At 36.3% G+C, this 72089-nt stretch overlaps 3 protein-coding genes and 1 pseudogene across 7 annotated transcripts; 2 read left to right on the forward strand and 2 right to left on the reverse strand.

Moving 5' to 3' along the window:
* Nucleotides 1-18786: 18786 nt before the first annotated feature.
* Nucleotides 18787-28401, forward strand: LOC149237295 (uncharacterized). 5 transcript variants are annotated; one of them, XR_016246292.1, is made up of 10 exons: nt 18787-18942; nt 19112-19350; nt 20538-20621; nt 21058-21242; nt 21378-21516; nt 21615-21674; nt 24799-24964; nt 25361-27541; nt 27644-27730; nt 27824-27881. XR_016246292.1 is itself a non-coding variant. In XM_089372616.1 (9 exons), the coding sequence occupies exons 2-9, from the start codon at nt 19114-19116 to the stop codon at nt 28284-28286; spliced, it is 1083 nt and encodes a 360-aa protein (XP_089228742.1). In that variant the 5' UTR covers nt 18787-18942; nt 19112-19113; the 3' UTR covers nt 28287-28401. The 5 variants fall into 5 exon arrangements, 2 of the variants coding, with proteins under 2 accessions (XP_089228742.1, XP_089228743.1); XR_016246291.1 differs by having other exon boundaries at nt 25361-27730; XR_016246293.1 differs by having other exon boundaries at nt 19112-19312; nt 25361-27730.
* Nucleotides 28402-43682: 15281 nt separating this feature from the next.
* LOC149237296 (uncharacterized) lies at nt 43683-44160 on the reverse strand. The gene is made up of 2 exons (XM_089369224.1): nt 44038-44160; nt 43683-43931 (listed from the first exon to the last, which is right to left on the reverse strand). Exons 1-2 carry the CDS (start codon nt 44158-44160, stop codon nt 43683-43685), a joined length of 372 nt encoding a protein of 123 aa, XP_089225350.1.
* A 3475-nt stretch (nt 44161-47635) lies between these two features.
* LOC149237297 (pentatricopeptide repeat-containing protein At4g02750-like) lies at nt 47636-49312 on the forward strand. Its single transcript, XM_089369225.1, has 4 exons — nt 47636-48099; nt 48828-48901; nt 49059-49105; nt 49253-49312. Exons 1-4 carry the CDS (start codon nt 47636-47638, stop codon nt 49310-49312), a joined length of 645 nt encoding a protein of 214 aa, XP_089225351.1.
* Nucleotides 49313-51992: 2680 nt separating this feature from the next.
* LOC149237298 (uncharacterized) lies at nt 51993-54338 on the reverse strand (annotated as a pseudogene).
* Between the last annotated feature and the right edge of the window lie 17751 nt (nt 54339-72089).

Consider the following 72089-nt stretch of genomic DNA (forward strand, 5'->3'; position numbering starts at 1 on the left):
TTGATTCGTATATTATTCCTTTAGGTAGGTCTTCATTATATACATGAGGGAGAGACTGTTCACTTCATCTCCCGATGACTATTCATATTACTTATTTATTTATTTACATTATATTCACCCAATCCTGATGATTAGGTGTCAACATAGAAAAATAGCAGAACATAGAAATTACACAATAATTGACAACAAACATGGGAAATTGGAGATTTCGATCTTGAAAAGGAGAGAAAGTTCCAAGAAAAAAATAAGTGTGAGAAAAAGATAAAGAAAGAATGAGAAACATACGACAAGCATTGAGAGAACAACAAGTTCATTCAATTCAACAAATTTTTGCAAATACAGGTAATTCACTTTGTCTCGCTTCCCATATTTTCTGCTCCACATTTTATGCCCTAGGAAATATGGTTGAAAACAAGAAACAAATGAAGAATGAAACAATAGAACGAAGATAAAATAAGCATTGAAAGTAATAGCATGTAGTGGTTCATTGGAATTTTCTCAAACCACTTGAATTCATGCAAATTATGAACCACCTTCGAATGGTAATGGTTGGGATAACCCACAAAAACTAAGGATGTGATTTAACCAAAGAAAATTGTTATATTGCCATGAATTAGAATTCATGGAAATTTATTTACAAGAGGGATTAGAAAAAATGTTTGTCACATAGGTGCTCCAAAACTTATAAACATTAGTTTGATTGATGTTTTATATCCTTGTAGGAGTTAAAAGATAGAAAATGTGTCAAGGTATAAAAGAGCAAGAGTATCCCTCCTTCCAATGTGCATGTTGAGAATACATTCTTTGTTAAACATAATAACAACATTAAATTTTCGTGACATTTATCATCACATGTAACATTTAATGGTTCCTTGAACCATAAATGATGATCCCTACCTTTGAAAACCTCAAAAGTTTCTTCTTTCAATCCTCACGAGAAGGTTATGCGAACTTTTTAAAGAGAGCATGCTTTTTTAAAAGATAGAAAGTGTATTGTAGATTCGTGCATGCACACAAAGGAGTGTATTATTTCATATCACTATAATTCTCCACAGAAGACTCATGTGATTAATCAATATTAAATTCATAAATAATAAATGCAAAAAGAAATAAATTAGCATGCACATATTGATGATATGCTATAAATGTTTACAACGTTAATTTTCTTAAACTGTGACAATCTAATGTCGATTAAATTCATCAAGTTATTTCTCAACATGTAATCGTGAAATATATTACAAAGAATGGTTCAAAAGTAAAACAGAGGAACCATATTTTAAATTTTGTGAAGATTTGATGAAAATAATTGAAAGCATAAAAAACATTAGATATTCTTCTTTGCGCATGCATAAAAAAGGTTACTTGTAGGAAACATATAGTTTTTTAAATTCTCTTAAACCTCCTTGTAATGATCTAGGTGGATGTTGGCGGCCACCCACCTATCCCACTTGGACCCCCACAATTGTCTCTTTCAATTTTTCAGTTTCCTTAATTGTAGCACAATTTACTATTTTTAGCAGTTTTTCAGATCCTGAACTTCCGGAGCTGTTTTGAGGCCCTAAACGATGTTTTTTGGGAAAACTGGGAGCAACATGGGTCTATAGATTGATTTTTCTCTTCCCAAAGTTTTAGTTCTCGGATAGATATTTCTAACGACATATTGTGCCTGTCAAACGGAGATCGTATACCAAAGTTACGACCCTGGGAAGTTGATGTACCAATTTACCCAAACGAGACCCACAGTTTGGTGTTTCGTCTTCTAGGGTTAGGTTTTTGGATGTTTAGGGTTTTCCATTGTTTCTCAACAATAAATAAGCCTTTGAGCCTCATTGTAACATAGTTCAGAGGCATGTAGCCGCCACATCTATTCTCAGAGATAAGCTACCATCACCCTAGCTAGTTTAGTTCCATTTCTGTTTGTAAGCATATTTCAGTATTTTATAGTAATGAAATGAAGTATTATTTCTATTGCATCTATATATGTATGGTTATATCTGTAATTTGTTGCGTTTCTATTTAAATCTGAATCATCCTTGTGCCCTACTTGATTGTTGTGCTAAATTTTTCATGTACATTCTCCCAAAAAAAAGGCTCAAATCACTTGTGCCCCTCTTCACCACAAATGATAACAATGTACATGCATTGTTGATAAGACCTTGAAGCATCTTCCTTGTTCTCTAAATCCACTAAACCTCTATCTCTTGATTTCTTTTTGTTTCCTTATCAACAATTTCATTGGTCTTCTCATACTTCTCATCCCACATTTCTTCCACTTTTTGTTTGGAATTATGAAATTATTTATAGTTATGATAAGTTCTTCCTTTAAGAATGTTCTTCTTACTATCATTTTATGGTATTTCAGTTAAAAATTTGAAAACGCTAAATGATATGGTGCTTCTAATGAATACTTTTTTTTCCAACTAATTTGATCTTGTATAGTAGGCTTTCAAATATTAACATACTTAAAAACTAGTTGAATAGGTTCCTTCTTGTATCATGGAGTGTGCATTTATGTATTGTATGGTTTTTTAGTCAAAAGTTATCTTATATGATTAAATTTGTATAAATTTATAGATATAGATTTTTTTTCCTCTCATGAAATAAACTTGGCCCTTCAATTTGGTAATCACTAGCTTGATTTTCTAGGAATCTCCCATTCTCTCAAATTCAAAAGATTCTCTATATAATTTAGAAATAATTCCCTTTGAAATATGTGTTTAGACTTCATATATAAGAATTTAAACGTTAATTTCTGTTAGTCTTTAATTCTTTTTTTTGTAGGTAAGCACTCATGGGGATTTGAACCAGTGACCTATCACAAGGAGTGCCTTAACAATGCACCCATTCACCGTCAATCCAAAGCCCCATGGGCTTCTATTAGTCTTTAATTCAACAACCTTGAAAATTATTATACAATATATTCTTCATCAACTTTGCTAGTTCTTCATCCTCTTCCTATTTTTGAGCCACTCTCTTTGGCTTCTTAGTAAATTCTCTAATTCTTCTAATTTTATTCCTAAATTCTTTTTTAATCTCATAAATCTATTTCATTCTCTTCTCACAATCTATTTTACTTGGCATTGGATTTTAATTGAAATGTTTGGTAAATGAGATATATGAACAAAAATATAATACCATCCTTGTTTTATTACAGTAGGGATCACTTTTATTTTGGGATTTATATAGTCTTTTGAAGAAATGAAAAATTGTTGCTAAGAAGAGCTACTTTTGAAAACGGTCAAATGCTTCACTTGGTATATGTGACTTGTTGTGAAACCAAACAAAGCTTGAAACCTAGATTTACTAGTAAAATTTTAGGGTTATATCTAACAATAAATCATCTTTATCACACACCCTTCAATCCGATGTCCAAATGGTTAATTTTTTTCATTTCTTAAACAAGTGATTGGGGGAGAGTGAAGAGAGATTATTGCATGGTCATAGCTACATCCAAAGTCGGTTCCATAAAACTCAAATCTAATGTTGATGTAATCCGACCTCATATGTAGCACAAACTTAGCATATATATGATTTGCAAAGTAAATGGGGACCTCGTCATGGTGGGGGAACTAACCCCAAGCTCTAGTGAATCGATCATAAACAAAAAGGGTTGCATCAACATTCTTAAAATATTTGAGCAGAATTAGACCAACGTGTCTAGCACGACAGTCCATAGGGATGTCAAACAACTCCCCACGAACACCAATGTTCTTGGTGGCATCTTTCACCACCTCCCATGTATGTGGGACTCTAACCTCCAACCTCCTAATCCTATGTATGGAATGTATGAGGGATCTCTATGGGCATGCCCTTTGGTATGTATCAATCAACCTATTAATTCCCTCTAACATCAAAGACAAACTATGCCTAGTAGGTGAACTAACAGAGATTTTACCCATCTCTCGTGTGATCCATGTTTGTTGGTCCCTAACATCCTCAACTATGATACTGGATATAGCTTCATTCCATGAAGGAGTCGATGTTGCACTGTGATCCTGATCTTTTGGGTTTGCAAATCATAAACATAATTTAACATATATCACAAACTAGAAGCATAATAATATACACATTAAATTGAAACACATCAATTGAAGATGATTTAAAAGTTAAAGAAAATTTGAAGACATAAACAGATAAATTTTAAAGGGGATTTAAAAATGTAGGAGGTGTACCTGCAAGTGGTGAAGAAGGTCCACTATTTGTAACATGTTCATCCACATAAATAGAAACATTGCCTCTTGACACTTCGACTATTATCGAAACCAAGATTTATGAGTGGAACACACACTCTGGTTGGGCTATGTGATCTATCACGAGCCTAACCATGTATAGTAGATCCCCCCACACTCTGAGGACCCGTGGTTATGGGGCATATAGGATATGCCTCTACATATTACAAATAACACATATATAGGCTAATACAAGAAAAAAATGTTCACTAAACTATTACATATTATACACAAGTATTACATATAATACATATAAATTAATCAAATAAAAAAACGTTGACTTATAAAAAATGGTCACAAGAAAACCATTTCTAAACTCAAGCAAAATAATCTAGCCTGAAGTCTTAAGAGTCTCTTTATTGATAATTTATCAACCAAAATATTGAGTTCCATGTAAACACAATCGAAAGAGGTGATCAAATCTAGCTTCACATTTTTTTTCATTTCTAAATAATGCATTTTATTCATAAAGCATAAATACGTAAATATATGTAAAAAATTAAAATAAACCTATTTGCAAAACTAATAAAATTCCATGCCAACCAAATACTCCATAAGACAAGTTCTTATAATGTTTGATTTTGATACATAACATGTACTAGATGCAAGCACATGAAGACAATGTTTTTGGTACAACACACTACATAATGAAACAATATGGTACAAATTAAAAGAGAGTCAAAATATTTTTATTCTCTTTAAATACACTTTTCATCAGGGATTCAATGTATGTATCAATGATGCATTATATATATAGTTATTCTATGTTATGTTATATAGTTAAATAAATAATTAAATAAAATCTATTGTTAATATAAGTGTAAGTTACAAAATTATTACTCGACTAACAAATTTAATAAGGTGGAAACTGAGAGATATATAGTTGTCATATCATTGAATTAAAATAATTCTACAAATGTAAGTAGTGAAAATTTCAAGAAAAATTACAGTTTATAGATAAACTCTCAAGCCTTAAAAAACTATTGAGCATCACCCATATTAATAGAAAATAGCACGTTATATATATATATGTGTGTGTGTTAGTTATGAATAATTGTGTATATCTATCTATAATATTATATAGAACTATATATATAGTTATGTTATGTCATAGTTATCTACTTGTGTTATAATTATTTATAGCTAAATATGTTATATGTTAGTTATATTATATATAGCTTTATTTTTTGTTGTTTAGTTTCATGTTTTATATATATAAAAAATAAAATTTGATTAAATAACGAAAGTTTCCAGTTTTGGACTTTTAATTTAATTTATATATATATATATATATATTAAACAAATTATTGTATTTATTATTAAAAAATATTTAAATTATAAATTAATTTAAATTAAAAAAAATGACATAAAAATTCTTATTTGATAAATAGAGGTTGATTATGAGCAACTATATTTATAATGTCAGTCTCAAGCTCCTAGTTTATTTATTTATTGGTTATACGCATTTTAAGCCACAAAAAATCAATTTTCTAAAATTTATTTCACTGAATTCCTAATAAAAAAACTTAAAATCCTAAAATAATAATAAAAAAATTACCATAGAAAAACTCATAACAAACATGTTATTATTGTAATTATTGAAAACTTATCCAATGAATTGAAAAAAATTAAAACATATATTACAATTTTTTTATTTTTCAAGGGTTTTCTCGGTGGTTTTTTTGTGATTTTCATGGTAGTTTTAGTGGCTTTCATGGTGGTTTTCTTGGTTGTATTTTGTGGTTTTTGTATGGTGGGTTTTTATTTCAAATTAATTTATTTTAGTTTGCAAGAAAAAACAAATAAAAAAGACAAAAAAATATAAGAAACCTACATTTGTTTGAGCCTCTAAGACATTGGCAAGGTCTTTGGGCACCTAAATCTAGAGCTCGATCGAGCTCTTCCATCTGGGTTGAGCTTAGAAATTCTTGATCGAGCTCTTCCATCTGGGTTGAGCTTAGAAATTCTTGGTCTAGCTCTTTCTTTCTCTGGGTGACCGGGTTTTCTTATCACGACTCAATTGAGCCCTAGTATACGATCAAACCCTATTGCTCAATCAAGCTCTTGTACTTCTGGTTATATAGGAGCTCGATCAAGGGTTTGTTTAAACGCTCAATGGAATTATTTTTTAGCCTTCAAGTAAAAATGGTGAGTTTGTTTTAACGCTCAATGGAACTATTTTTTAGTCTTCAAGTAAAAATGGTTAGATTGAGCTCCTTGTTTTCACCTAAATAGGCTCTCCCTTTACTATAAAGTGTAACCCATCTCCATACGTAGACCCAATATACATCAAACATCAATTTAATTTTTAACAAATATCAAATAACTTTCCAAATTTATTTCTATTGAATATTTCTTAGGAAATACAAGTTTTCTACCCAGATTAACAGTTAACATATTTATTTGAACTTACTCCTTGAAAAAAGACGGGATATAAATAAACTCTTCAGCAACATGTGGGAAAAAAAAAAAACATATAATAAATTCATTAATAACATATTTTATTTATTATTTTATTTCTTAATAAATAAAAAATAATAATGTAAATTAAACACTTTTAAAAACAAAAATAAATATAATTTTAATATAATCAAAATCAAAATTAAATATTTAAAATAGAATAGTGTAAAATTCAATATGCTTAGTCCAAATTAAATTTAAATGGAAAATATATCCTCATTTTTCCAACCAGTCAAATAAATACCATCAATAATTATTTAAAAAAATATTAACAATGCATTCTATTATTTTAATATGCAACAACTTACTCTTTCTTTTGCAAAATCAAATATTTAAAATAATGAAATATAAAACAATTTTATAAAATCTTTAATTTTATTTTATTTGCGTATATTACTTTACTGGTATAGATTATGATCAAATTTTACTAATGTTATACGTATTTAAATATTAAAAAAACAATTATTTTAATGGTTAAATCATATATTTAAGAGATTGAGATTGTCAATATATATTTAAGAGATTGAGATGGTCAATAAAATTATAAAGAAGAAACAGTACACAGGTCTTTATGGATTTCTTCCCATATGTCTGTTTCAGGTTCCATACGCTCCTACTTTGATGGCAGCTCTCTCTCAGCCATTCAGTTTTTTTCCCGTCGTATATAGATCGCAGATGCTCTCTTACATATATATTTTGAATCTTAGCTTTATGTAGCTGAACAATACATGTGCAAATCCGGAGCCATGTATTCATACATTCTGCGTTTATATATGCTTTTCTCTGGTATATTTCGCCACTGCCTACTTCCAGGTCGTTTTATTTTGCCTTGGTTTTACATTGCTGATGCTCTCTTCTATATTATGTCACTTGGCCTTCACAGGCGGCTGATACTCTCCATGTGCATCATTGGTGCTATGTATTTTACAAGACTACGGTCATATATGTATCATGATCCATATCTCAATATAATATGTCGATTTTTTCCTACTGAAAAAAAATAAAATTATAAAGAAACGGTTTTTCAGATTCAAATTTCTAGAAAGTCTGTCATGGTTAATGCTTCACAGTGACCCTATCAGTTAAAACTATTCTGAAATTTTAGTATTTGGAATTGATTTAGAGTATTCTCACTAGTATTCTAAAAGATCAGCTTAACAGATTCTATCAGTAAACTACAAATATACAACATTCTCAACTGGAATCTGGAATGAATAAACATAACCATAACATTGTTTTATGAATAGGAACGGATTGATAAGAGAGTCTTGTGATTCCGCATCTGCTCTCGTGTGCTCATCCCGGTTATTTTTCAAAGTAAACATCCTTCATCAGATAGGTGTTGCTACATCTATATCATGTGAATCCGATAGTGATGGTAGATATTTTTGAGCAGGTTGTTGTTGTTAGAGGTTAATATTTCTTAGTTGGATTTAGAAATATTTTAAGGAATTAACTTTGTTTCTATTTATCAAATTCAAATTCAAATATATTCAGAGAATTTACAAATCAAACATTTATATTATACTTAATAAACTAGTTTACAGGCCAACACTTTTACATCTGGAGCAAGTTCTACATATACTAAGTTCCACAATTTCAAAACAAAACACCTTTTTCTACCTTATATTCTACCATCTATATCTCTCACAAAACTTATTTTATAGAGTTTCCAAAAGACTCCTAAATACACTACATATTTATTGAATTAAGGCTTCTATGATTCATATCAAGTTTATGAGAGATTTTTCGGCGTAAATCACAAGAAATTTCATTTGTCGATGCGTTTCGAACCATCTAGTGTGATTCATCGTCAGGACAAGTTGAAGCTAAGCTAGATCTGATTCTTCAACTTGTCTTGACGATGAACCACACTGGTTGGTTCGAAACGCGTCAACAAATGAAATTTCTTGTGATTTACGCCGAAAAATCTCTCATAAACACTACATATTTACAAAACATATATTAAACTACCTAAACAATGGTATCTAGTGCTACTCATTCCTGCTTCAAAATTTCCTGCATGTTCAACCTAGTCAGTTTCTCCCTTAGAAGGAGTAGTTGCATCCAATCTTCATGCCACAATCCCTTCAATCTCTAGTTGAGTCATTGTTTCGTTAGGAGATTCTTCCATGACTCCATATATTTTTGTAGGGATTCCAAATGTCGTCATTTAAAAATTCAACTCAATACTTTCCATTTTGATAATCAAGCTATGCACCATGGCGTGTAACCGATCCACCTTATCTCGCAACATCTCAAACTTCTAGTTCAGCAAAGCAAATTGTGTTCTCACCTTAGTGACCACCAATTCACCTTGCTTAGATATGAGGGAGGTGATGAAAGCCATACTTGAAACCAATTGTACCAACATGTGAATCTCACTAGCTTTCTCTGTGTTAATAGGTCGCTCCATTGAACTATAAGTAGCCTCTGTTATATTGCAATACACTAGTGCATAAACCATATTGAGGGACCTCCATTTATAACCACCAATTCCAACCTCGCTCAATTCATCAGGACCCTAAGAGCATTCACTACTTGGGTCATGTCTCTGCAACTACCGGATTAGATGAACAATTGATAGATCATCCCTTCTTCTTTGAAGTTTGTGTGTATTTAACAACTGTTGAGATTGAAGATTGCAGTCAGGCTCTTATGTAGGACTGCCAATTAAGACAGAGAGAAATGTTTGTCATATTTCTTAAGATAAGGTGCGATTCACATTGATAAGCCAATTGTTAGGTCCATTATTACCTTTCATGTTAGATGAGAGTCGTTGAATCCTTTGCATAAGGATTTTTTAAGAAGTATTACCATTAATAGGCTTTATGCGCCTATCTTTACTACCGCTCAAGCTCCGTATTCAAGGAGTTCATTTATGTGAACCAACACTTACAAATTTGTAAATATGAAATCATGGTATAAACTTTAAAATTGGAGTTCCTTTGTCTTGGATGAACAAACCTTGTTCAAAGGTACCTCCTTGGTTAACCAATGAGTCTACCACTTGGTTATGTTGTCTCCTAATATGATAGAATTCCACGCTTTAAAATTTCTAGATTTGCAAGTTGATTTTGAATATTAACAAAGATAGATCATGATATGATTTATTTTTAATTTGGTGTATATGTTGGATGATGATCATGGAATCACCAAATCCACCAAATGTCAAACTTTCCTTGCTATTGCAGTCTCCACACCTTTCCATAATGCTAAAAATTTAGCTTGGTTATTAGTTGACCTTCCTAAAGCCCAAGCAAATTGAGTGTTTATTTCTTCATTAGGGCAAAGGATAACACTCTCCCTGCCCTCCCGGCTCTTGCCTTCCCATTTAATAATATTAATAGGAACATTAATATAAATAGGAACATTAATAGTAAATAATAATAATAATAATAATAATGGTGACAACCTTAATATTATTATTACTATTGTTATTATTAATATTATTAATAATCAACTTTATTAATATTAATACCATTATTATTAAATATTTTTAAACTTTGATGATGACTAAGGTTGATCTTATTCAACCATGGTTGACTATAATTGGATATGGTTGAGTTTCATTGACTAAAGATGACTATGAACAAACAAAGTTGACTATTATTGACTATGGTAAATGATGAGCCTCGGTATTGCAACAAGAATGTTGCAACTCCCAAGGTTGCCGACTTTAATTATCAACCCAAGGTTCATACAAACTTAAGAGGTATCGACACTATATGCGCAGCATACAATGTGTCCTCCCTTTGCTGTCGTGAGAGAAAAGAAATGCTACCCATTTGCAGGAATGAAAGACTAAATTTAAAAATGCTTGTAAAGTAACATGAAATCCTATATCTACTTATTAACACACTTTGCTTGCAAAAGAACCCTATTTTAACCCTATTTGTCACATGTGATGTTTTAATTAATCTAAGCATGAAATCTGATCTAGAGATTACTAACTGTTGTGTGCATGTGTAAATATACTAGCATTTGCACCAGATGCTGCAAAGGAAATGTCGTAAGTCGATAGCACGTATGGAAGACGAGCATATATGAAAAAAAATTGTGATATGTTATGTGATCTAACTATAGCCAAATTTGAAAGAAAATAAATCTTAATGTTAAATGCAATATAATCAAACAATCTACTCAAAACAGAGGCATGTGCAACTTCCTTCCCAAGTTCTCAATCCAAGAGCTTATTTTCATTAAAAATTGCATCCCAGACTGGACCGTTGTCTTTTGTTGCCTCATCCAGACTGAACCCTTCACCCTCATATGGTAATGGTTCCAAATATTTTTTTTGTGCGAGAGACTTGGTGGAGTCTGTACACTGAACCCTTCACCCTCATATGGTAATGGTTCCAAAAAAAAATTTGTGTGAGAGACTTGGTGGAGTATGCATACCCCTTGCAATAGGGTAACCCATGCAATTGGCTCCGGCCTTCAACCCCTCTCGTGAGATTTGAACCTAAGACCTTATGGAAACTAAGCCCCACAAATCAACTAGTCTACACCTTATGGGTGAGGTTACGACAATCTACATTACAAAAATTGATAACTTGTATGCCATGAATGCAAGTTTAATTAAATCCCAACAAGATAGTTTTTGAAATTTTAATTAAAATAAAGTAATGTACTACCCTATATACTAAAATAAAGTAATGTACTACCCTATATTTGCTAACATGAAAATTATTTCCATATGGTAAGAACTATATATACCTTTTTATGTCAACAAACATTCTGAACAACTCAAGAGTTCCAAGACTAGTCACGAATTACAAGTCTCTATTCCTCATAAATCTAGTTTGGTATACCAAATCACGAGGGGAAAGATATTCTCTAAATTTAATCTCGAGTCATGATTTTTGAAAATCGCAGTAAAATAAGAAGACAAATTCAGGACAATCTTCAGTGTACCCGCAAGACATTATGAGTGGAATGTCATGCCTTTTGGACTTAAAAATGCCCCAACAAATTCCAAAGGGTAATGGATGATGTTGTCAAACCATACTTTGATTGGTTAATTGTTTATATTGATGACATATTGGTTTTTCCTAACTCCATAGATTAGCATTTCAAACACCTAAGAAAATTCCTAAAAGTGGTTAAAAATGTAGAATTAGTTGTTTCTAAAAAAGAATGGAATTGTTCAAGATCAACATAAAATTCCTTGGCAATACCATTTCAAATGACCAAATAACTTAGCAGAATTATGATGTTGAGTTTGCCAACAAATTCCCTGATAAGCTCAGCGTGACCAAAAGGGAATCTCACTAGTGTATGATTATTGTCATTGAATGGAAAGATTATCTAGAGAAATTGAGGGAGATTCTAGATAATATGAGTTGGCAACAATATCAGGCAAATTGGAAAACCTCTTGGCAACTACATAGTACACAATTCCTTAACACTAATCTCTAACCATCCTCTACACTTATCAGATTAGTACCAGAAAAATAAACACGACCAACATCCATTATGGTCGTTCTTGATATCGTCTACGAAAGATCCTTAAGAAAAGCTTGCCAAGCAAACCACAATGTTACATACATTTTCCATGATGTTAATTTGATCTAGCAACAAATGAGTCAGAGAAAGGGACTAAAACATTAGTACTACAACATCAACTGCCCAAAATCACATATGCTTTGGTGAGAAAGGAATCATGCTTTAAATTTCCAAGTATTGGCTATGATTATAAATAGTACAAACAACCGTTGTGGAATTTCATATGGAAAGAAAATCAGAACAAGACTTATTTCACCTTACTCAAGTTTGGTTCAATTTTTACCTTTCTTTGAGGCCTCCAACCCAAATGGCTCATAGACCCAAAATCAGATATGCTTTGGCGAGAAAGGAATCATGCTTTAAATTTCTAGGTATTGGCTATGATTATAAATAGTACAAACAACTGTTGTAGAATTTCATATGGAAAGAAAATCAGAACAAGACTTATTTCACCTTACTCAAGTTTGGTTCAATTTTTACCTTTCTTTGAGGCCTCCAACCCAAATGGCTCATAGGCGGATATTGATTTCCTTCGCAAGAACTAAGAAGCCCTTTATCATGGATGGCAAAGAAAGTATGTCACGGGCTACCAGACAGAATCAAGTGGAAGTGGAATCAAGTGGAAGTGTAAATGTGTTTGTGATTTTGAACAATAAAATGATATAAAGATAAAGCTACAATTGAACACTTTCACTACAACAAAACCAGCGATTAGCGTCCCTTTTTACTTCTTTTTTTGCATCTAGAGCCCATTTTTGGTGCTATTTGCATCCATTTATCAAATATGGTGCAAAACTTGACGCAAAATTTGCATCAAGTTTTGCACCAAATCTTACACCAAGTTTAGCACCAGGTATTGCAATAGGTTTTGCACCAAATTTTATGCCAAGTTTTGTGTCATCCTTTACACCAGGTTTTGTTCGAGGTTTTGCATCAAGTTTGGCACCTAATTTTGTTTGACATACTTTTGCATCCTCATTTGCATCCACTTTTTGCACCTACACTTGCATCAACTTTTGCATCGACTTTTGCATCCTTTTTTGCATCCATTTTTTCATCCATTTGTGCATCCCTTTTGCGCCAAGTTTTACATCGAGTTTTGTGTCTAGTTTTGCATATAATTTTGCATCTACTTTTGTTGCATCCACTTTTCCATCTTGTTTGGCATCCATATTTACATCCTCTTTTGCATCTATTATTGTACCCACTATTGCATCTAATATTTTTGTCCCACAATTAGCGCCTAGTTTGGCACCTCCTTTTGCACCCACTTTTGATTATAATTTTGCATCCATGTTTGCATCCTCATTTGCGTCTAGGTTTTCATCAACTACTACATCTATTTTTGCATCCCTTTTTGTATCCAATTTTGGACCAGGATTTGCATCGGGTTTTGTGTCTCGTTTTGCATCTACTTTTGCATCGACTTCTATTGCATCCACTTTTGCACACAATTTTGCATCCACTGTTGCACCCATTTTAAATTTCACTTTTTGCATCCCTTTTTACATCTTCATTTGCATCATACTTTGATTCTTTTTTTGCATCTATCATTACATCCACTTTTGTTATGCCACAATTTGCACCATGTTTTGCACTCACTGTTGTATCCACGTTTGCTTCCAATTTTGCATCCATGTTCACATCCTCTTTTGCATCAAATATTGCATCTATTTTTGCATCCACTTTTGTGTCAGGTTTATGCATTGGGTTTTGCATCTCGTTTGGTATCTACTTTTGCATCTACTTACATTGTATCCATTTTTTGCGTCCAATTTTGTTTTGCCTGTTGCATCAATGTTTGCTTCCACTTTTACATCCATTTTTGCATCTTATTTTGCATATTTTTTGTCTATTGTTACATCCACTTTTGTTGCACCATATCTTGCGCCTACCATTGAAAACCACATTTGCTTCCACGTTTGCATCCACTTTTGTTTCATCCATTTTTGCATCTGCTTTTGTGTCCGTTGTTGCATCCACATTTGTTTCACCACAATTTGTGCCAAGTTTTACACCTACCATTGGACCCATGTTTGCTTCCACTTTTGCCTTCATGTTTGCATCCAAGTTTGCATTGACAACTGCATCTACTTTTGCATCCACTTTTGTGTCAAGTTTTTCATGTTGTTGTGCATCTACTTATGTTGTATCCACTTTTCATCCAATTTCACTTCTATTGTTGCCCTCATTTCTATGTTCGCTTTTGCATCCCTTTTCCAACACTCATCATATTTTCTGCATTGATGATATTCCTTATGGCATTGACAATTATGAACAATTGATGACAATGTCAATAATATTGACAATGATGAAAATGAAGATGATGGCGATGACATGAATTGTGATTATGACGATAAAGACGATAGTGGTTACAATGACAATGATGATGATGGCAATGATTATGATGATGACGATGCTAATGACGTTGGCGAATCTTCCCAATTTTAGATGTTGTCATTGTCATAATCATAAGCATTATCTTTGGTGTCATCATCATCATTTTCATCTAGGTCATCATCAAAAACTATAATGGCATGAATGATGATGATGATTACAACAATGTCGATAGAAATTACATTAATGATGATGATGGGGATGATAAAAATGACAATGACGATGATAATGGTGGTGATGATGATCATCATCGATCATCTCTCAAAAATAGAGTTGTTATTTCTCTTACGTATATCAATGTGTCCTAAACAACCCTTTTCTAGCACTGATCACATTTTTTGGGTTGATGATATTTCTTACAACATCTACAATTATGAACAATTGCAAACAATGTCCATAATGATGATGATGATGGCATGAATGGTGATTATGATGATAATGTAATGATGGCAATAACAATGACAAGGATGTGATGATGATGACAATGATTATGATAATGAGAATGACCTTACAATCTTATGGATTCGTGAACAATTACTAGTTTCAATACCATCTTCTGGATACATATTACTATCATACTTTTTAGATTTTCTGTCTCTCTTGAGGTATCTTACTATAATGGTGTTGTCAACACTAGAAAGATATCTTGTTGTAATGGTGGTTCTAATGTTAGCACTAGCAAAGTTTTTGTTAAATTTTGGTTAAAAAAAACCGATTTATGCAATTATTTTGACAATCTATGTAAAAAAGTAAATAACATCCAATTATTTTGACTGTAGTCCCATTGATTATCATGAATTCACCAGTCTGAAGACCATCTTCTACATACATATTATTATTAAACTTTTTGCATTATATCCCTCTTATATCTTGTTGTAATGGCAGTATTAGCACTAGAAAAATATCTTGTTGTAATGGTGATGTTAGTATTAGCACCAAAAAAATCACTAAATTTTGGTAAAAAAAAGTTTATCATTTATTTATTTTTAATTTGGGAAATTTTTGTTTTTAATTCTATTTTTATGCAGTAATATTTTTTTTGGTTGAATTTTGGTAGTAACTAGTTTTTGGTCTAATCATATGTATTAACCATGTTCTTTATACTACAAGTCTAATTGTTGGGACAAAATTGCTCTTTCAAATAAGTTGCAAAAAGCATATAAATGGAAGAATAGCGATGACAACTATTTTCATTGTCCAACTGTTCCGTATATCATGTATGAAAATATTCAACATTTTTATAAACAATGGATTAGAGGTGAGTCTGTAATTGTACATAATGTTTGGATGATACATAAAAACAAAGTTTGTTTCATTGATGTGGTTAGGATCTACTTTGGATACGAAACCCTAGGTTTGGAAGTATGCAAATAATGAATTTGGTTTACCTTTGATAACAAATGAAATTTTATTTCTTTTTCCTCGTAAAACCAAGGAAGATATGGCAATAATTCTCGTTAGAAAACTACTTCTTGTTGAAGGTTTATAATTGGTTGCAAAAGTTCAACAACTGGGTATAGAAGTTTTTAGTTGCTATTAGGGAAACAATGTGATTATAGGTTTTAGCAGACATAGATCATTCTTGGTATTTGATTCACTTTGAGAATATAAGTACACCAAAGTGGATTAGGTTATGAGTGGATTGGCAAAGCAACCCTTATTTGTTCCTTTTAGCTTTTGAGATATCTCAAGTTCAACTAGTGCTAGTAAATGGTTTCAAAGATGTTTGCTAGGGTTTTTCAACAAGGTCACTAGGTCCCAATGTAACATAGATACTTCATATTTGTTGAAAAGTAAAACCCCCACATAGCACTGAATAGATCATTAATGACTACCTAGAGAACTTAGACTAAATTAATCGTGGAAGTAAAAATTACAACCAAATTAATCATGAAAGTAAGAACTACAATTGAAAAAAACACACTTGGTAATATACTAGAATTCATCCTCGCCAAATCCAAAGTTGATGAATAATATGTTAAATCTTTAATGAAACTCATGAAAAATAATAAGCATGTTATCGATATAAGAGTGCATGAACTTGCTTAATGTATATTTGTTAATTGGAGATGATGAATATCTAAATAAAGTTGATGAATAATATGTTAAATATTTGATGAAACTCATGAAAGATAATAAGCATGTTTATCCATATAGGAGTGCACAAACTTTCTTAATGTGTAGTTTACGAGAAATTTTTCCAGCGTAAATCACAAGATATATCATTTGTTTAGGCGTTTCGAATCAACGAGTGTGGTTCATCGTCAGGACAAGTTGAAGAATCAGATCCAACTTTGCATGTTAAATAGTTTGAGCAGAGGGGATATTTGCACCTTAGCCTTAACAACCCTTGCCCAAGATGAATCTATTTAATGGACTAGCTTGGATATGTTAGGTCTTGGATTTCCAGAGTACCCAATCAATGCTTAACTCCCTAGTCCTAGCCAAAATTCACTCCTATTGAAGAGACAACTTGAACAATCTTGCTAATAAGATTAACAAGTTCGTTCCTTTTGATTGATTTACAACAAACCTTAATGCCTCTCTTTTCTTATCCTCCTCTTCCATTCTCCAACAAAAACTTATTAATCTTATATCATAAACACTTTATATAGGTAAGCATTGTAATCATTTTCCTCAACTCACACGGTACCTTTACACCTCAACCCATATAAGTGGACCTAAGTCCATTGCACAACCCATCACACTCTAAGATGGTTCTAATTGTCTCCTCAAAACTGGGACATAACACACCTTAAATGCCAAATGGTTAAGTCATCCCAAATTTGTGGGATTTTTTCCTTCATGGAACACATTCTAGCTAGCGCTGATCAAACGCAATGCACTAACACCACTAACACACACTAAAAGTCCTAGATACCCTTACGCTGTGGCACGCACCCAAGCACTTCGACTGCACCTCCATAAAATGCACCTTCAACTTTGGATGTCCCAAAATAGTAATATCCTAACCCAATATGGCCTACTTGTTAGATTTGTGTAGTTCCCTCCTTATCAGATCCTTGCACCTCCTTGCACTCCATGGTAAATCTACTCTAATGGTCACCTTCCAAGTTCCAACACTTCCTTTCACATCATGACATAACCACCGATATACATTACCACAAGCTTCAACTTCTTTAGTGGGTTGCACATCTATTTCACATTTCTTCTCCATCTTACAAAGTGGTAGTGCCAAGGAGAGAGTATCAAGTTGAATCAAGGATTGCTCACTTAGTACCACTACTAAGTTGCCTTCGTGCAACTTGTCAAATCCCTTAATTTTGTTTCACAACTTCTCATAGGGCTTAACTTGCTTGTATACACTTCTAAGTGAGACTACAATCCCCCAACCTCTCCTCTGCAACCCTTGTTAGAGTCTTCTTAGACGTGCAATCATGCCTCAAGCTGAATATAACACTAGCATCCCAAATGTGCATGCTCATTCCATCTTTTAATGCTTCGCTGAAACCACATTATGGCACTGCTTAAAATGAAATGTTTACATCTTAAGACAATGTACCTACTTTGCTTATGACAATCTAAACTATGCAAGTGGCCAAGAGAGGACTATATTTTCCCAGGATGAAAATATAGGGTCTTACAACCCCATTCACACAATAATTTTAATATATTTCACCCGAAAAAAGATACATACCCTACTCCTTTCAAATTTATCATATAATTTTAAGAAATTAACACTTGTTATTAACTATTAAATAGACTTACTATATATTCTCCTTTGTTTGCACCCACTTTATATGTAAAAACATATAAATATTTTCAATACAACCAAATTAAAATCATATTTTTCCATTTAAAAATTATTAAATTAAAATTAATAAAAATTACACCTAATAAACTTAAACAACAACCATAAAATTATATTATTATTATTATAAATATTTTCTAACCTAACCGATAACCAAAAACATTATATAATTACTTCTTTAGTGATGTGAAAATAAAAAAAAAATATTTATTGTTTTAATAACACCTAATAAACTTAAACAACAACCATAAAATTATATTATTATAAATATTTTCCAACCTAACCAACAACCAAAAACATTATATAGCTACTTAACTAGTGATGTGAAAATAAAAAAATGTATTTACTGTTTTTCACTATGAAATTAACATTTTTGAAAAAGGTAAAGCTTTACTTTTCTTTACAAAACCCCTCCCAACCCAAACTTCGTTTACCTTCTAGAACAAGAAGGAGGATCTGTTCGCTTTTCGCAGGGCGGGAGCGAAAACGAGATTGCAGAGATTTGCGAATTAGGGTTCACCAGTAGCAGACACTCGAACCCCACGATCGGTTCTTCAGTCCATTGACGGCGCCAAGGTATGTTCCATTTTTAACTTCAATGGATTTCCACCCGCACATTCAGTCTTCCACACAGAGAGGAGTACACGCATTTCAGGTTTCTGGTTCAAAATCTAGTGTGTTTTTAGCAGCCACTCTTGTATGTTTAGGTTTTAATCTCTGTGCTGCAATCTGTTACTGTTTGCAGGGATGGCGCTGGCATTTGATGAGTACGGGAGGCCATTTATCATAATAAAGGAGCAGGAGCAGAAGACCCGAATCAGAGGCTTAGATGCTCAGAAGGCCAACATTGCGGCCGCCAGGTCCGTTGGGAGAATCCTCCGCACCTCACTCGGCCCCAAGGGAATGGACAAGATGCTCCAGAGCCCCGACGGCGATGTCACCATCAGTAAGCTTCTCTTCCATTTATTGAATCTCTATTTCTGGGTCGGTAAAACCCCTTAAAAATCTAAAAATCTGAAACTAAGTAGAATTTATTTTAAAAAACTTATGATTCGTAAGTAGCAGTTACTTTAAAAAATTTATAGGTTTTCCGAAAGGAGTGAAATAAGCAAATACTCTGCGATCTGCTTACTCTTCCTCACAAACTGTGAGGCCCGCCGAGCTAGATGCTCTACATACGACGCTGACTGCCTACGAAAGCTCCCGAATGGGTGAATGCGTTGAGATGTCACTAACATTGAGAGATAGACACTTTCCAGGGATCTACTTGGCGTAGAGGTACTTTTGGCGGGCTTTTCACTAACCAAGAAACTTCGTTTACAAATTATTTTGCTCAAAATAACACCAATTGCTCGACAGCAGAAGGTTCATAAAGAAATGGAAATTCCAGGAGGCTGAGTTTTCAGAGGGACAAAACTTCCATGGGGCTGAGATCCCCAGGTTCCATTTTGTTGTGTAATTTCTGTATTTCTCTGAGTGCCGTTTTCCTTGAGCGAGCCCTTATTTTTCCTGAGCATTTTAATGAAGGATAAATTGGAGGGCCGAAAAACAAGTTCTTTGGTGTTTGTGGTTGGTTTTCATTCATGTTTCTGTTGCAAATGTTTTTATAAGTTAAAAATTAAAATACCATTATTTTCTTTTCAGCAGTTATTCAGAAAATAATTTACTGGGGTGAATATATTTTTTTGGGAATAATTAAATTGCTAGGAATTTTATTGAGATATGGTATTAGAAATTTAAAACAAGGAATCGTCAATTAAATTGGGATTTTCCTGAACAGGGTTGAGTGAACAGTCCCTGGAATCTAAGTATGAAAAGAGCAAGGTTCAAAATATAATGCAGGTTTTAAAGAGTGATAATAGCAACTCAATAGCAAGGGCAGTAAATACTACATATTTTTAAAGAGTCTGTAAAAATTGGGGGTTTTATGGGAAATGATTGACATCTATGAAGCAGTGAGTTTTCAGTTGATGATTGCCTATAGAGAAAGACAGCCTCTCTCTTAATGCAGCTTCCAGGCTTTTGAACTCACATTGGTTTTTATGGCAGTATGGATTTTTTCCGTGCATTTTCCTTTCTCCAATTCAATGTTCTGTTTTCTTATGTTAAAATTGCATTGTGTTTGTGATTGAGGTGGTTATTGATCTGGAGGGGTCTTTCTTTTGATGCAGTGGTTTGGTGATGCTGAAAAGCTGACAAAGGCCCTTTTCTCATTTGCAAGCAGGCTAGCTCCAGTTATCATATTCATTGATGAGGTGAGCTTAGTTGCTTGTATTCTGTTTTCTGCACTCGCAGATGTCTTAGGCTTGCTATGTTTAGTTAGCCTACCTCTAGTCATCTTTTAAATTATGCAGCATTTAAAGTGAGTTGCAACATATTTACATTTATTTTATGGTATATTTCGATATAGTTGTCTCAGGCTTGCTATGTTTAGTTATCCTATCTCTAGTTATCGTTTTAAATTATGAAGCATTTAGAGTTGCACTTTTTTTAGATTTACCTTATGGTATATGTTGCAAAAAGGGCTTCTTTAATATAATTTTATGTGTTTATCTGGGATTGCTGTTCATCAGAGATTTCTAGGTCTTCTCCATATAATTCTTTATTTGATGCACTGCATTTGGTGCTTAAATTACTTAGTGGTCATTGATTTCTATGGGTTATTGCAGTTACATTCTATCTATTTTGTAGGTAGACAGCATTCTTGGGGCTCGTGGTGGTGCTTCTGAACATGAAGCAACAAGAAGAATGCGAAATGAATTTATGGCAGCTTGGGATGGCCTCCGGTCTAAAGAAAGTCAAAGAATACTTGTGCTGGGTGCTACCAACAGACCATTCGATCTTGATGATGCAGTTATCCGTCGCTTACCTAGAAGGTCTGTTGGACAGAGAACGCTAGGAGTATGATTGCTTGTTTTCTGATTCACTATTTGTGGAATATCTATTATTAGATGAAGGAATTTGTCAGACCTTTATTTGTAAGTCATCATAAATTGCTGTTTTTCTTTTAGGATATATGTAGATTTACCAGATGCTGAGAACCGAGCAAAAATTCTGCGGGTTATTCTTGCTCAGGAGAAAGTGGTGGATGGTTTCAATTTCAATGAATTAGCTTGTGCAACGGAAGGTTATTCTGGGAGTGACTTGAAAGTATGCATGCAATAGTTTCTGTTTTCAATTTGCAAAATTTTCACTGTCTATTTCTTCCACATAGTTTATTCATCTTACAGAAAATTTTAATCTTGTAGAACCTATGCATCGCAGCAGCCTACAGGCCAATTCAAGAACTTCTTGAAGAAGAGAAAAAGGTAAGACTCTATATTCTCATCCACAAATTTAATCCTTCTTAACTGTTGTATTCTCTTCCACTGACTTTGTTTGGTCAGTAGAGAACATTAAATTTTTTTCTTTCCTTTCATTTCTAATCTTATGCGAGTGAAGATTTCTATCCAGCATTTCTGATGTTGGTTACAAGGAAACTGTTCTGTTACATGGTGGAAGCACTGCTGGTGGGAATCAATAGTCTGCATGATTTTGGAAGTGAGATTGAGAAATACTGCATTTCTCCCAATGCCTGCCTATATTTTATTTCAATTGAATTCAAAGTGTCAAGTAGTGGTTACAAATAGCTCAGGTTCTGTGAATTACATATGCAATGAGCATGGTAACTTTGTATCAGCTAACACAAGTGCTGCACAGCATTATATTCAATGATGGATACCCTAGTGCTTGGAATTAATAGCCTGCATGATTTAGGAATTTGGATTGAGAAAGCATATTTTCTCTAGTGGCTGCCTATATTAACTGTTTCGTTTCAAATTAGTGTTGAAGTGGTTCGTAGAAATAGCTTGGGTTGTGTAAATTATATATGAAATAAGCAGGCTAACTGGAATTAACTCCTACATTTGCCACACCTGTACCTGATATGTTTTGGGTGCATGGGTCTGCTGATTTGCATCTAAAATGCCTCTGATTGGAGGTGTTACTTCACAAACTAGCACCCTTAGATTAAATTAAAAAAAATGATACTAGCCTATTGGCAACTAAGAGGGATGCCAATGTCACCTCACCAACCCTCTTAACCTTAGGGTGACTCTTCTCCAACTCAATGGGGGCTTCCCTAAGATAGGATTGCTAAACCCTAGGAAATAACAACTCAATGTTAAAATAAAGTGTGGCTTTAACAAACAAGTGTTTGATTAACTTCAGAAAATAAGATGGGTGAGTAGACTGAGATTTTCTTTCCCTATACACAAAAAGTCATTATACATATCTTGGGCCAATTAGACAAATCTTTGAGGGAAAACTCAAGTGCCAAAACTATCTAAATGATGAAAATTTAAGCTCAAGCTAGTGATTTTTTTTTGTTTTTTTGATTTTTTATTTTCAAATAATAATATACTAGGAAATTTGAAAAAGTTTCGAGTTTTGGAATTTTGATGAGGTGAGGAAAAGACTTTCCTTGTGCCCTTCTAATTAACTCTTTCAGTTCAAGATTGTGGTTACAACCCTCCCTAAATCAGCCATTTTTATTTGCACAAGTAGTGAGTTTGAAGTGCTTGCGTAAGTCGTCCCCAATCTTGTCTAAAACTTTCACCAGCGCCCAAATTCAACTAAGAGCAATTCCCTTTGTGGAATACCTCCAGCCAATGGATCAACTATGAAGCTAGGAGAGATATAATCCTTTATGGAGGTACCCCCGATAACTGTTTGTCCAAAAATCAGATATTGATAACTGTAGTTCAACAAGAAGTAGGTGAGACCGTTAATTCTTGTGGCATTTCATTCTGTTGAAAACTAGATGTTCTATATGGTCAAGCGAGATTCTTATTCCCGGTCAAAAGATCTGAATTCTGGGATGAATGGGGAACTGGTATTAACGTCCTCCTTTTATATCTAATTTGGCCAGTAGGTGGAGCACTGGTGTGCTGGCTGATTGCTCCTGGAGCAGTAGGGCCCCTCACTTTCTTTTGTTCTGCTTTCCCAGGTGATTGGAAGATCTGGCCATAGCTATAGGAATAAGCTGGGGGCGCTCTTGCCAGCCATTGTGGATTCGGTAATTGCTTGCCATTGTGAAAAGGTTGGAAGAGCTCAAATAAGAATAGGGGTCGCCTAATAATAGTAAGTAGGGCGACGCACTAATCTGAACCTATGGATGGAATCAGCCCAATCTATCTATCGTGTTGGCCCCGATTGGAATCCTGTAGGAAAAAACTGGCTTAGTCAATCAATGCTTGAGCAGAAACATCCCTCATCTCGCCGCCCATCCGATATAGCTAGGCATCCGATCTAGGTCAGACCTCATCAAGGTGTCGAGCATCCATAAGGTAATCCAATCAATAAGCGAGAACGAGCGCATGAATGAACCCTTTATAAGTCAGGGGCCTGCCTGTCACTTCAAACATAGAATTGAGATTGATGTGCCTGGATGGATGATTTGGACTAGCTAGATGCCGGCCCACCTCCCCGCTGGCACTACTCCCGATATAGGGATTCGATCCAGCCAAAGCAGGTGCAGGGAAGAATCCAACCGGGCGATTAGTATTTGTGTTATGAGCTTTCTCGGTGGAAACATGTACACTGGTCTATGTGCCTCACTGATTAGTAATGTTATACCATCCTGTAATAAAGAGACTATAGATATGAAACCTACTCACTATCCATGGTACTTGTTGGCTCTCTCCCTCTTTCACACTGATCTAGCCTCTAAGATCTTTATAGATCTTTATATGAAACCAATTCTCAGACAGAGAAGAATGGATATCATGAAGAAAACCTAAATTTTATGGCTATAGAGGATGCAATTCCCAGAGGCCAGGCCAACAAGCCCTTCTGGGCTCATGGGGTTGACTTATTGGGATATTCTTTGGGGTCCAGGAGGCATGCCAATTTGCCATTTGAAGATCCTAATTCTCCTCGCCATTCGCAAATCGTTCGTCTGTGCTTATGCTCAGAGAGGACAGCTCAGCTTGAGAATGTAAGTTGATAATATGTACTGATAGATTTATAGATAGTTTTGTAGCATTGCTGCAAGTCAATATCCAATACTGTGTACTGTTTGATTTAGTAGTGTCAGAGAAGTCATATGGGGAGGATAGGAATTATGTTATGCGGATATGAAGTCCATAAGGTTTATTTCCTAGTATCTAGGTCAATGAAGAGGATAGGAATTGTTCTGTAACTATGGATAGGAAGTCCATAAGGTCTATAGCCTAGTGATAGCTAGGCCATAAAGTCTATTATCTTCCATGTTAATAGAGTTTATTGTCCACAAAGAATTTATAGTCCATGAGGTCTTACATTTGTGCATTGTTAATGCCAGTAAATGCACACTAGGTTTTGTTCTCTACGTTATATCATTATAAATTAATGAACTATAAGTTCTATGATTTCATGAGTATCAATTTTGATGTTGATGGATTGCCATCACAGGTTTGCAAGACAGAAAGAACAACAATGTGTGGAGCTTTAACAGCAGCTGGGCTTGAAGCCACTTCCATTCTCAAGGAGCTTGGCAATCGCTGGGAGCATTACTCTGTCATAACTCTGGTTGACTGCAGAAGCCTCGTTGGAAGCAGCCTATCTGATCATAGTGTTGGTAAGGTTTTGCCAATTCCATATTTGCACATTGCTTTATTTTATTTTGAATTACCACTGCTGCTTCAAAGTTTTGTCTAGTTTTCACAGTATGTTTTTGTATTTATTTACAGTTATCGGTTTCTGTAGGTTTAATTTATTTATGACATGATTTCTTGCACTCTATGAATTGGGTTTTTCTAGTGTGAGCAGTCATGTTGTTCATGGTATATATGTTGTACAGATACACTTGTATTCAGTAAGAAAGCAATTGTGTGTGGTTCTATCAGCTACAAACAATATTAGTATATCTCAATTTGTATACCCTTTATTTTTTTATTAATTTTCTTCTGATCAGTTGTGTGAATATTTGTATTGCTTCCCTTGACCCTTATTTTGGTTTCTTGTGGGCACGAAGGTTTCTACCATTCTGCTATTATGAATACCCATATCAATGAAACAGGGGACTTTTGGGAGCTGCCCAGACAATGCTCAAATGCACTTGATACATCTATGAGGAATCGAAAACATTTCACAGACATGAGTGATGTCAACTTCCTTATGTGCCAAGCAATTCAACATCCTTATTTAACTCCATCATCTTCACTTCGCACTTCACTTATTGTTGTATTTGAAGGTCCCATGGTGGACGAAATGGATGAATTGAAAAGGGCAATAGGTTTAGAGGATTATATGGGATGCTCTTCTGTTCATGGAGTAGGACCTTCTCTTGCAGTTTTTGATACAGTCAGAAATGGAGCTTTGGATTGTGCATGTGTATATCCCGCATCTTTGCATTCCAGAAAATAAATGAAAACTTTAATTAACTGTATGAAGAGTATCCTCATTGGTGCTGCTAAGCTCCGAGAGAAAGTGTCAGGTGCAGACCTTGACAGAAACCTGACTGTGCAAATGGGATAAAGGATATCATCTAGGAAAATCTTATGTAGCCATTGTTTTCGTTCATGCAAAGCAGTGTTTTTTTGTAGCACCGACTTTTATCATTAAATACTACCATATGATAAACAACGATATTATCTATCAATTTGCAAGTATTGTTTATATTTTTCCCTCATATCTTTTTAGAGTGAGAATCCCAATTTCAATTTATTGAAAATAAAAATACACAAGTGTGGCCAAGCTCGGAATCCTATTGAGACAATAAGATGCAAGAGAATACACTGAGTCCTTATGTCCTTGGAGCACCTACTACATGAGAAAATAAAAAAAAAATCACCTAGTTAATTCAAGGAAAATGATATAGCCTAAATCCAAAGAAATGCAGAGGTTCCATCTTTCCATAGGCGCATAATAATATTGTATGCATAAGAGATAACATATACATAACACAAATTTTCTCTGCTTTCTTTTATTTGTTGTCACCCAGATGGCCCTGGTTAGTTTTGTAGTCAAAAGTGGTCAAATCTTGTAGTCAATGGCTACAGAATTATTTGATGTTGTTGTCTGACATAAGGTTGTTTGCCTGTGCTGTAGTTGATCTATAAACTGAAGTATAACTAGAGGTGTTCTAGTTTTCAGCGGATATTTTATAGTATCTGAGAATTCATATGTATAGCACAAAGAAGTTCAATGCAATTCTTCACTATTAAGAAATATGTTAATAGATAGTAACCTTGTTTTCCTATTAGTGAACAAACATTTACATTCAGTCGGTATACATATTACAGGATTTCAAAACAAAAGGCTCAGTCTTTATAGAAATTTCACATATGGAAATTTCATTATGGCTTTCTAGTGGGAGTGATTAGCTTGTTGGAGACCAGAACTTCAGATGCTACTGAATACAAAAAACACTCTGATTTTCTTTTTTGCCTGCCTTTCTCGAAACCTCGTTCTGGATAATCCACTCATCGGAGGTATGAAAGTGAAGGACTTGAAATACCAACCTTCATCTCCCAGATGCTGGGAACTTGGGAGAGAATGCTGGATGGTTTCAAGATCTCACTTCTGTGGAATATGGTTTCAATATTTTCATGCTGATCCTGAGACCTCGGGTGAGCAATCTGTCATTAGCAGATCCCAGTCTTTAAGCAGTTAGTCCTGTTTGGACACTAGGAGATCCCTCTTTAGCTCGTTTTACTGCTTTCATGAACCCCACCCATCTACTCGTGAACTTGGACCACCTGTAACTCCTGCTACTGATCATTAGTCAAATCCATGAAGGGAGCATGCCAGGAAAGCATTTTTATTGTTGATGGCATAACTGCTGCAGGTCCAATTAGAGAAAAATTGTTTGATATGGACAGTAACAGAAAACATGAGGGATTCATTGACCTTGCCAAAATTGAGGGAAACAATGGCCAGGAAGCTGGAGAGAACCAAAATTTCGAAGTTGGAGAAAATATACAGAGTGTGGTGAGCAAGTAGGAACCTTCCCAACTGGATACTCCGTTGAGGATCCATGAGGTTACGCCGGGATATAATATATCAACCTGTTTAAGCACCTTATTTGGCCTGGACTCTAGTATTCGATCCAAAAATTCAGAACTTAGAAAAAGTTACAATATATCCCCTTGTTTAAGTATGAATGAATCTCTTCTAGAAGACACAAAGAAAAGTCGGCAATGAGAGCATTCAGGTATTGAATTTTTCATTAAACATTATTTAAAATGTATTAATACTTATAAGTATCTTAAACATGTATTTGTGTGAAAATAAATTGAATTGGTTTATGTTTAAGGACAAGGCATCCAAGGCGAGGTTAACCAAGACAAAAGTCACTCATCGTAGTGGCCAGAAAGGTTTAAAAGCACTGATAACAACCTTTGTAAGTATATTAAACATGTGATATTTTTTTAATAAATTTTGTACTAGAAGAAAGTCATTGTTATCTAATTTCTCCCTATTTACTGATTGATAGGAACTAAAATATGGAAGACCTCCAAATCATTTGGAAAAGGAGGTGCTGCAGGAAAAGAGATGGGTTGAATTTGTTGTTTGGATGGACTCCATGGTATGTAATCTTAGTTGGATTTCCAATATACTTTTAAACCATATTTTCATTTTAATTTTTAGTACTATTAGATATTATATCTTACTTCATTTTATGGTTAACATTGTATAACAAAAACATGCGTTGTGTTATGTAATTAATACTAACATGTAATATTGATTTTTTTTGTCAGAATGCTATAGGTAATGATTGCCAAGACGATGATCCAAATTATGTTCAACATATATCAGGAGATGATGAGGATGAGGATGAGGATGATGGTGGTGAAGGAGGAGATGATGATGATAGTTGCGGTGTTGGTGATGATGTGGATCAGAGTAATGAGGATGGTCAAGATGATCATGAGGATGATCTTGGTGGTGGTAGCTAGGCATGCACATGCATTGTTTTTTATGAAGAAATTATTGTGTAGAATGACATTGTTATGTTTAGATGGGTGTTGTGAATTTACCCTATATCAATGAGACATTTTGATTTTGTAATCATACGATGAGTTTGATTTATGTATGTTGTTAATTTATCGTAGAATAACGATATTCATGAAATATTTTGATTTGTTAATCATATTTGAATTTTACTTGTTTTGATTAAAAATAATACTGATTTTATTAGTATTATGTTGCTATTTTATACATGTTTTGAAAGTTGTTAATGACACATTGTTATTTTTTTGGATGGATGTTGTCAATTTCTCTTAAATTTATTTACAAATGATTTTGAATTGTGATATCTGCTTTAATGATATTTAGAAACTATCATATATTTCACTATGAATCTATAAAGGGGGTCATATATGTAAAGAAAAATATACTCTATATAAGAAGTCAAATGCGGATGTAACCATGGATGCAAAATTGAAAGTAAAATTGGATGTTAAACTAGGAATTAATACAAAATGCAAACAATTGACATACAAAGTGTTTTAAATTAGAAGTGAAAAATTGTGCAATAGTTGACACAAAGAAGGGAACAAAACATGGCATACAAAAGGATATCAAATTGGGCAAAAACAAGGACACATAAATGGGCACCAAATTAGATGCAAAAAAAAGACAACAACTAGATGTAAAATAAGATGCAAAGTTGAGCGTTGAAAAGAAGCAAAAAACGTTACAAATTAATATGCCAAATGATGATGCAAATAATGGTGTAAATTTGGGATGCAAACTTGGGTGCAAAAAAAGAAAAAAAAAGATGTAAGAAAAGACATAAAACAAGATGCAAAATGGGGCTGAAAAAAGGTGAAACCAAGGATGTCATATTGGATGTAAAAAATGATTCCTAATCACATGCAAATTTAGGCTCGAACTCAGACACAAAATTATATGCAAATGTGGACACAAAATGAGGCAAAAAAAGATGCAAATTTGGATGAAAAAGTCGGTGTAAATAATGGTGCAACATTGGACACAAGTAGACACAAAAAAATGGTGCAAAAAGGGGCATAAAATAGCTTAAAATTGGATGCAAAACTTGGTGCAAAAACAAATACAAAAGTAGACGTAAAAAATGGCTCTAAATTGAATGTACCATTAGACACAAAATAAGATGCAAAGGTGGACACAACACATGACTCAACATAAGATGCAAATATAAATGCAAATTTGGATGCTCAAAATGATGTAACATTAGATGCAAGAGATGGTGTTAAAAATGATGCAAAATTGGATGAAACAAATGACGCAAAATATGGTGCAAAATGAGATGAGAAAAATGGAGACAAATCAAACATAAATGTGGATGTAAAAAATGGTCCAAAAAAAGATGCAAAAATGGGCACAAAAATGGATGCAAAATTTGGTGCTAAATCAAATTCAGCACATGGTGCAAAGATAGGCACCAAAGCTGGTGCAAAAATAGAAGCAAAAACTAGTGTAAGACTAGATACAAAACCTGGCGTAAGACTAGATGCAAAAACTGACACAAAATGGATGCATAAAAAGACGTTAAATTGGATTCAAAATACAGTGTAAACTTGATGCAAATGATGGTGCAAAAATGGAAGCAAAGAATGACACAAAATAGGAAGCAAAAGAGAATGAAAAATAGATACAAAAATGGACACAAAACTAGAAGCAAAACCTGTCATAAAATAAGATGCAAATCTTGGTTCAAAATTTGACACAAAAAATGATGCATAGTTTGGTGTAAAAAATGATGCAAAATCTAGCGTGAAAAAGGATGCAAAATCAGGTGCAAAAAAGGGCGCTTTAAAAATTGTACAATAGAGCCAGATTTAGCGCCAGGTTGCTCATCACAATTACAAAAAAAATGCACTAAAATCTGGCGCTAAATCTGGCGCAAATAGCTGGTTTTGTTGTAGTGTTTTATGTGTAAAATAAAATAAAGTATTGGAATCACTTGTCTTTTTTAGCGAAGGCTGAGGTTGAAGGAATGAGATATGATGAGTAAACTTTATTATCTAAACATTGGAAATGCATTGTTTGTATCACGACCATGGTATTAGATTCAAATATTAAACTTTCTTCCTGAGTACGCAATGGCAATCTTGATTTGAACAACATTTATATAAAATTTTGGAGAGCAGCAATATGGATCAATCGAGTGGTGGAATCCAAGAATTTTTTTTTCACAAGTTTGGAAAACTTCTTGTTTGATTGTACTTTAAAATCCCCAATTTGCATCAAGTATTTTGAAATGGGTGTTTTCAGTTATATCATGCGGTGGCTCTTTATGAATTTGGTTTTCTGGTTTGGATGGTTACGTAATATTGTTTATTCATAGGGTGAAATAAGTGAATCGGTAACATGTTCTGCTAGTTTCCCTGATTTAGGAATAACTTGCATAGGCAATGCAACAATTTTTATCACAAGCTTATTAAGAGGAAGGCTTGATCTGGAGTTAGGTGCCAGAGATGTTCTGGCCCCCATGATAGGTCTCAAGCTAAACGATATAGAGGGGTTTGGGCTCACCACATGTAGGGAAGGAGAAATTAAAAAAACTTATGTTGTGATGCTATCAGCCAATACACCCAATTCTTCTATTAAGCAATTTATGAAGTAAATGTCCAATGCCTATCATGTGGAATCTGTGCTGCTAAAATACCTCCCTTTCAGATCAGTCCCTGTAGAGAAATGTGGATGCCTGGACCTCTGCAGGTGCATTGTATTCTTCACAATGGTAGAGGTCACAAACCTGCTTGCTCTTAGGATGCCCAGAACCCTAAAACAACTGCCTCATTCCGAGTGCCTACTGCCATGTTTGAATTGCATGGCAAAATGCTGCCATGACTACAACTAGGAAGTGGACCTATTGCTTGGGGAGAAGCCAGAGGAGAGATTTCCCGAGGACGTGATAAATGTGGAATTCCATGTTGCTACAATTTGTGAAACTCTCAATCATATTCTTTGGAGATCCACGCAAGACCGAATTTGCATCTGCATTCCAATGCGTTGTCATGATGATTGGACAAAGGTACTCATTAGATCTTTGAAATCTAAAGATAAAGAAGAGAGAGGAGTCACAGTGATGGCGGTCGATGCCCTAGAAAATTACATGGCTTAGAGTGGAGGAGCACCGTTCTTAGAACTAGAAGAATACAACACTACCTCCTTAATTGTGTCCAGATTGACAAAACTAGTGGTTAGCTTTATACTAACAGGATGCTTCAGAGTGCATGGCTTCTCTAGTTCACTTGTAGCCAGAAGGGAAATTCGAGAGTATGTTGTGGACGACAAAGGAAGTGGGCTCATTGCCAATGCATTTCTAACCAAAGCCATGGTGAAGTCAAATTACAATAACACAGATGTTTGCAAGTGTTGACATTCAAAGGTAATCTTTTGTACATCAGAACCTTATAGTTTTTCGTTGGTTTTGCAAATTTGATTTACTCTATTGTTTGGGCTATTCTTCTTGTATTTGAAGGAGGTGCTATTGAATGGTATGATAACTCTATGCAGCACTCTAAAGCTAGAGTTTTTGTGATAATGGCAGGCATTCTTATTGCTTTGGTCATGGGTTGCTCGGATTTGATGTTACAAAAACTTGATGATGAATTTAGGTGGAGAATTAGTCCCAGAAAGCTTCCTATGTTATGGGCAACGATAGTTTTGGATATACTGTGTATTGGATTGGGCGGTGCACTTGGAGGAGCTCTGGGTATGAAAGCTTTTGGGAAATGGATATACAGTGTTATGCAGGGCATGGTTTGGGTGAAGTGGGGATTGGGTAGTTATCTTCTTGGTGAGTATTCAATAGAATATAATAATTCCAGACGGAACTGGGGGAGCGAGGGTGGAATTATGGTGTACACCTCTGCTTTCTTGCTCAATGCCATATTGGCAGGCGTTCGGGCTAAGTGGCGGTAGGTTATTCAGATTCTACGATTCAAACTACTCCTCATAACCCATAGTCTTAAAAGAAAATTCAAATTGTAGTTTTCTACGGATCTAAAAACATCAAGGAAACATTGGTATTTCGCTTTCATCTTGAGAAGAGGGTTGGACAACTTTCTAAGAAAATGATAGAATATAAAATAAGTGCTCCACAACACCCCAATTTGCTGGCTAAATCGCAAGAGATATCTGCCAAAGTAACCGCCCCATTTCTATACCAAAATTGCCCAAAAAAATATATACAATTTGTCATAATACATTAACACTTATCATATTTAAGATACAATGAACAGCCAGGAATAATTGGACTGGAAGTAAATAGTATGTGAGGGTGAGCGATGTCTCGAGGGATTGGCAGCCAACTTCAGGATGAAGCAGTCTTCATCTTCTATTCTCTTCTCGCCCATGCACCGGGCGCTGGCAAACATGCTGGCAATCGACCTCGGATCCAAGAACACAAAAATCTGATAAAATAAAGAAAATATCATGTCAGTGTTGAAAATGGAAATTCAAGATTAATAAGGCTTAGAATACCAAAGATAAATTTCATCTAGACAGACTACATGTGCGACATCATCTGCCACAACACAAAACACCCCGACCTTGAAAGAAGAATTCCTCTTCGTCACTTTGTTCATGGTCTCAGTCAGTGGCAACCATTTTCACTATCCCAATAACATACGAAGTATTTATCACATTCAGTGGTTTCGCAACCCGTGGCGAAAATGTAAGACTAGTTTAAGACCTTGCTCCTATACTAAGATTCTAAAGTCCCATTGCTCCTATAAGGCTAGTTTAAGACCTTTCATGCTCACTCGCCTCTATTTGATTGGCTTTAAAAAGGGAAAAAATGTTGAAGTTTGTGAAAAGGAAGACATTACATACAAATAAAAATAAAATATTATACGACATTCCTTTATATTATTTAATATTTGTTTCAAATTTCCTGACAGAGATTACATAAATAGAAAGAAAATCATGCCATTTGCTTTATAAGAAAAACATTCTGGTTTTTCCTATTTTCTTTGGAATGCGCAAAGGACACCTAATTATAACAAAATATAATAGGATCTCATTCTAGCTTCTAGTTTAAGCACTATAATTTGTTTTCCACCCCCCTTTGAGGTATATTCCACTTAGGCTTATGTATTAATTTGCCAACTCTTCTTTCTACTTGGCTATTGCTAAGCTACAAATGTGCGATAGAAATAGTGTGAGAAAAAGAAGAAATCTTTGTTATTGTGTTTTATATTTAGAGAAGCATGTTGGAAATAATACTGAGAGGGCGGGGGGGGTGAATCAGTATTATCAAACTCTTTTCAATATACCTTCCAGATTTATACTTTAATTTATTCTTCAGATGTTGATCATTAATTTGTATGTCAGTACCATATAATAATGAACAAGAACAAGAAAAAACAGATAGTCACACCAAAAAACACTAGATATAAGGTGGAAACCCAATGTGGGTGAAAACCACCTGCTGCAATATGTCTCTATCTTCTTTCAACTAGAAACTTCTTTTTACAATGATTATGTATTGGTGCAGTCCTTTACCAGTAAGCAGGTTGCAACCTGCAGAGAGCTACAACCCTCTCTCGTTTTCCAGACTCTCCTGGAAGGGAGCTACAACCCCCTTAACTCTTGTACTAGCTGAGCTACTAGCACGTAGGTGCTGACCTACTTCTTTTCTTCCAAGGACCACTTTTCATAAATTTTCAAACTGGATCCATGAACATCAAATAATCATCAAGTACATGTGAATCAACCAATCTCATTTTACAATCACCCAATGAATCAACCAAATAACTTCTCAGAATGCAGTAACCAGAAAAGCAATACTAGTAATCTAAACCCAGAACTCTGCAGCAATAGACAAAAGGCAGCCAACAAATATTTCAAGAAAAGCCCGCAACTTCACCAATGGAAACCTGCGAATATCCGCAGCTCTTCTGTGTCTAGACTACGAAGCTTCGCACCTGCACTGTCTACCCGACAACACACCTCCGCACCTGATCCATCTTCTGCCCTGCGTACCTCCGCACCTGCGCCTTCTGTTGTGCTGCGTACCTCCGCAACTGCGCTGCGTACCTCTGCACCGCCTTCTGTTGTGCTGCGTACCTCCGCACCTGCGCCTTCTGCTGCGTTGCGTACCTCCGCACCTGCACTGAGGATCACCTACGGACCTCCAAATAGACCCAAATTATCAATCCTCCAATGTGCCACAGACTGTTAGATCCACATATCTGATCATACGCCAAAGAGATCACGACCTATCAATAGATCCGCCTTACAATTCACAGTTTTCACCTTGATTTAGATCTAGCTTTTCAAACCGTTCCCCCAAAATTTCAGATCTTAAGATATTCAATATTCACAAGTGTCTAGCCAAATGATCTCCTTTCCTTTTTATAGGCAAGCCCTTACTCAAACCATGGACCAAAACCATAGAAAACCAATACAAAGGACCCAAAAACCAGGGTTCAATAATTTAGATGCTATACCATGGACCAAATCCATAGGATCAAACACATCATACTAGATACCATGGACCAATCATAAAAATTCCCACGTGCGCGCGCTTCTCTGCATTGAAGTGAGTGAATTTGACGCCCGCACCTTTTGTTCGGAGAACCTGCGGGTATGCCCGCACTTCTTCTTCGGGGCACCTGCGGGTCCGCAGCTTTTCTTAGGCTCACCTGCGGGTATCTCTTTTTCTATGATTTTGAGAGCCTGAACAGAGATTTGCCACTTGATTGAGTTGCCATCAAGTACAACACCTGTGCCATAGCGCCAAACCTGAATCATAATGCCAACAATCTCCCCCTTTGGACTTGATGGCAACCCCAAGATCCTCAAGGTCATTCTCCCCCTTTGTCATCAAGGGCAAAGGGTTATGCTCCCCCTGAGAACATGTTGAAAACTATGCTCTGTTGCGCTGATCATGATCCCCCTGACTGTAGGCCAGATCTACAAAAGAAATTTTATTCAAGAAGAACCATAATCCACCATACACCATAAATGACCTTGACAAAAGAGATATAAGACATAGAGACAAAACATTAGCAGCAATATTCATATCAGCATCCATGTTCTCCTTCTGAACTTTCTCCTCCAAGATCTTCTACAATAATGCCAAAAATGTATTATTAGAAGAATATATGCTCCCCCTGAACCTGTGCCAGATGGTCTTTGACCAATTCATAAACCAGCGAATGTACGCATATACCCCATATGAAACTCGCGTACAACCAACAATCTCTGAAACAGATAAGATTCAACAACAAGATGATGCATCAACTACCCCCAGCTTTTGCTTGAGGTATTCAAAGGTTCCCTTGGGCAGTGGAATGGTGAGTATGTCAACAACTTGTTCCTTAGAAGGAACATACTCCAACTTGACCTTTTGTTCAAGCACTTGTTCCCGAAGAAAATGATATTTGATAGGTATATGCTTGGTCTTTGACTGCATGACTGGGTTCTTTTAAATGATGATAGCACTTGTATTATCACATAGGATGGAGATAGGTGGAGTACAAGTGATTTGAAGGTCCTGAAAAGTTTGCATCATCCAAAGAAGTTGTGTGCAACAAGATGCAGCAGCCACATACTTTGCTTCAGCTGTAGATAAAGCAATTGAACTCTGTTTCTTGTTGAACCAAGATACTAATCTGGAACCCATGAAGAATGCACCTCCACTAGTGCTTTTTCTGTCATCCATGCTTCCGGCCCAATCTACATCTGTATAAGCATGGAGTGTGAGATCTGTATCTCTAGGATACCATAAGCCATAGTTTTGAGTTCCTTGAAGGTACTTAAAGATTCTCTTAACTGCCTGAAGATGAGTTTCCTTTGGATTTTCCTGAAATCTTCCAACTATTCCCACTGCATGCATGATGTCTGGTCGGGTACCTGTCAAATAAAGTAGACTTCCAATCATGGATCTATAGGTTGGTTGATGCACTGTTGCTGATTCATCGTTTGCACTGAGGCTGCATCCTGTAACCATAGGGGTACATACTGGTTTCGAATCTTCCATGCCATATTTCTTCAAGATCTGCTTGAGGTACTTGGTTTGAGATAAAAAGATATCGCCTTCATTTTGTTGGATTTGTAGACCAAGAAAATATGTTAGCTCTCCAAGCAAAGACATTTCGAATTCTTTCTTCATTACCAAGGCAAAGTTTTGGCTCATAGCTTCTTCATTACTGCCAAAGATAATATCATCTACATACACAACAATTATTAGCAATTTGTCATTTTCAATTTTTATATAAAGATTGCTATCTGCTGATCCTTTTGAAAACCCTTGTTGATGAAGGTATTTGTCCAACTGATAGTACCAAGCCCTTGGAGCCTGTTTGAGACCATAGAGAACCTTTTTTAGTCTGCATACAAGATTTGGATCATTGCCAAGGATGAAACCATCTGGTTGCTCAATGTACACTTCTTCTTCTAAGTCTCCATTCAGAAAGGCTGATTTCACATCCATTTGAAATACTTTGAACTTCTGAAAGCTAGAGAGAGCAAGGAACATTCTGATGGCCTCAAGTCTTGCAACAGGAGCAAAAGTTTCTTCAAAGTCTATTCTTTCTTGTTTAGCATACCCTTTACAAACAAGTCTGGCCTTGTTTCTAATTACTTCCCCATTTTCATTCAACTTGTTTTTGAAGATCCATTTTGTCCCTATGACATTCTTATCTTTTGGTCTAGGAACCAACTCCCAAGTGTTGTTCTTTTCGATCTTCTCAAGTTCTTCATCCATTTCCTTGACCCAGCATTCATCTTTGCATGCCTCTATTACATTTTGTGGTTCAGTGGAGGAGAGTAATGCCAAATAGCTTGAAGCTTCTGCAATTGTTCTTATTGTTTGTATGCCTGCCTCCTTTTTCCCCAAAATTTGAGATTCTAGATGATTCTTTTGAACATACCTGGATGGAGTCTTTTCTTCTATACTTATCTGTTCCTTTGGTGCCTCATGGGTTTCTTCTTCATCATGAATCTGATTTGATGGTGATGGATAGTCCTCATCATCTTCGAAGTCTACAGATCTTACATGCCTGGGAGTGTTTTCTTTTTCATCCACCACTATATCAATGTTGTCGACAATTCTTCCAAGCCTTTTATTGTAACATTTGTATGCTTTGCTGTGAGGAGAATAACCAAGGAGAATGCCTTCATCTGCTCTAGGTTCAAACTTGCCAAGATTTTCATAATTATTTTTAATATAGCATTTGCTTCCAAAAATTTTGAAATTTTTTACTGAAGGAGTCTCACCATACCAGAGCTTGTGAGGAGTTTGAGTGATGTTCACCCGAATATTTGTCTTGTTGAGAATAACAACTGCAGCAAATACGGCTTCACCCTAGAAGGTTGCGGGTGTTCCAGACTCATCAAGCATAGCACGAGCCATTTGTTGAACCGTTCTGTTCATCCTTTCTACCACTCCATTTTGCTGAGGAGTCCTAGCTGTAGAGAATTCCCTTCTTATTCCATGTTCTTCACAAAAGTCGAAAAATTCATTCGAGGTAAACTCCCCACCTCTATCAGACCTGAGGCATTTGATTTTGTGATCGGATTCATTCTCCACCAAGGATTTGAATGATTTGAAATTTTCAAAGGCTTCATCTTTGTGCTTCATAAGTCTTATCCAGCACATCCTCGAAAAGTCGTCAATGAATAATATGAAATATTCTTCTCCTCGAGGTGACCTTTTCCTAGATGGGCCACATACATCAGTATGGACAAGTTCAAGAGGCCTGCTCGCTGATCCTTCCTTCTCAGGGAAGTTAAATCTGGTTTGCTTACCAAACTGACATGATTTGAAAATTGTATTGTCTGGAATTCTGATATCTGGAAGACCACGAACTGCCTGGTATTTTCATGCTTTCCTTATCTGTGAGAAGCTAAGATGCCCCAATCTTCTGTGCCATAACCAGTGTTCATCGTTCTTGCTTAGATAGCATTGATGTTGTCATTCTTTGAATATGTATAAATTATTTGGAGTCCTTACGCCTTTGATCATTGTTTTTCCTGTATCAAGATCACGAACACTACATCCATTTGATCGAAATATTACCTCCATTCCTTGATCACACATATGACTGACACTCAACAAATTATGTTTTAACCCATCAACATACATAACATTTCCAGCTTTGACCTTTTCTTTCAACTAAACAGAACCTTTACTTTTTATGAGCGCAGGGGTGTCATTTCCAAAAGAGACCTTATTCTCCTTTTCTAAGGCACTATATGACTGGAGTTTTTCCTTATCACCCGTCATGTGTTTCGAACAGCCACTGTCAATGTACCATTGATTTTCTTGCCCTTCTGCATATAAAGCTATACCACATCTCTCTGGTTGTGGTTCCTTCATTCTCCATGTTTTGACACTTGAGGCTTTCTCCTTGTGAGTTGTTTGCTGAAACCTGCTCCTGCATTCAGAATCTTCATGACCGAAGTTGTTACAAATAGAGAATTCTATTTCATTTTCAAGAGCATAAAAGTTATTGTAGGTTCTTTTCACAATCCCAGTCATGCTCCTTTGTTTTTCAGCTTCTCTAGTCATGATTGTCTTATAGGCAACACATTGAGCTACTTTGTGACCAAAGTTATGACAAGAAAAACATTGACCATTGAATAAACTCTTGCAATTATCAAATCTATCAACCAACCTATTGTAGTTTCTACTGACATCCATTCTTGAGGCAAATTGTGAAGATTTTACCTGTGGCTGGTTGTAGCTTCTGTTCATCCTTAAGGTGGATTGCCCCTGATTTACTTGGTAGTCTCTGTTCATTCTTGAGGTAAATTGTCCCTGATTTACTTGATGATTTCTATTTGACCTTTGCTCACTCCTCCTTGCTGCATCAAGATAACTTTTGGAGGTGGATGGTTGCTGCACTTGAGATGCTTCTTCATTATATCCTAGACCTGCCTTGATTAATGGAGAACGTTGTACATTGATAATCTCATCTAGAGTTTCAGATCCTTTAACAAATCTAAGATTAAGATCTTTTGTTTTCTCAATTTCTTTTCTAAGACCAACAATTTCACATTCTAACTTTTCATGAAGTTTTTCCTTTTCAGCAAGTTGGAATTGAAGAGTATCAATGATCACATTCTTCTCTTCTAAACATATTTTGAGTCTAGAAATCTCTTCATAAAGACCTTCTTCATCTATAGCATCCACAAAATCATCATCTTCAAAAGCCATTAAGAGTCTATAATTGTTACCTTGTTCATATTCGTCACTATTTGAAAGTCCATCACTGTCTTCATGAGTGTAGTAACTTTTCTAAGTTACATTCTATTTCTTGTTCCATCTGACAGGTTCCTTAACTTTATCAAGCTTGTCTTTATGTGGACACTTTGTAGCATAGTGACTGACTCTTCCACAAGCAAAGCATTTGAAAGGTAACTTACTTTTGAATCTTCCAACACCCCGTTGAATATTCTTGACAAAATTTGATTCTTCGTCTTCTTCTGATAGATGTCCTGACTCATAGTAATATTTGCCTGAAGCCTTGAATGCAGCTTCTCTTTTGTCTGATGGTCCTCCTTTCCTCATTTCGTAAGCAGTCAGAATTCCGTGCAGCTGTGACATAGTGAGGTTTTGTATATTCTCCTTTTCTTCTATAGCAGAAACTTTAGATTCAAATTTAGGGGATAAGGATCTTAGAACCTTTTCAACCACAACAGCCTCTTTTACTTCTTCACCCAAGTTTTTCATACAATTAACAATCTCATCTACACGAAGGAAATAGTTAGCCACACTTTCATCATTGTACATTCTGAGATTTTCATACTGAATTCTGAGGGTTTGAAGTTTTGCTCGTTTTACCTGTTCATCTCCTTCATAGCTCAGAACAATCTTGTCCCATATTTCTTTTGCGGATTTATACTGCATAACCTTGACGAATTCTGATTGAGATAGACATCCTAATAGATTATTAACAGCCTTTACATTTGTTTCATATTGCTTCTTACCAGCCTTTGCATTTGTTTCATATTGCTTCTTACCAGCCGGATCTGTAGGTGTTGCTGATGGAAAAGTGTACCTTGTATCTATGATATCCCAGACTTTTGTACCAAGAGATTGAAGATATGCAGTGACTCTTACCTTCCAGTATACGAAGTTTGTCCCATCAAAAATTGGTGGCCTGATCGATGCTTCTCTCTCGTAGTTGCTCATGATGATAGATCTTCCTTCAAGTGATCAAGCTTCTTCTGAAGGACCTGCTCTGTTTCCAATTGTTGGAAATAATACTAGGGGGGGTGAATCAGTATTATCAAACTCTTTTCAATATACCTTCCAGATTTATACTTTAATTTATTCTTCAGATGTTGATCATTAATTTGTATGTTAGTACAATATAATAATGAACAAGAACAAGAAAAAATAGATAGTCACACCAAAGAACACAAGATATAAGGTGGAAACCCAATGTCGGTGAAAACCACCTGCTGCAATATGTCTCTATCTTCTTTCAATTAGAAACTTATTTTTACAATGATTCTGTACTGGTGCAGTCCTTTACCAGTACGCAGGCTGCAACCTGCAGAGAGCTACAACCCTCTCTCGTTTTCTAGACTCTCATGGAAGGGAGCTACAACCCCCTTAGCTCTTGTACTAGCTGAGCTACTAGTACGTAGGTGCTGACCTACTTCTTTTCTTCCAAGGACCACTTTTCATAAATTTTCAAACTGGATCCATGAACATCAAATAATCATCAAGTACATGTGAATCAACCAATCTCCTTTTACAATCACCCAATGAATCAACCAAATAACTTCTCAGAATGCAGTAACCAGAAAAGCAATATCAGTAATCTAAACCCAAAACTCTGCAGCAATAGACAAAAGGCAACCAACAAATATTTCAAGAAAAGTCCGCAACTTCACCAATAGAAACCTACAACTAGCATTTGCACCAGATGTTGCAAAGAAAACCCCGTAAGGCATAAAGTGCGGAAATCCATTATCCATGTAGTGTGTGCATTACTCAACAAGGTGGATCTCTTTAAATTTGTTGCAAACATTTATGTTATTGCATTGCTAATTTATTTAGAATCTACTACTACCTCCTCTTCTTGGAATATTAAATTTCTTATCACCCCATGATGACAATCCCTCTAATTATTGGAATCACAATTTTTTCCACTTTAGTGGATTTACCGTCAACCTAAAGAAACATGAATTTGAGTCACTCAACTAAAAAGAAATTGCTAAATTGCTATTTATCATGTTTTGAGTAAAAACAATTAATAACTCATATTTACAACCCTTGAAATATTTACAACCTTTTAAGTCTTGTATTTATAACTCATATTTATAACCCTTTAAAATGAAACTAACTATCTATATTTTTATTAATAATAAAAAGAATCTTCTTTATAAAACTGACACTCACATGCTACTCCTATTGAAAAGGAATCAATACTCTTTGATAAGCAATATTCTTCGATAAGCAAGGAAAGCATTATACTCGACCTCAGGGAACTCAGTGGGCAAAATTATCAATAACTAATTAATATTGATTTGCATCAATTTCTTTTGGTCCAACCAACAATTAAAATCCATCCCCTGCCACTACAACAATAATACACCATATATCACCTTCCCATTAAAACTGAGAATGAGCTGCAAGTAACTGTGAGAACGCGAATGCCTCATAAGCATGGAGTTAAGTTTGATCCCTGAGCTTTGCTACAATCCTCAACTGTAGAAATATTGAAATTTTTAAGAAGACTCTGACCACTTTAAGCAGCTGAGTTGACAGCAAAGTTTGTCTGTTGTTGAGTCCCAATCATAGAGATGTCTATATGAGTTATGTCAATGTCTAAGTAGAGCTGTTGAATATGGAATGTCGGCGTAAGTCCTCATCTCTGTCCAACTTATGTCAAAGCAAGGATGCTACATAGGAAGAAAGAATTGGTTAATTGGTTGTGGATGATGGCATTTTTGCTAGAAAATGCAATATCTCCTTCATTGATTTCAAAACTCCATTGCTTCACTTGCACCTATCTTCTCAGGCTTTCATATTGATAAAAGCAATGTAGAAAATTTTGGTTGAGTTAGTTTCAAACCATAAAATCTACCCCAACTTCATCTAATGGGCTTGTAATATAGCCTTCTTTCCCACATTTTCTTGATTATAAAATAATGTCAAAGTAAAACAAGAGTTAGAAATATTTTTCAACAATAGTCACTTGCATCAAATGATTATTATCTCGCTTGGTTTTCATCCTTATGGCTTAATATGGACGGACCATTTTCTGCAAGATTAGGAAAGCCTACTGTGTCTTTGAAAGATCGATTTGATTAATGGACATAAGTTAAAAACGCGGTGATCATCCTGTAAACAAATATATATACTCTATATATATCAAAGCAGCAGACTGAAGGCACTGAATTTGCCCATTTCAGACTCATATATGATATATCTATTCAAATGTTTACATAAACCAATATTTCATCCACAGTGGCTAAGAGTAGTATATATCAAAGACTGAAGGCACTGAAATTGCCCAATTCACTCATATATCTACTCAAATTTCTACACAAACCAATATTTCATTCACAGTGGCTAAGAGTATATATCAAAGTAGCAGACTGAAGGCACTGAACTTGCCCATTTGAGACTTATATATCTATTCAAATTTTGAAACAAACCAATGTGTGATCCACAGTGGCTAAGACTATCTATCAAAGTAGCAGACTGAAGGCACTGTACATGCCCATTGCAAAATTCAGACTCATATTTATTCAAACTTTTACACAAACCAATGTTCATCCACATAGGCTAAGAATATATATCGAAGTAGCAGATTGAAGGCACTGAACTTGCCCTTTTCAGATTCATATATCTATTCAAACTTTTACATAAACCAGTCTTTCATCCACAGTGGCTCGTGATTTTCAAAATTGTTATGTATGCCATAATAAGCACTTCACGAATCAACTAGGAATTGAAGGCACTTTCACAAAGAATATAATAACAGAAAACCAACGTATTCTTGCACAATAATATTATTGATGATAACACTATGCATAAATTGCTATTGCTTTGTTGTAAGCCACAGCAGGATCTTGATCTTCCTTGGCATAGATGTTACTGTCAGATGGACTGAGATGAATTTTTGCAGCCCCATTCTTCAATCCAACTTTATTCCTTTTCAATTTTGGGGCCATGAGAATCTGATAGCAGCCAACAAGTTTCTCCTTCTCCTTCTCAACCATCTCACCACCATCTTTTTGCTTTTCTTCACCTTTGCCCTGTTCCTTGCATGCACTACTGTTGAAGTCTTGACAGCGGGATTGCTGTTCTTGGGCATCAACAACATTATTAGGTTCAATGGACAATAATTTTCTCACAAATGAAGGCCTGGGTTCGATAGGATTCCCCATCAAATCTCTGAAACCCACAGCCCCCCAGTTGCAGGGATGAATCTGTTCATTCTGTGAAGATCTACTCCATCAAGAATCATGGTGCCAAGGTTGAGAATGCCCTGTGGGTGACCAGAAGGACGACGGACCTGCAGTGCCAAGAAACTCATCCCACTGAAATCTGTGCTCCCGTAGCCCTTGAGGAGAGTGGAAAGCAAGACCCTCACAGTGCCTAGCAGGGTATCCCTGAGGCAACCCACGCAGTATATCTCCATAATCACAGCAGAGGTTTCACAGCGGAGCAAACTCTCTTCCACTCTGAATATGGCCTTGTCGTTCCAAGTAGGGTTTGCGCCCCCTGTTCTATCAATTTACGTCTTTTTTCTCGAAATTGATCCATACAACACAGTAGGTCTGCATCATGCCAAAAAGATGCATCTCGTTCAGATCTTGAGCTGAGATGATGTTAAGCTCCAGCTGTGTGTAAGCTTGCCCCATGATGTAGAGTGAATTTACTGCACAAGGAAACGCAATATTCAGAGACCACCCTGATTGAAATTATAGGAGCAGAAACGCCATGAATGAAATCTTTTGAAATTTGAACATTGTATAGAACTGACTTATAAGACAAAACACATCATAGACTCTCTAGCTCATGATGATGAAAGCAGATGGAAATCAGTGCAGAAGGCCACCCCAAATGGTCATGATCGAAGCCAAGAAGCAGAAAAACCCATTCATAGATACAACAATAATGGAACAAACAAAAAAAAATTGTACCAAATCCATTTGTTGTTTCATTTTAGAATTTTATTGCTGTGATTTCCATTTCAAAACTCCATTACTTCACCTGCACCTATAGTCTCAGGCTCTCATATTCATAAAAACAATGTACAAAATTTTGCTTGAGTTAGTTTTAGATTATAAAATCTACCCATTTCAAAACTCCATTGCTTCACCTGCACCTATCTTCTCAGAATCTCATATTGATAAAAGCAATGTATAAAATTTTGGTTGTTAGTGTTAGACTATAAAATATACCCATTCCAAAACTCCATTGCTTCACTTGCACCTATCTTCTCAGGCTTTCATATTGATAAAAACAATGTAGAAAATTTCAGTTGAGTTAGTTTCAAACCATAAAATCTACCCCAACTTCATCTAATGGGCTTGTAATATAGCCTTCTTTCCCACATTTTCTTGATTATATAATAATGTCAAAGTAAAACGAGAGTTAGAAATATTTTTCAACAATAGTCACTTGCATTAGCTGATTATTATCTCGCTTGGTTTTCATCCTTATGGCTTAATATTGACGAACCATTTTCTGCAAGATTAGGAAAGCCTTGTGAATCCTTTAGCTTCAAAGTAATTCTTTCAGATCACTTGCCTATCTATCTGGAGTCTAGACCTCTCAAACGAAGAGGCCTAAAAACATACCATTTTCATTTGAACAGCTGCGGTTTGGCAACCCAGACATAGAAAATAAAATCCAGTATTAGTGAAATGAAGACACTCACATTACATGAACAAAAATGTGAAGTTTCAAAGTAATTCTTTCAGATCACTTGCCTATCTATCTGAAATCTAGACCTCTCAAACGAAGAGGCCTAAAAACATACCATTTTCATTTGAACAACTGTAGTTTGGCAACCCAGACATAGAAAATAAAATCCAGTATTAGTGAAATGAAGACACTCACATTACATGAACAAAAATGTGAATCCTTTCTAAGAAGCTTCAAAATGTAAAGAAAAAAGCGGAACAACTAGGTTTTTGTAAACATATTCAAAAGAAACATGAACTGGAGATAGAGATGGTTAGTGTTGTAAAAGAAAAGGAATTGATATTGTGGCTTGAAAACGACAGATGCTTCCTTTATACTTTTTAAGTGCCAAGCATAAACCACCTTCCAATCTAAGGAAGGATAACAGTAAGTACAAGGAAGACCACAGATGCTTCCTTTATACTTCAATTGTCAAGCATTAACCAACATTCATAAGGTAGGTGCTTCCATAGACTCTATCTGACCATGTGACCAACCAGCCCAACTTAACAGCCATGACAGCATCAGCAGATCAGTGGCCCCTTGCGGGGACACACCAGCCCAACTTAATAGCCATGACAGCATCAGTTGATCAATGGCCCCTTGTGGGGCCACACCAGCCCACCTTTGGGCAAACCACTATGTAAGAAAATGAAAACTTGGTGGAAACTGTAGCAACAAGCCACTTTCACCTACCCATCTTGTCTCTCATGGCTAGTCTTCAAATGAATAGAGGAAAGATTACCGAGTCATGAACTTTTAAATGAGGGCATATTATCAAAAACCTTGAATGAGACTCATGAGAATCTATAAAAGAAAAGAAGAAGTCAGACATGCCTAACTTAGTGGTTGATACAGTGCTTAACCACATTAATCACCCTCGTTCAAATACTGGAAGGCATAAAGCCCTGCGTTAGTAAAAAGTTCAGGAATGCGATTCTAGCTGCATATGTCAGGAATAGTAAATTAGAGGACGGCCAAAAGTTGTTCGACAAAATGCCTGAACGAAATGTAGTTTCATGGAATACAATGATAGCAGGATATGCTCAGATTGGACGCATGGAGGATGCACGCCAATTATTTGAGAAAATGCCCAAACGAGATGTTGTGTCATGGACTTTGGTTATTACCGGATATGCCAAGAATGGATGCTTTCAAGAGTCATTGGATCTATTTTCCTGTATGCATGAGGGGTGTGTTTACCGGAACTAATTTACATTCACCGGTGTTTTGAGTGCATGTGCCAGCCTTGAAGTCTTGCTACCAGGCAAGTAGGTCCATGCTGACAGTATTAAAATGGGTTTTCAATTTGATATTTCTGTGGGTAATGCAGCAATTAACATGTATGCCAAATGTGGAAGCATAGATAATGCACGACAACTGTTTGATACAATGCCTGAACGAGATGTAGTTTCGTGGACTTCAGTGATCGCAGGATATGCCCGGAATGAGCATGGCAAAGATGCATTGGAATTCTTTGCCCGAATGCTTAGTACTGGTACAATGCCTAACCAGTCCAACCTAACTTGTGTACTGGGCATATGCATGAGCCTAGCAGCCCTTGAAGATGGCAAGCAAATCCATGCTCACACTGTCAAAACTGGTTGTGTCAAATGTAAACGTGGGCAATGTCCTTGTTAGTATGTATGCGAAATGTGGGGAAATTGATGATGCGCACCTGTTCTTTGAGAGGATGTGTGAAAGTAATGTGCTGTCATGGAATTCTATGATTGTGGGATATGCAGAGAATGGAAGAACAGATGAGGCACGACAGCTCTTTAATGAAATGCCTGAAAGATATTTGGAATCTTGGAATGTGATGATTGTGGGATATGCTCGGAATAAAAAAACATTTGATGCCCGGGTACTATTTGAGAAAATGCCGAGGCAAATGTCATATCATGGACTGTTGTCCTTACAGGATATGTTCAGAATGGACAAGATGAGGAAGCCCTGCAGCTTTTTTCTCGAATGGGACAATCTTGTGTGAAACCTAATAACTCCACCTGGGCAGTTGTTTTAAGTTCATGTGCTGGCCTAGCAACCCTGGAACAGGGCAAACAGGTTCATGCTCAAATAATCAAAGTGGGATTCGAGTCAGATGTTTTTGTGAGAAGTGCCATAGTTGATATGTATGCTAAATGTGGGAACCTAGATGATGCACGGCTATCATTTGATAAAATTTACAAACCTGACACGGTCTTATGGACCACAATTATATCAGCATATGCTCAGCATGGACATGGCAGGGAGGCATTACTACTCTTTGAAGAAATGCAACAAGCAGGCTAGACTCCAAATCACGTTACATTTCTTGGTGTTCTGGCTGCATGTAGTCATACAGGCCTAGTGGACAAAGGTTGGCACTATTTCTTATCCATGAGTCAGCATCATGGTATTAGGCCAAGAGTGGAGCACTATGTCTGCATGGTAGATATTCTTGGTCGTTCAGGGCACTTGGATGAAGCAGAGGACCTTATCAACTCCATCCCTTATGAGCCTGATGCTATTCTGTGGAAGGCCTTGCTTGGTGCTTGCAGAGTCCATGGAAACCTTGATATAGGCAGACGTGCAGCAGAACACCTTTTTGATATGGAACCTCAAAATGCAGCTGCCTATGTCTTGCTGTCAAATATTTATGCTGCTGCAGGCAAGTGGGATGATGTTGCAAAGGTGAGAAGAATGATGAAAGATAGGGAGATAAAGAAGAATCCTGGATGTAGTTGGATTGAAATCAAGAATGTGGCGCACAAATTTATTGTAGGAGATAGATCACACCCACAGTCAGAAAGAATTTATGCAATGCTGGATCACTTGTCTAAGCGGATGAAGGAGGCAGGATATATGCCTGACACAAAATCTGTACTGCTTGATGTGGAGGAGCAGCGCAAGTAACAGAGTTTCGTTGTCACCACAGTGAGAAGCTGGACGTTGCCTTAGGGCTTGACAAAACAGTTCTATGGTTGCTTACTTGTATAGTCACAAACCTTTGAATTTGTTGTGATTGCCACAACAAATTCATCGGGGGTGAAATTGTTGCTCTCGATGCATACTGATTCCATTATCTCAATTGTGGAATTTGATTTTCGGGGGATTATGATTTATCTATGATAATAATTTAAACTCCCCTCATTCATTAATTCTTCATTTATGATGTAATATTGGAGAAATGACAACAAGTTCAAAACTGCAAAATATTATCTGATATATAAACGGTGCCATCAACAACACAGACCTGTTTATTTTTAAATCAAGGTACAGGATTTATGTGAAAACACTTCTCAAATAGCATGTCACCTTTAGGACAACTTTTCATGCCATTCTTAGTATAAACATATTAGAAGAGCTTGATTTCTATCACATTAACAAGAAACAATGAAACAGCTGAATATCTTTGATGCCTAGGTATGTCTGCTACTTCTGACAGAAGCTCTTGTATTATTGGGTTCTTCTCTCATAGATTTTTGGATCTCTGTTAAACACCATTGTTTTTCTGCTCATGCATCTTAAGCCTATCTACTAATTTCTATTAACAGAAGAAAGCTTGTGGCTAAACATTTTTGAAAGTGATGAACTTGAACTTTTAAGTTTTTCTGATTTGAGTTTTGGCACATACCAGGAGAAAGTCACAGAACGCAGCATCGTATTTTCTGATCTTGTGTCGAGTACTCTATGAACGGAGCTTTCCCAAAGGTAAGAGACAGACATTTTAAAGCAAGTAGGCTGACAAAACAAATATAATGTCCAACTGAATAGATATAAATGGAATTTGAATTTATGCATCACATTAGGGTAAAGTAAACTAAATTTAAAAATGGTACACTAGCAATTTTTTTTTTTGATGTTACAGGGAAGACAAACCTCGCTAGGATGCATCCATCAATAAGCAGCTATATTGTAGGTTGATAAGAGTTCAAAACTTCAAACTTTCAAAACAAGCTAAATTCAAAATTTTGATCAATCTTTCTGTAGGAACACGGTTGACGAACATTGTTAAGATTCACAATCCCTCATTGCTGATTGCTTTTTCTTATCCTTCTGCAGGTTATTGCTTTTTCTTATCCCTCATTGCTTATTGGAATTTATGGTTCATCGTTTGTATAATCCAGAGGAAACAAATGTGAATAGGATAGGGTTAGGGTTGATGAACAATACAGTGATCGATCCGGGCGCTAGAGAGTGCCTTCTTCTTCGAGCAACTCTACCAATAGGCCTTCATCTTAGCAACCTTATGAGTACGAGACACTTATTTTTTCTTTAATTTCTGTTTGAAATGTCCAGAAATGTTTTTAAGTGAAACTTTATGTTCTGCGCTTTAGGGATTATAGGTTGGGCTAGTCGTTCATTGCTAATTCTCTTAGAATTAAATGTTCAGGACGAGTAACTCACATGTTGTTACTCTTCGCTAGGGTTTTAGGAGAGGTAGCTTACTTGTGCGAGGTATTGCAACTTCGTTTAATATTCCCATTCGCGATTTCCTTCTTTTAATATGCGAGCTCCGGTATGGTGATTCTACCCTAACTGCTCTAGCCATAACTTGGCTTTGCCTATTCCACAAAGCCTGGATAGTTCTTCCGGCACTTCTGCTGCAACGAACCGGCTGAAAATAGTGCCATAAATATATAGTTAGCCTTCTGAACGTTTAAATCGCTTTAAATTGAATGAATTCCATCGAAATCCTCTCTCAGGCATTTGCAAGTCATGCACATGCAAGGGGGTAAGAGTACAATAATACGATATCTACCTTACAAATTTGAGCCAGGAAAACCATTGATCCGCTGCAGGGGATTAATGATCTGATCTGCAATAGATGCGCCTCTGCCTTCGAAATACCAGCTGCATAACCTGAAAATATGAAGAAAACCCTTGTTCATGGAGCAAAATATTATCGATATAATAAATTAAATCGGTTGACAGTTCGTAAGGAAGATAGCGGACAGTTATTGCAGGATCGAACGAACAGTCGCAGTTAGTGCAGGATCGAACGAACAGTCAATTCAAATCAACGGATAAGGATTACCTAATCGTCTAACACTAAAATCCAATGGCACATATTTTGACAAGAAAGCAATTTGGGGAGTTAATCTCAGAGGGAAACGCCTTACGGCGTAAATATTGAAAAAAGGAACAAAACATAGCATATTCAAATACACTAAACTATCATTCTCATCGTAATCTACATTCAGTGCAGTCACAAAATAGCTAAAATCCTTTAAAACCCGTTAACAGTTTGCGAAGTGTGTGTTGAAGCAAATATTTGGCCCCGTAGGGACAGCATCCATATGCAATTAAAACCTGCAAACTACATTATATGTGAAGTGAAATACACTGGTGCATCACATAAAAATATGTTTGTTACTGATATTGTTGATTTGGGCTAAGCACCCGGGAGTTATTATCCCTACACTGAAATGACCGAGCTTCATGAAATACGCTGTCTATTCCTCTCAGCACGAGGAATGCCTGAGATTCTGTTGGCAGTTTGGTTATTTTTCAAACTTTATTTCCTTTGTTTGCCTTGAGAGATTATTTATAGAAGAGTTTACTAATCTGGGGTATACAATAAAGAAAGCAGACCAAACTTAATCTTGAATACTTGACCTTGATAGATAAAGAAGCCCCAGAAAATACGCTGAAAATCCTCTTTATTGCACTGCAGATTGCAGTGATACACTAATCTCAAAAGTATAAGAGCCCTCCCTCTTTACTGTACTGCAGATTACAGAGATATCCTCCCTCAAAAGCATAAGAACCCTCCCTCTTTACTGTATTGCATATTAAAGAGGTAATTTTCTGAAAAAAAAACATAATAAAGCGTTTGCAAAACCCTTTGACAGGATACTTCTTGAGAAGAATTTAAAAACTGTTACCATTTGGAATGGAAGGGTAAAGAAGAAAACTGTTTTGTGAAAGTTGATTGTAATAAAAGCTGGGTTAACCTTACAAGCATTAGAAAACTGTTACCATTTGTAATGCAAGGTTAAAGAAGAAAACATTTGTAATGCAAGGTTAAAGAAGAAATATGTTTTGTGAAAGTTGCTTGTAATAAAAGCAAGGGTAGCCTTACAAGCATTAGAAGTAACGGGATGATTAGATCTCATAGAACAAGGACATATTTCCATTACAGTATCTTTAACCTTCCACCTGGTATTGGACACAAATCATCAGTGAAACCAAGGATACTTAATCATAGGGAGAAAGTTACTATAAAAATTGTGTCATCCCAGTAAAACCTGTAACCAGAGATAATGCTTCAAGTTGGTGATTAACGGAAAGAATCCAGCTTCGATGGCAAATATTTTCCTCTACTTCCCCATTCATGTCTGGGCATGAATTGTAAGTGTTGAAGGAAGCACTTTCTTCTGTAAAACAAAATAGCATTTAACATTTTTTTAACGAGGAAAAGTCCCCTATTACTGGATGCTAGTGTTGTAATAGCATTTCTATTTACCTTACATAAAGCTGCATTACATTGTAAAAACAAAGCCTCACTGCATGTCCCCTATTACTGGATGCTACTGGATGCTAGTGTTTAAGTAGCATTTCTATTTACCTTAACATAAAGCTGCATTACATTGTAAAAACAAAGCATCACCACATGTCTAACATATATATGGATGGAGTTACAGACTTCAACTCCTACTATATGTTTTTGGAGTTTGGACTATTTATTTACAAGAAAACCAATCTTTTAATTAAATAAAAGCAGTTTGAAATCCTACTTCAAGACATTTTCAATGAATCCTGAAAGCAGTTTCAGCATCTTATTTCAAGACACTTTCAATTGATCTCTGAAAACAGTTTCAACTTATGCATTACATTGTAAAAACAAAACCTCACCACATATATAACATATATATGTGTGGAGGTACAGATTTCCATTCCTTTTGGAGTTTGGACTATTCTATTTCCAAGAAAAGCAAGCTTTTAATTAAATAAAAGCAGTTTAAAATCTTACTTCAATATACTTTCACTTTATCTCTGTAAGCAGTTTCAGCATCTTACTTCAAGATACTCAGTTCATCTCTGAAAGCAGTTTCAGCTCATCTCTGAAACCCATTATCCAATGATTATTAAAGTAAAACTCATACAGTTATCTAGTTTCCTTGAACCACTTGGGCTTAACACCAATGTTGAAGTTAAGATACCAGAACCCAATTGAACTTCATGTCCAAGAGGAAAAATACAAAACAATACTCTCAATTATTTTAAATTGAACTTCAACCAGACCTAATTTAATTACAGAGGAAATAGTCATTTATATCTTTCTGTCATCATCCTAATCTCTTGCACATCGATTTCAACTCATGGAATATCTAACGCCACATTTCTCAAGGATTCGATTGCCACCAAACGCTACATTTCCCTATCTTGCACATGAAGCTGCCAATGCCAGGGATGTCATGCTCAACACGAAGCTAATGAAAAGCCCTCTCTTCATTGTAGGTAATACCCAGCGACATGATAAGATTCAGAGAGCTGAAACTTCGCACCTTTCGAGACCAAGGAAAAGATAATTACAGGGAAGCAGAACTGTGTTTGGAAGACCAGGAGTCACTATTCACAGCAGGTCTTGTTAGGGAAGAAACGTTGCTCATTGCAGAGATGGAGAGTGGAATTGAATAAGCAGATAAAGGGGCCCTCATGGGAGTTCAGGGAGGAGTATCGTGCTCACAGGGGGATGAAACAGCAGTGCCTAATGCGGTAGGTAATGAAGACATTTTATCAGTATCATAGATGGGATTCGAAGTAACAGCATAGACGCTCTGCCGCTTACCATATTGCCTCAAAGATTCATTTTTTGAAGAGGCCGAGAGTGTATGATTACTTCGCCATGGGGAAGACCTGGGAGATGAGAGGGAAGCGAATCGACCAGGTGCCGAACGAGGGGAAGTGCCGCATGAAAACGGTTGGGAAAGCAAGTCTGACAAGTTCATGGGTTGAGGAGACGGGGAAGGGGGCTTCCAATAGCAACCGGATTCTTGCATCCTCTGTTGCTGCCGCAGCAATCCAATCGAATACAGGTCCCGCCATTGCTTCTGTAGTTGATAACAACGTTCCCGCGTATTGTTCTTAGGAGGCAACTTAGATTGTTCTTAGGAGGCATCTTTAGAGCGAACAGGGCATTGAGATTTTGCCATCCCTTGCTCTGAAACAGAGGATGCAATCTTATCTTCACCCACAGATTCTTCGTCCTGCATATCCTCTTTATTCTCTTCTTTGATAGTGAACAGCAACCTCGGTCCTCCCGCACCCCTGCATATAGAGACTATCGTTGCTACTAATAACGCTGGGAGTAGTCCGGAATAGAGTTGCTGAAATCTCTGGATCTGATGCCTCCCGTATCAAGTGAGAACCCAATGAACCCACCAGTCCTTCACGAGTAAAGTTGAAGCCATTAACGGGGGAGCGTTGGATTATCCAATTCCCAACTGTTGAAGCCTCCCTCCATGGATTTAGGGACAACATTAGTGATCCTCCTCCTATTTCAAGGACTCCGGCACTTCCAGTAAAATAAGTAGTAGACTTCAGCCAGGAGCACCTGCACGAATGACTAGAATACAATAATCAGGCCACTGCCATGGTTGAATTATCACTTCCTATTTAGAACGCTGAACAAGACCATTGTATAACAAAAATACCATTTTTTTTGCCGCCATTGTCTCTCTGCTCCAAAGCCCGCCATTTCAATTCTTGCATACTGTGAACAAGCATCGCCAGAAAGCACAAAAGTCCAGGTCTATTGTTCAACTTTTCAACCGGATACAAATGCCTGATTAGCTAAATAATAGTTAAGTTAACAAACACCATAGTTGCAAACCCACCTCTGCTCTTTATGAATCTGCTCTCTAGTGGTTATGGCGCGGCAGTGTTCTGAATGCAGAGTCGAACTGAAAATTCCCAAAACACACATATCAATACAAAAAAGTTCAGGTGTTCAGTGCATACCTGTAAAGCACCGCCAGAGTAGCATGCTCGGGCCGCGGGCGAAGCAAAAACATTTGCGTTGAGTGTAAATTAAAAATAGTTCGTGTCAAAAACCCTTGTTCATGGAGCAAAATATTATCGATATAATAAATTAAATCGGTTGACGGTTCGTAAGGAAGATAGCGGACAGTTATTGCAGGTTGCAACGAACAACGAACAGTCGCAGTTAGTGCAGGATCGAACGAACAGTCAATTCAAATCAACGGATAAGGATTACCTAATCGTCTAACACTAAAATCCAATGGCACATATTTTGACACGAAATCAATTTGGGGAGTTAATCTCAGAGGGAAACGCCTTACGGCGTAAATATCTGCAGCTCTTCTGTGTCTAGATTGCGGAGCTCCGCACCTGCACTGTCTACCCGACAGCGCACCTCCGCACCTGATCCGCCTTCTGCCATGTGTACCTCCGCACCTGCGCCTTCTGATGCGCTGCGTACCTCCGCAATTGCGCCTTCTGCTGCGCTGCGTACCTCTGCACTGCCTTCTGCTGCGCTGCGTACCTCCGCACCTGCGCCTTCTGCTGCGCTACGTACCTCCGCACCTGCGCTGAGGATCGCCTGCGGACCTCCGAATAGACCCAAATTATCAGTCCTCCAATGTGCCACAGACTGTCAGATCCACAGATCTGATCATGCGCCAAAGAGATCACGACCTATCAATAGATCTGCCTTACAATTCACAGTTTTCACCTTGATTTAGATCTAGCTTTTCAAACCGTTCACCCAAAATTTCAGATCTTAAGATATTCAATATTCACAAGTGTCTAGCCAAATGATCTCCTTTCCTTTTTATAGGCAAGCCCTTACTCAAACCATGGACCAAAACCATAGAAAACCAATACAAGGGACCCAAAAACCGGGGTTCAATAATTTAGATGCTATACCACGGACCAAAACCATAGGATCAAACACGTCGGACTAGATACCATGGACCAATCATAAAAATTCCCACGTGCACGCGCTTCTCTGCATTGAAGTGAGTGAATTTGACGCCCACACCTTTTGTTCGGAGAACTTGCGGGTATGCTCGCACTTCTTCTTCAAGGCACCTGTGGGTCCGCAACTTTTCTTAGGCTCACCTGCGGGTATCTCTTTTTCTATGATTTTGAGAGCCTGAACAGAGATTTGCCACTTGATTGAGTTTCCATCAAGTACAACACCTGTGCCATAGCGCCAAACCTGAATCATAATGCCAACAAAGCAGTCCTTTAAGTTTTAACATGTTCAGTAAGTATTGTAGTTTAAAAGCACATCACCTATGAGGAGCGAGTAAATGGGCACCATATCCCACTGTTCATGTTGGCTTTTTCTTGTCAATACTAGTTCATCTATAGGAAAAATATCCGTCTACACCACTAGTTACTGTTCACAAAAAAATTAACTAAGTCGAGTGACATGCAAGGGCATAGTTTGATCAACTCATTATTTCTCCAACACCTTTCACATTAAATATCACCATTTTCAAAATCGATGTGTTCTTATGGGATATAATAAGGGGCATACAATTATGGCCCAAACACTCAAAAGCATTATTGTAATTCATTAGTCTCTCAGAAATTACCGTTGGAGCCTTAACTCCATTCATGCAAATATTTCATCTTCTAGATGTTTCTTCTTTGGGTAAAAAGGAATGGTAAAACATCTTTGTAACTACCTTCCCCACAACTGATTGCAATTATTAAAATACTAAAAAGATCATCATGATTCATAAGATATAGTTAGAGACTATTAGGTTGACATCATAGAATACTGAAGATCAAAAAACATCAAAGCAAACAAAAGGAACCTTAATTGCTACAAGTGGTGTTGTGGTTCGGAGGTGAATGCATTGGCATGTTCAGTTACCCATTATCCTTCAATTCCCTGGGATATGAATAGGCTATTGGAACTTGGGACTAAATGCACTTCCTAGATGATTTTGATGGAAGAGAACCAGACTATTCCGGTAGTTTGTTCCTTCGGGGTCGTGTCACCCACACAAGCAGACCACTTGTGGTGTTCAACCTCTTTGGGCCAATCGCTATGCTTCCTTTCAATTAAGCACATTCAAGACAAAAGAAAATTGACGTCGACCTACACATTCAGTTCCCCTGCAATAGTGTTATGAAACCAGCTCAAGAAAAGATATAAAAGATAAATCCACGCCTTAGAATTCAACCTCTTCGAGGGGAAACCTCCTTTACATTACATAAATGAACAATTCTTGGATGATTCAAATGACAAAACCTCCTTTCTATATATAGGAGTCTAAGGAGCCACAATATAATCCAGCTGACCTAACAATAATAATATAAAGCCACAAAAATAACAATAGAGGCATTCTATGGGGCACATAAATAACAATATGGGGGTAATAGGGGCACAACAATATAAATAAGGGGTATAACTACAATAGTAATGGGGTAATCACTAGTATTATAGGGACCCAACATGCCCCTCTCCTTCAAAAAAGTGTTGTCCTCAACGCTTGCATAGTTCTGGATACTTCTGCATAAAACTCTCATCCTCCCATGTGGAATCTTCAACGGATAAGTTCTTCCACTTGATAAGATACTCTAAAATTGATCGATTTCGTAGCTATCGAGTTCTTGTTTCTGTGACTGCTTCTGGTTCCAATATAATTTTTCCTTCCTCGTCAAGTTCTGGCAATATTGTTTGAACTGGGAGCTTGTCACCTATAACCTTCTTTAAACATGAAACATGGAAAACTAGGTGCAATCGAGAAGCTGCAGGAAGCTCCAAGTTGTATGCCATAGTACCAATCTTTTGCAACACCTTGTATGGACCATAATACTTTGGTGATAATTTATTATCCTTCTTATCTTGCTTTAGGGAAATTTTCTTATATGGTTGTAGCCGAAGGAATACCCAATCACCTACATCAAAACTTCTTTCACTGCGATGTTGATCCGCCTGTTGTTTCATTCTATTTTGTGCCAACACGAGGTTATCCTTTAAGAGTTGGAGGACTTGTTGTTGATGTTCGATGTGATGTTCCACTGCCTGAACCTTAGAATTTTCTCTTAAATATGATGTGATTGATGGTGGTTGATACCCATAAAGTGCCATAAATGGGGTCATTTTTGTTGTTGTATGGAAGGAAGTGTTATACCACCATTCAGCCAGAGGCAACCATTTGACCCATTGTGTCTGTTTATCAGATACAAAGCAACGAAGATATCCTTCCAAACATTTGTTTACTATCTCAGTTTTCCCGTCAGATTGAGGATGATAAGATGAGCTATGAGCTAACTGAGTACCAAGACAAGAAAATAATTCTATCCAAAAATTTCCAGTGAAAATAGGATCTCTGTCACTTACAATAATCTTTGGGTTTCCATGTAGCTTTTGAATTGTTTCCATAAATGCAGTAGAAACTGTATTGGCTTTAAATGGATGTGATAATGCACAAAAGTGTGCATACTTGGTAAGTCTATCAACTACCACCATGATGACACTCTTTCCCTCAGACTTGGGTAAACCTGTGATAAAATCCATTGAAACCTCTTCCCAACGTTGGCTTGGAATGGATAAAGGTTGTAATAGACCTGGTGTCTTAATTGTTTCAACTTTATTTTGTTGGAAAATCAAACATTCTGCCACAAACTTTTGAATATCTGATTTAAAGCCATCCCAAAAAATTCCTTCTTAACCCTGTGGTAAGTTTTTAAAAATCCTGAGTGCCCTCCTAGGGGAGAAGTGTGCAATTCCATAAGAATCTTTTGTTTTAGTTGGGAATTCTTACAGAGGTATAAGTGATCTTTGTACCATAACGAATAATTTTGCCAGCTAAATGTATCAAATGTACTGGAATCTTGTTGTATCTTTAGAATAAGTTCCCACACTTCTTCGTCATTCTTCCATTCCTCCCTTGCTTCGTTTATCCAATCTGGTTGGATAATAGAAATGGCGCACAACAATGCTTCCACATCCTCATCCTTTCTTGAGAGTGCATCTGCCACCACATTTTGCTTCCCTTTTTTGTAGATGATTTCAAAGTCATAACCCAGCATCTTTGTGACCCACTTTTGTTGTTCTTCAGAGGATAATCTTTGTTCTAAAAAGTATTTAAGGCTATCATGATCCATTTTTACCTTGAAGTGTCTTCCCATTAGGTAGGGTCGCCATTTCTTAAGTGCATGGAGTATTGCCAACATTTCCTTCTCATAAATAGCTTTGCTTAAAAGCTTTCCCTTGATTGGACGACTTTCAAAAGCAATGGGTCTTTTATCTTGCATTAGAACAGCACCAATTCCATTTCCTGAAGCATCACATTCCACAATAAAGGTTTTTGTGAAGTCGGGTGTAGCTAAGACCGGTGCTTGGCACATTGCCTCTTTAAGATATTCAAAGGCCTTTGTTGCTTCCGAAGTCCATGAAAATGCATCTTTCTTCAATAATGTTGTTAGAGGTGCTGCTATTCTCCCATAATTCTTAACAAACTTGCGATAATACCCTGTCAACCCAAGAAATCCTCACAGATGCTTTATGGATGTGGGGATTTTCCATTCCTTAATGGCTTAAATTTTGCTAGGGTCTACCTTAACTCCTTCATGAGATACAATATGACCCAAATATTCCACCTCCTGGACTCTAAAGAAACATTTGGATCTTTTTGCATATAATTGTTTCTCCTCCAATAGTTGTAGCACCCTGTCAACATGTTTAACATGATCCTTCCAAGACTTGCTGCAGATTAGTATATCATCAAAAAATACTAACACAAATTTTCTAAGGAATGGTTTGAAAATTGAATTCATCAAACCTTGAAATGTTGAAGGTGCATTGGTAAGGCCAAAAGGCATGACCAAAAATTCATAATGATCCTCATGAGTTCTAAATGTTGTTTTTGGAATGTCTTCAATCTTCATTCTGATTTGATGATATCCCGAATGAAGATCCAACTTGGTGAAGTAAATTGATCCATGCAATTCATCCAGTAATTCATCAATGACAGGAATGGGGAACTTATCTTTAATAGTGAGCTTGTTGAGCTCCCTATAATCCGGACACATGCGCCATGATCCATCCTTCTTGTGCACCAATACTACTGGAGCAGAGAAAGAACTTTGACTCGGTTGAATTATACCAGCCTCTAGCATTTCTGCAACCATATGTTCAATTTCACTTTTTTGGACATAGGGATATCTATACGACCTGATGTTTGGAGGAACACTTCCTGGAATCAGATGAATAGCATGATCATGATCACGCATAGGTGGGAGACCTTTGGGAGTCTCAAATACCTTGGAATGATTGTCTAGGACTTTTAGGAGATCTGGAGAAATAGATGATTCCCATGTGGAAACATCTAGTGAACATAATTGTGCAATTACACCTCTTTGCTCCTTTTTTAGAAGCTTCGTCATACCATTAGAGCTGATTATCTTTCCTGGTTTCCCTATGATACCCCTTAATTCAACTTCCTTCCCTTCCGTAGAAAATTTGATGAAAATTTCTTGAAAATTAAAAGCTATTGTACCCAAGGATTGTAGCCATTGGACTCCTAGTACAACATCAGCACCTCCCATTGGAATGGAAAGCATTGGGCTAGTCAATACATATTCTCCCATGGATAGCTTGATATTATGGCACTTTCAAGAGCAATTTATTGTTCCTCCATTTGCAATCATCACTTGACACTCTGGTGCTAGATATAGGAAGCAATTCAATTCTTTTGCTACCCTACAATGAATAAAATTGTGGGTGCTTCCTGAATCAATCAACACTATTACCTTTTTCTTCTTGATTTGTCCTTCTATCTTGATGGTTTGAGGAGTGGTAATTCCCGCCAATGCATTACAAGATATGGTTGGATTTATTTTTTCTTCATCTAGGCTTTGTTCCTGGAGTATATCCTCTTCTTTTGACCTTTCTTGCTCCTTTTCTTCTTCCTCTTCACAATCTATGTAGAATAATTTCTTCTCAGCACACTTATGACCTTTAGTGTATTTGCTATCACAACTGTAACAAAGCCCTTTTGCTCTTTTTTCTTCCAATTGTTGTGGTGTCAACCTTATAGGTTGTGGAAGACTAGGGCAACAACACTTCCGTCTTTATAGTTGTGAGTGGTATGCTTCCTGGTTGCCATAATTTTGCTTTCCATTTTTCTTGCTAACCTGAATGCCTTCTCTAATGAATCAGGTTCCCAAAGGCGAACATCATATTGGATATTATCCTTTAAAGACCCTATGAACACATCAATCCTATGCTCCTCTGGAATATCTTTTACCCTTATGTTCAATTTTTGGAACTCCTCAATGTGCTCCATTATTGAACCCTTTTGTTTGAGACTTATCAATTGGCTAAAAAAAGTGTTGCTTTTTGTATCCTCATAATGTGCTATCAATTCTTCCGTAAAAATTGCCCAAGTGATAAATTGTTTACGAGAACAAAGCCATTGATACCATACAAACTGATTTGGTTCCAAATATACAGTTGTCATATGTACCTTTTGTGTGTTTTGCACATTATTGAGATCGAAGAACTGCTCCATCTGTAATATCCATGTGGCGGGATCCTTGCCATCAAACTTCCTCATATCGAGTTTTGGAATATGGTGGGTCTTCGATCCAACATTAGAGTCTATGGAATCATGATTAACATTTCTTTGGTTCACATCATGAGTTTCCTTTACAACCTTTTCACCCTTAGTATGTATTTCTTGTAGAAAATTTGTCAAATCTGTCTTCAAATCTGCCATGTCTGTCTTCAAATCTGTCTTCAAATCATCCATCTTAGCTTCCATACCCTTTATCTTAGATTCCATGCCATTTATCTTAGATTCCACGCCATTTATCTTAGATTCCACGCCATTTATATTAGCTTTTGTTAGCTTTTGTGAGCGTGACATTTGTTGCACTTGTTCTTGTAATTTTGATATATCATGTAGCATTTCTTCCTCTTCTTCATGAGTCATGCTAGAGATTTCAGGTTTCTTACTAGGTGTTTTCATTTTCTTTCCTCGGGGCATCAGTTACCGATAATAATGCTTTACTATGCCCTTTGAATTCCTTCAAACCAAGCTTACGCAAAAATTAAAAAAAAAAACTAAACACCTTTTTTCACTTTGTAGAAGCCTGATATTGAATCTGATGTATCTCTGTAATTTTGGATCATCTAGTTCTGAAATTTCAACCTGTTGTAGCCTTCTGTGTCCTCTTTCCAATGCCACAAGTCTGACCCAATTTGGTTTCTCCAAAGAAGAGTTATGCGAAATCTCCCACAGTGACTTGATTATAGACTAGTTCAGCAGAGCAAACTTGTACGACATGCCACGAGTCACTGTTTCAACCTATGGATCTGAAAAATGCCTGCAAGAAACTATAGTCCATCCTCTTTCTGTACCTTCTTACGAAATTTCAATCCGATCCCTAGAGAGAAAGTTATGACGCTTTTCCCCAAGTCACCTGTTTTGAATGTAATTCAGGAGTCTGCAAAAAGACTAACTTTCTCAGATCATATCTTCGAACATATCGCGCGAAAAGCTCTAAAATTTGAACCCAACGTTCAGCGCGATTTCTTCTCAAATGGGTTTTTTTGGAAACTTCTGAAACGTCACAAAAAAAAAATATAGCGCAAATGCCACGATGACCTGTTTGGAGCAGCGAAACCCTAGAATCCAAAGCTCTGATACCAAATGTTATGAAACCAGCTCAAGAAGATAGAAAAGATAAATCCACGCCTTAGAATTCAGCCTCTTTGAGGGGGCAACCTCCTTTACATTACATAATTGAACAATTCTTGGATGATTCAAATGACAAAACCTCCTTTCTATATATAGGAGTCTAAGGAGCCACAATATAATCCAGCCCGACCTAACAATAATAATATAAAGCCACAAAAATAACAATAGAGGGATTCTATGGGGCATAGAAATAACAATATGGGGGTAATAGGGGCACAACAATATAAATAAGGGGTATAACTAAAATAGCAATGGGGTAATCACTAGTATTATAGGGACCCAACAAATAGTGTGATAAATTTTCCAATATAGCCCTCGAATAACTAACATTAAAAATCCTCTTTCTCCTACCTTACTTCTGGACATATTACACCATAGCTATTTGCAAATGCAAAATGCACTAGAATTCTACACATAAAGAATACATTTGTCTTTTTTGTCTAAGAACAATGCAAATCAAATTCTCGATTTTCTAAAAATGCAGGCAATAGGGACGATTTTAGCTCAGATCATTCACATCACCCATTCGACAATCTCAATGTGTTAAATAAAACAAATCTAATTAAATCCCATTCGACAATCCCAATGTGTAAAATAAAACGAATCTAATGAAATAGTGTTCTTGCGTCTTACCTCTGGTCCAAGAGTTTGAAGCAAGCTCCCAATTGATATATGAAAGCAGACCCGATCTTCCCCAACTTGGAACAAAATTAAGAAGATACCAGACACCTTAAAACTATGCAAATGCCAACAAGTAAATTGGGCATATTATTGAATCAACCCTAAAACAATTCCAACTTAGAAAGGATCAGTCTGAGCGAAATTCTAGAGCCGAAATCAAGCCCAGGCAACCCTAAGGGTTTATAAATACATAAATGTTCTGCTAACGGTCCCCTATTCCCTTTTCCAGTCGAAATCTTGCCATCAAAATAACAAATCGTTCCGCAAAATCACTCAAATTTATGTGAGCTGCAGAGAAATAAGAACATTTGATGAGATCAGGGCTCGCATAGCTTAAATCCTTAGTAAAGATTAAGAATATCAAACTAAAAATTCCCCCCCCCCCAAAAAAAAAAATTCTAGTGTTTGGGAATCTCGTACAACAAATGTGAGCCGTAATAATGTGGATCTAGAAGAGCAGATAGCTTGAATTGAATTACTTAATTTGGACAATTCATCGGATGCACCCGCTACTGCCCGATTTAGTGAAAAATAAAAAAACCCTTAACGGTTTTCGTACCTTCCATCTGCGCTTTCACATGTATTGGTGAACAATATACTGAGCAGGAGGATGATTCCTGTACAAAAATTCATCCAGATGAGAAAAATACATCAATTTTGAATGGAACTTTGAATTTATGAGATCAGTATGTACAATACTATTGACAAATCATGGTGGGAGAGGCGGAGCAGGGAATCATTGGTGACTCTCATGGGAGTCATCCAACAACACTTTGAACTTTGAATTTATGAGATCAATATTGTACATACTATTGACAAATCATGGCCATAAAGGCGGTGCAGGGAATCGCCGGTGACTCCCATTGGAGGCAGCGGGCAGCCAAGAACGCCGAGCAAAAGCCACACAAGTAGACCACTTGTGGTGTTCAACCTCTTTGGGCCAATCGTTATGTTTCCTTTCAATTAAGCACTTTCAAGACAAAGTAAAATTGACCTCAGCCTGCACATTCAGCTCCCCTGCAACCATGCGACAAATTTTCCAATATAGCCCTCGAATAACTAACATAAGAAAAGCCTCTCTCTCCGACCTTACTTCTGGACATATTACATCATATTTATTTGCAAATGCACAATGCATTAGAATTATGCACATAAACAATACATTTGTCTTTTTTGTCTAGAACAATGCAAATCAAATTCTCTGTTTTCTAAAAATGCAGGTAATAGGGACGATTTTATCTCGAATCATTCACATCACCCATTTGAAAATCTCAATGTGTTAAATAAAACAAATCTAATGAAATCCCATTTGAAAATCCCAATGTGTAAAATAAAATGAATCTAATGAAATAATGGACTTGTGTCTTACCTCTGGTCCAAGAGTTTGAATCAAGCTCCCAATTGATATATTAAAGCAAACCCGATCTTCCCCAATGTGGAACAAAATTAAGAAGATACCAGACACATTAAAACTACGCAAATGCCAACAAGTAAATTTGGCATGTTATCGAATCAACCCTAAAACAATTCCAGCTTAGAAAGGATCAGTCCGAGCGAAATTATAGAGCCGAAATCAAGCCTAGGTAATCTTAAGGGTTTATAAATACATAAATGTTCTGCTAACGGTCCCCTGTTCCCTTTTCCCGTCGAAATCTTACCATCAAAATAACAAAGTGTTCCGCAAAATCTCTCAAATTTATGCGACCTGCAGAGAAATAAGAACATTTGATGAGATCAGGGCTCGCACAGCTTAAATCCTTACTAAAGATTAAGAATATCAAACTAAAAATCCCCCCCCCAAAAAAATGCTAGTGTTTTGGAATATCGTACAACAAATGTGAGCCGTAATAATGAGGATCCAGAAGAGCAGATAGCTTGAATTGAATTGCTTAAATTGGACAATCCAACGGTTGTGCTCGCTACTGCCCAATTTGGTCAAAAATAAAAAACCCTTGACGGTTTTCGTACATTCTGTCTGCACTTTCACATGTATTGGTGAAAAATGTACTGAGTGGGAGGATGTTTCCTGTATAGAAATTCATCTAGAGGAGCAAAATCCACCAATTTTGAATGGAACTTTGAATTTATGAGATCAATATGTACAATACTATTGACAAATCATGGTGCTAGAGGTGAAGTAGGGAATCATTGGTGACTCTCATGGGAGTCAGCCGGTAGCACTTTGAACTTTGAATTTATGAGAACAGTATTGTACATACCATTGACAAATCATGGCCGCAGAGGCGGCGCAGGGAATCACTGGTGACTCCCACTGGAGGCAGCGGGCAGCCAAGAGCACCGAGCAAAATCCATCAGATCTCTTGTAACCAAAAAGAAATAAGGGAAGAGTTAGTTAGGTATTTAAGAAGGGAAAAGTTAGTTAGGTATTTAGTAGATTAAATTAAAGAGGTGGCATATCTAATGGCTTAAAACATTTTAATCGTCTAACCTTTGATCTTATGGTCCATACAGGTACAAGTGGCAGTTTGGGGAGTTGTTTTCAAGGGGAAATGCCTTACGGTGTAAAAAGAACTCATTTTTTTAATCCTTTTTCTTTATGAATGCAAATGCTAATCTTTCCTTGATATTTGGCACGGAGACAGGTGTGGAGGAAGAGGGGTACAATGATTTTGATGGCTTGGAGGTCAAGCAGGGACCTAATCCCAACTTCAATGATTATTTTTCTCAATTTGGACTCAAAACAGGTCACTACAGGATGTACTAGTTCTCCTATAGGATCTCCTAGTTCTCCCACAAGATCCCTTGATTTACTACAGGTTGTTACAAATTTACTATACGAAATTATAATTCATCGAATGACCAAGAAAATCAAATCCAAATTGGATGGGACAATTTTTTTTTATTGACTAGGATGTCTTAGGTCCCCATTCCAAGTGGAATCACTAAAAAAGACCTATGTTAACCCATGCTAAACAATAACAGAAAATTACTAGTCGAAAATCTAGAAATTCGAGAACTAGTGAGCTAGTAAATCTATAAAATGCATAACCTAATCAAGTGAAAATGAAATGGGGTAAATTTTGTTATGAACTAGAAATTTTTTGTGATCTAATGCAAGTGGAACCAAATCAATTGAAGCTCATTAGCATGCTCTAAAAAATAGCAAAAATTTATTTCTTTGCCACAAAGGATTTCCAAAAATCTAGATTTGGGAATAAGAAAGCTAATCCAAGTAGCTCAATCATTACTATGACCTTCAAAATCTTTTCCAGGGATGAAATGATGCTTGTGATCTTGAGAAAGAACTTACATCAGCCATTTAAGAAATCATTAATACTAAATGCAAAAATGGAAAGAAATAAAAAAAAAAGAGATGCATGTGAATAAGAAGTGAAAAGAAGGAAAGAAAATGATACTAAAGGGCTCTAAAGCTCCTGGGATGGCCAAGCCCAAGGAAACTTAGATACCTATGGAGGAGAACAAGATTTAGAAGTTGAACATGACACCAATCTTGATTATTTTCATCAATAAAATTACATCCCTGCAAGAAAATACAATGGAGTTGCAGAAATACGAGTTCTTTCCACAAGAACACTAATGAATATCTATCCCTATAGGAAAATTTGACTTGGAAATTATACAAAATTATTAGGAATCATTCCCCATGGATGGAGGATGCTTTCCCCACCAAAATCCCTTGATTAGTGGATGTGGTCCCCAATATTAGGAATCTGCATTAAATAGCACGGGACACATTCCTAGATTTTCTCAATCATTGGAGTTCTACAATCTGTGCCATAATTCCATAATATCTTGTTGATTTATTAATTATTATTGATCCTCCTGTAGTAGGGAGAAAGTCCCTAAATTATCTCCTCCTCCAAATCTTCATAATTTACCCAATATTCTCATAATATTCCACAAAAATAAATAATATCAGGCACAAATATGAAATTCATAAACTTTCCTAATGAATATATAAAGTTAAAAATACATTATCTAATGTAAGAAGAGAGGTTTAATGTGATGAAGGACGGTCATAAGCCTTAATTTATGTTTTAATTTAGAAGCATGGGCCTTAATTTATGTCTAATTTAGATGCCCATCATACCCCCCACTGAAAGTTTTGCTCATCCTTTGAGCAACTTAGTGACCTCATTGTGCCTCATCCATGGCCCTGGTGGCCTCTCTCTTGTGTATTAAGAATCTTGGTTGTAAGTTCTGCAAGGACATGTCCAAAAACATATCTGAGCAAAGAAAAATCATTGTTTCTTGAGACCATTAGCTTGCTTTCTTGCCCTTATTTAAGATGGGTTCTTGAATATTTTTCAGTTTAGCAAGGTCTTACATATCCTTATCAACCTTCTGCTACCTTGTTCCACCATTTGTACACCTCTAAAACCTTCAAATTTGATGAGAACTAGGACATCCTGTAGTAATTCCTGTCAAAACTACAGGAAACCCTGTTAAAACTAAAGTAAACCCTTTTTTATAGCATAAATGATATTATGAGCCTAGGACAGACCCTCAACTCGACTCCCATGCCTTTTTCCCATTTTTAGGCCTTGGACAAAAGCTAGAAAGAGATTGGAGACCTCTTGGAAAACATGTTTTCATTAGTGCAGTTTGAGTTTTGTTTTGATGGTGAATGTCTCATCTCCTTTTGTTGCCTTCTTCTTCTCTCTTATGGCCTTGGAGTTCTTTGTGTTGATTAGGTCTCTCTTAAGCTCTGCCATATTGGGGTTTAGCATAATTTGTTCATTTCTTCCTTCTTGTAGCAACATTCTGTCTTCTTGTAGTAGTCATTCCTCCTCTTTCAGGGTCTTCTAACTATATGGGAGTGATGAGAAATGATGAAGAGGGATTGGATGATGATGTTAGGGCTCAAAGGGAGTAGTGTAGGTTTGTGAAAATGGAGAGGATGCTTTGTTTTTCTTTTTTTTCAAGAATGAAATGGGATGGATGAATGATGAATAGATAGTGAATATGAAGTGGATGGAGGGCTTGGAGTGTTGTGGTGACTTGGCCTTTGCAAAAATTTCTTCTTTTAACTGTTGTCCTCATTCCTTGAAATCATTACCTTTCATAATTTGACTTTTCAATATTGCATGAGTGAAGGAGTGAACTGCAATTAACTAGTTGAAGGCAGCTGAAACTGCTAACCAATCCTTAGCTTATAAAACCTCATCTCTCATGCATTGACAACAAATTTCTAACTATAATATGCTCAAGAGAAGAGGTCAAGAATATTGCATACCTGTACCTACTTGATGGTTGTTGGAGAGACATGCATGGTGCTGCTGAGTTGAGTTTGATGTGCAGGTGTTTGGGGGCCTATATCAACCTTCCTAAAGAATATCTAACCCATTTCTACATCGTATTTTCTTTTGTAGCTTCTTCTCAGCCTTCCTGTAGATGTTGCTGTTGGAGAGTGAAGTCCTTGCTTGTATTTTCTGCATCTATTTTTCTCTTCTTTCTTTTCCTCTGATGTTTTTCCTTGATGTGCAGGTACAGGGAATCGTGTAGAAAACATAGAACCCTTGCAAATTGAGCTAAATGAGAAGAAAAATGGAGGGAATAATGGACTGATGAAGGATTTGGAATGGAGAAATGAAAACATGAACTGTATAGGTACCCTTTGATCCTCTCTTATGGCTCTGATCCTACTCCTGCTGTCTTGCAAACAATTTTTTCAAAATTGAGGACAACCTCTTGTAGCAGACTTATTTTGTCCATATCCCCCAAACGGTATAATGGATTGACCTGAAACTTTCTGAGCATGTTTCCATCATCAGTATGCACGTCCCCATAAAAAAATTCGGTCAATGGATGCACGGATCTCAAGAAAAACTAAAAATGGTTGAAGGTGATGGAGGCCACTTTCTTGGAAACCGTGCACTAAAAGTTTCTGAAATTTCTTAAGCATGTTACCATCATCCATATGCATCTCCCCAAAAAACAGCTTGCCAAATGGATGTATGGTTTTCAAGTTATGAAAAAAACAATTTTTTGCTCTTTGTATTTTGTTTTTGTAGTAAAACAGAACCTTCCTGTAGTATTTTGGGACAACAAGGAAAATGAGTGGTAGAAGCTTGGGAATGATGAGTGGATGGTGGAAATATATGAGAGCGATGGATTGGCATGGACTTGGTCATGTTGGAGAATTTGAGCAAAGGAGGAGAAATTCAAAATTTGACTTCTTTTGACTAGGTTTGACCTATTTTTTCTTTCTTTGGTGGCAACTTGTTTTTGTTCCTTGTAGATGTTGGAGAGCACCTACATTCATCAAAGAGATACATGGAGTAAGGATTTTTTCTTTTTTCTAGGCCTACTAGCCACCTCAAGGATGTTTGCAACTAGTAGGTTTGCCTAGGCGCCTCAAATGAGGTTTTCAACTAGGATCTTTTTTTTTTTTTTCCTTTTTCCAACCCATTGAATGCCTCATGGAGGTTTTCAATCAATGAGCCAACCCGAAGCACCTCCAAGGAGGTTTTCACCTGATATTTTTATTTTTTTCTCTTGTTTTTCAATTTGTTTTTCTTTCTACCCTACCCTAGTTGAAAAACAAAATCAATTTTAAGTATAGGAATAATTCCAATGGAGACATGTGCACATCAATATCACAGAAAAAATGATGTGGAGGCTTGAAATGTATGCTTTGACATGTACTTGGATTTGAGTGATCAAATGCTTGACTTTGATGATATCAAGCACAATTGAAGAAGAGAGTGTTGCTGCAACTTAGTGATTGTCTGGAACCAAACCTCAATATAACTTTCATGCCCTTGGTTTGATTGCTTATCTGGATCATTATCCATGACTTCTTCTACTATGACCTTCAAAGCTTACTCTTTTTGTTGATTGTTCTCTTGATTACATGTAGGATTTGATGGTAACCATGAGGGAGCTCTCTCAATCTCTGATTTTGATGTCTACTCTTCATCAAGTGCAACCCATGATTCTGTGGTCTTTTCATTTGAATCTTCTTCTTTTGGATGTGGCCCTTCAATGGTATCAAGATAATCTCTTCTTTTCAATACTCTTCCTGAGCTATGGTCAATACCATTGACCTCAAGAGGATATGTTTGGAAGTGTTGTACCTCAGCATTGTAAGTGGGCTGAGTTACTTCAATGTGTGGGTTTGGAAATGGTGGTACAAGTATTTGAGTGGGAGTGGATATTTGAGATGGATGTGATTGGGGTCGTGGTTGTGGTGGAGATGAATGGTAGGGATAACATGGAGTTGGGTATGGAGGATATTGTGGATGGATCCCATAAGTTCCTTGCCAACCTTGTTGCCAAGATTGGTTTTGGGGTTGATATGGCCAATGTTGCCAAGGAAATGGTGTGTTCCAATTACTTTGAGGTGGATATGCATAACCTTGAACTTGTGAATTAGGCTCTTGCATCGTACTAGGTTGACTAGGCTGCCATGGTCCTCTGGGAGCTACATACCATAGTTACACTGGAAATTGACTTGCTTCATTGTCCTCTTGGGAAACTTCCTTCAACCTTGGTAATGATGGACAATGTTTAACATCATGTGATTTTGTATGGACAACACAAATATCAACATCTTTGTTTTCTTCATCTTGAATTCTTAGCATTTCTACTTGTTTGATCAGATTGCTAATAATTTCTGTTTTAAAATCATCAAACAAATTTCCAAGTTTAGCTTGACTTACCGATCTTGATGCTGATTTACCTACTCTTGCCCTTCCTTTTGATATGTGTTTTCATGTTTCACAAATTTCTTCAAATGATAATTGGTATACATCACCTCTACTCATGAGATCAAGGAGATTAACCCATTCATCCCTAATTGTTCTAAGTAAGAGGGTTTTTAGTGTGTCAGATCCTAAATGATGTAGTTTTTCCCTCTTAACATTAGACATGAACCTCTATATTAGATCTTCTAGAATCTCATCTTCTTTCTAATTCATTCTAAAGATTTCTTATTTAAAATCATGGTCTTTATATTTTTCTAGAAATATCTTTCGCATAGCATTCCATGATCTTATTGAATTAGTCCCGAAACTTATGAACCATTTAAGAGCCCTATCCTCAAGTGTTGCTCGAAACAATCTCAATTTTTGAGTTTTTAATAAGCAACCATAAGATCTACAAAAAATTTCAAATTCAAAGAGAAAGGTTTCTGGATCCTCCGACCTTAGACCATGAAATTTTGGAAGAAAAGATGGAGGGATGTTCTTCATGTGCACACTACCATCATTATCTTGAATGGGAAATCCGAGAGGATCTTCCTCATTGTCATCATCTCCATCCATTTATTCTAAATTCTTTTTCATCTTCTTCTTCTACCTGCAAAAGTGAATGGTGATGTGGCTCTTACTGCACCACGTGATCAAATGTGGGGGTGGGTTGGTGTTGGAGATTTTTTCGATTTTATGATTGAATGAAAACACTAATGCAATGCACTTTTCTATTTTTGAAATGAAATATTCCTAATGCAAATATTTTTTGATTTTGCAAAAGGTAAAAATAAATGAGTCAACTAGGGAAGAAAACAATGCATACTTTGACACCTCCCTGACAATGGCGCCAAAAAATGATGAGCCTCGATATTGCAACAAGAATGCTGCAACTCCCAAGGCTACCGACTTCAATTATCAAGTCGGGTTTCGTACAAACTTAAGAGGTATTGGCACTATATGTGCAATATACAATGTTTCCTTCCTTTGGTGTCATGAGAGAAAAGAAATATTGCCTATTTTCACGAATGAAAGACTGAATTTAAAAATGCTTGTAAAGTAACATGAAAACCTCTATCTACTTATTAACACACTTTGCTTGCAAAAGAACCCTATTTTAACCCTATTTGTCACAAGTGATGTTTTAACTAATCTAAGCATGGAATCTGATCTAGAGAGTACTGACTACTATGTGCATGTGTAAATATAAAAGAAATCATGTTTTAAATCTTTTTTCTTTATAAATGCAATGTTACTCTTTCCTTGATCTTTGGCAGGGAGACAGGTGTGGAGGAAGAGGGGTACAATAATTTTGATGGCTTGGAGTTCAAGTAGGGGCCTAATCCTAGCTTCAATCATGATTTTTCTCAATTCAGGCTCAAAACAGGCCGCTACAGGATGTACTAGTTCTCCTATATGATCTCCTAGTTCTCCTACAGGATCCCCTGATTTACTACAGGATGTTACAGATTTACTATGCAAATTATAATTCATTGAATGACTAAGAAAATAAAATCCAAATTGGATGTGACAAAAAATTTTATTGACTAAAATGTCTTACGTCCCCATTCCAAGTGGAATCACTCAAAAAGACCTTTGGTAACCCATGCTAAAAAATAACAGAAAATTACTAGTCGAAAATCTAGAAATTCGAGAACTAGTGAGCTAGTAAATCTATAAAATGTGTAACATAATCAAGTGCAAATGAAATGGGGTAATTTTTGTTATGAACTAGAATTTTTTTTGTGATCTAATGCAAGTGGAACCAACCCAATTGAAGCTCGTTATCATGCTCTAAAAAATAGCGGGAATTTATTGTTCTTTGCCACAAAGGAGTTCCAGAAATCT

Source organism: Pinus tabuliformis, chromosome 8, assembly GCF_031772625.1.
Source record: "Pinus tabuliformis cultivar Carrire ecotype Pingquan chromosome 8, CPIR1, whole genome shotgun sequence".
NCBI lineage: Eukaryota > Viridiplantae > Streptophyta > Pinopsida > Pinales > Pinaceae > Pinus > Pinus tabuliformis.

What these genes read in the sequence shown, in the direction of transcription:
- LOC149237296 (XM_089369224.1), bottom strand. Translation starts at nt 44,160, where the DNA reads ATGGGGCAAGCTTACACACAGCTGGAGCTTAACATCATCTCAGCTCAA. An exon ending in TCAATTTCGAGAAAAAAGAC is followed by an intron (nt 43,932 to 44,037) that starts GTAAATTGATAG and finishes GTGATTATGGAG; the next exon opens with ATATACTGCGTGGGTTGCCT.
- LOC149237297 (XM_089369225.1), top strand. Translation starts at nt 47,636, where the DNA reads ATGGTAGATATTCTTGGTCGTTCAGGGCACTTGGATGAAGCAGAGGAC. An exon ending in TGAACGGAGCTTTCCCAAAG is followed by an intron (nt 48,902 to 49,058) that starts GTAAGAGACAGA and finishes TTGATGTTACAG; the next exon opens with GGAAGACAAACCTCGCTAGG. An exon ending in CATCAATAAGCAGCTATATT is followed by an intron (nt 49,106 to 49,252) that starts GTAGGTTGATAA and finishes ATCCTTCTGCAG; the next exon opens with GTTATTGCTTTTTCTTATCC.
- LOC149237295 (XM_089372616.1), top strand. Translation starts at nt 19,114, where the DNA reads ATGGCGCTGGCATTTGATGAGTACGGGAGGCCATTTATCATAATAAAG. An exon ending in ATCCGTCGCTTACCTAGAAG is followed by an intron (nt 21,243 to 21,377) that starts GTCTGTTGGACA and finishes TTTTTCTTTTAG; the next exon opens with GATATATGTAGATTTACCAG. An exon ending in ATTCTGGGAGTGACTTGAAA is followed by an intron (nt 21,517 to 21,614) that starts GTATGCATGCAA and finishes TTAATCTTGTAG; the next exon opens with AACCTATGCATCGCAGCAGC.